We start from the raw sequence: 72,089 nt of genomic DNA, 5'->3' as shown, positions 1-72,089 counted from the left end.
ATGCCTCAGAATGCCAGTCAATTATCTTTTAGAACACAGAAAGCCCTTACTGTACATAATAAAGACAAAGAACAGATTGTTGGGGGTGGAAGCTGAGCATAAAACATACTGCCTGGGATCTCTTCATCTTTTTCCCTTGCCTCTCTCCAAGTTAGTGGGCAGAACTGTTGTTCCAGATAAGTGCTGACACTGAGGTGTTCACGTCTTAACAATTTTAGTTGATATTTTTGGACAAAAGAGGGACTTCCAGTCTGGCTAATCAGTGGATCTGTCGAACAAAAGATTTTGAGCTGTTTTTTGGTATCAATGTCTACTCTGGGAGGTAGAATTATGGTCTTGCAAAGATGAACACATCCTAATTTCTGCAACCTGGGAATATGTTCCCCTTCCTGTAAAGGGAAATTAAGGTTGAAGGTGGAACTAAGGTTGCTAATCTCCTGACCTTAAAATAGATTTCCAGATTAGTCAGGTGAGCCCAGTGTAATCACAGGGAACCTTACAAATGGAAAAGGGTTGCTCTAGAATAGGTTAGAGCCATGCGCTGTGAAAACGAATGGACTCACTTCTGCTGGCTTTGGAGACAAAGGGAGGTGGATGGCATCCAGAAGCTGGAAAAGGCAAGGAAACAAATTCTCTCCTATAATCTTTGGAGGGAAATCTTTCCTGTCAACATCTTGATTTTAGCTGGTGAGACCCATATTGGATTTCTACAGAACTGCAAAACAATGAAATCTGCATTGTTATGGGACACCTGGGTGGCTGAGTTAGTTAAGCATTTACCTTGGGCTCTGGTCATGATCCCAGAGTCCTGGGATCAAGTCCTGCAACAGGCTCAGGAGGGAGCCTGCATCTCCCTCTGTTTGCCGCTATCCCAGCTTATCCTCCCTCTCTCTCTGTGACAAATAAATAAAATCTTAAAAAAAATAAACTTGCATTGTTTCAAGCCACTAAATTTGTGGTAATTTGTTACTACAACCCTAGAGAACCAATACAACTACCTTGCAATTCCAAATGACATTCCTCTTACCACACTAAGAAGTCCACTGGAGGCAGAAAACCAGACCCATGATTATTTAGGAGGCTGTACCCTTGTGCCTTTCACCCATGACAATGAAAACTATTTGCAATATTCCATTCTTCCATTTCAAGACAGAGATACTGATCACCCTATAGCAAGATATACTTGCCTCTCCCACTTCCACAACAAAAGCTCTCCTCATTGGCCCCTAAACTGGTGATTTCATTTTCCTTTTCGTCCAGAGCACACATGATAGAGGGTTTTCCCATGCATGACCCATCTTGTTGGGATTACTCAGGGTCAGGCTCAAATACTTGTTAAGTGTGCTGTGACTCCAACTGTATTCCTTTACTTCTAAATTCAGGATAGGGAATAAAGTGAATTCTATAGAATTTTATAGAACTAGCCATACAAACATAAAGAGCAAATCATGCACAACAATTACCTACAACCTGCATTCTAATCAGAAAGTAAATGACAGTTTAGGCCAATGGAGCCAGCAATTTATTTTCTTATCCTTTTAGATTTTGGGGGTACAGGTTAAGTTCATTGAACTCACGAATATGTAACAGTGAGAACTGAAAATTATCTTTGTGGAAGGGATAAGGAGTTCGTCCACCAAATTATTCTTCAGTTCCTTTCCTTAATATTAAATGAAAGTGTAAATTCTTACACTTTAGCACAAGGCACTGGGGGCAAGGACAGGAATGCTTTTGGATCATGTCCTGTCTTTGGGAAATGAAACACTCTGAGACACGAGTTAGGAATAGATCTATCTACCCTTTATTCCTACTGCATGCTGTATATAATTATTCTCTTTAGTGTTTTTTGTTCATTGATAGCTAATGTTTATTCTGTATTTACATGAATGAATACACTTAATCCTCCAATGTTACAGATGAGAAAACGAAGCAAGAAGTGATGAAGGAAATGGCTCTGGACCAAGAAGTTAGTAATTGGTGAAATCCAGATTGAAATCCAGGCCCCTGGGACTTCCTAGCCCTGGTTTTTAACCATGGAACTTTAGCCTATCTCAAAGCATGCCTTCTACTTAAAAAGAGATAAGCTTAAGACACAGTGATCCTGGACAACGTATCTTCCCATGGGCAGATCCCCTCAACCCGGAATGTTCCTAACTTTCTTCTCCACCTATGCAAACCCTACTTAACCCTCAGAGCCCAGCTCATTCCACTTCTTTCCCAAGGCCTTTTCCCTTACCTCTGCGAGCAGACCTATGGGAATCAAGTACCCGTGCTGGGATCCTTGGCAACACCCTGCACCAGACTTGCCCACTGTAGGCAGCTGCTGGGTAATGGAAATCCACCTGGTCCTCGGCTCAGAAGAGTGAGTTTCAATCTCTGCTTTCCCACTGACTGGCGGTGTGGTCTGAGATTTTGTGGCCTCCTCTGTCAGGAAAAAGACAAAAAGAAAAGAAAAATAATATTCATCTCACAGATCTGTCATGGAGAGAAAATGAGCTATTGTTAATAAAAGTACTTTGTAAATTAAAGTACCATTCAAATATGAGGGATAATAGGATTAAGTCAAGTCAATTTTGTGCTGCATTTCTTGAACCAGTCTGAATTTGTTGAACAGCTTCCAGTTTCGTACATGAGCACATTATCGTGGACGCATTATATAGCGCTATTGAGGAAAGGCTGCAAGATGAGAATTGTTTACCCTGGTGAAGAGAAGGCTGAAGTGAGTTTTCAAAACAAACTCCAAGTGTTTGTCTATTCAATAGACAATTGTGAGCAACTCCACAGAGTCTCTGGCCTCAAATTAGAGCAAAAAGGGATTTGGTCCAGACATAAGGAAATGCTTCATGAACATAAAGACTGTGAAACCTACTATTAAGGGAAATTGTGGAGACAAATAACAGCCACAAATAAGTTACATTGTGCTGCCAAATTGACCAAGGAGAAAAAGAAACATGTTTATTTTTCAAAATGTGGATGTTCTGAAGCAATTAAATATCCTCCCTCACTCAATTGACATATTTTTGGTCTGGATGGCACTATAAAATTAGATTCTTTAAAGGAGATTTAAAATATAAGAGATGGCATCTCTTCTGGGGGAACCAAACAAAATGAAGAAACTGTTAAAAATAGAACTATTCAAGATGACATTTTTGTGGACTACTCTCACAACTCATGTAAAGAGAAACCGTCTCGGTGAAATTAAAGTCATCCCGTAGATCCCCGTTCTCTCTCCCCCTCCATTACCTCCCCACCCCTGAGACAATCACTGTCTCTATTTGAGCACCCACCACTGTTATGCTTAAGTTGGGGACCACCCCGTCCTACTTGTCATAGCAAGTGGAAGCCAGAGCGGCCCTAAGTAACTATTTGGATGTTGGACGCAACAGGTGAAAACCTTAATGCCGTCCTAGGCATAGTTTCAGTTGAGCTCTACTTTGTATGAATCTTTCAAAAGGTTGGGACCTTCCTGAGGCAACTGAATACTGACAGCTAACGTAACCTGAGTCCAGTTAAAGGTCACTGACCGTGCTCCATGCTCTACAATAAGCTTATCGGGGCCATCTCTTGAAATAATAGTCACTTCCAGGTCTCCTTCATCTTCTTCACTCTTTGTCTTCCTCCCCCCACCGCCACCAAAGCCCACCCTTCCCTCTCAGGCATGGATCCTTCAGCAAGGTTCTCTCTTTTCTCGGGCTTTTCCTGTTGCCATCACAAAGCCCTCAGTGTTCTTCATGGAGCCTCTTCCTCTAATTTTGAATTAAAGGACATTCATGCCTCAGGGGGAAAAAGAAAATCTCCTAATTTAAATGTCTTCCCTCAAAAAAGGAGAAGATAGAGTTTTAAGATAAAAACTAAATTAATACATATTGAGGAAAATTTCTAGACTGAGCCGTGTCCTTCTTTCCTAATTTCCTCAGGGATTCTGGGAGTGAAAAGTGTTTTTGCTAACATGTGGAATCTGTCACGCAAGGCCGAGTTCCTTTGCATCTTCTGGGTAACTGACTCAGGGCTCAATTTTCCTAAAATACAGAAGTAGATTAAATGACAAATGCTCCTGTTGCTTCTGCCAAAAGGATTACCAAAATGGACACGGGTCATCCCTGTTCCAGGTTTTCTGACGTTTCAGATCCTTCTTAATCGTAAGCAATTGCATCCCACGTTCCAAGATCAACAGTTATGTGGAAATAAAAATAATCAGCCTTCTATTGTAGCGTACGTGAGTAGCCGATTGTCAGAAACAAACTTATCTGCGGAATATTGCCAGACTCTGAGGAAACATTTTATAGGTATTGGTCATGGCTGGAAGTACCTCATGTGACTGTTCAGGGTTTATTCCAGAAGGTTTATTTGCCGTTGTACTAAGCAGTTTCTTTGCAGGGTGTCGACAGTGTCCACTTGACTTGAGGTGAGCGAGACCCAGCCCCTAGGCTCTGCGGTCAGGAACTGTCCTGAGAACAGGGAAGCTGGGTTCGAAGGAGAAGAAGAGGAGGGGAGGCTGGGTCTGCTTTTCCCTCTCTCTCTGCGATCTCTCCTGCTCTCTCAAATAAACAGATAAATAAAATCTTCAAAAGAAGAAGAAGAAGGGGAGAATCATTCTCAGGGGACGGCTGGTAAACTTTCACCAAACGAGGTTATTAACTGGTTGAATTTGAGGTTTGAGGAATAAATCCTCTGGGTGATGTGAGAGACACTGGCATGTTTTTGCTTGACTAGAACCTTTTGCACAACTTTCCCGAGTTTGGAGAGTTTCCCACTCTTTGAGCCCTGCTACCTCATGAGTAAAGGCGGTAGCTTGTTTTTCTAGCATCTCTCATAGGGAGGGCCCGAGCATGTTACCCAGGCTCTACTCACCTGATAACGCTGTGCGATGACTTCAATTCAGAGGAAGGAGCATGAGGAGTTTTGTCAAATCCGTTTTCTGGTGGGGGTGGCAGTGGAGACATTTGATTTGGGGACAGTGGTGGCACTGTTCCTGGTGTCAGTTACTGGAGCACAGCTAACTGAAGAGGAAGTTTGGTTGCTCATGGCCAATTAAAAGAGTTTCCTTCCCGACTTCTGACTTGGATTGGGTTTCCTTTGGTCTGGATTTTGCAGTCAGAAGACAAACAGAAACTGTTTTTATGTTTATTATTTTATGAGGCTCTTCCTAGAGCTAAGGGTTCTAACTTGGGATAGGGATTTTGGTTAACTTTTTAATCAGCTGTGTCTTGGTAATGGTTTTTGTGGGCGAAAAGCTCTATTTGTATCTCAGTCATCATTGGACGGTGAATCCATTTAGGACTTTAAGTGAAGTTTATTATCTTCAGAGTTTAAGGCAGTAGTGTCTGAATAACTCTTTTTTTAAAGATCTTGCATAATTGAAGGGCTTCACTGGATTGTATTCTTCACAAAGCCCCACTGCTGGCTGTTAATTCCTGTGTCAAATTTCCTCTCATCCCTCAGGTTTGCACTTAAAAAGGGCTGTGTCAGCCATTGCCCCCCATACCTCTTGCCAACTAGCATGAGCTGGACAGAATTTAAAGACAACTCAGAACACACACCCTGGGTGGGAAGACCTAAGAACTCTCATTATCTTCTGTCTTGTTTAATTTATTTATGTTTCATCATAATCTATGACTGCTCTTCCCTTTGAATCTTTCATAGATTCCAGTCATAGGCCAGGCTCATAACTTGACCCAAATTATTGAACACAAGGAGCATAACAGGCATTCAATAAACATTGGTTCAATTGAATTAAATGGGATTGAAATATGCCCCCACTGAGACATAAGCCTCTAGGGAGTGTTTGATTGCAAAAGCCAGAAACCTACATGATTAGCAAAAGCCAAAAAGGGAAATTTACTGCAAGCATGCACTGATTTCTTTATGAGGGAATGAATGATAAGTGGAAACTTACCAGGAGTGAGGGAGGAGACTCTTAAGAGTGGTAGGTTTTCTTATTTCTGAAAATATGCTCTATTCTTCTCTCTCCCATTCTCTCTTTCCAGACTGACTTGTTCGACTTCTCAGTGTAATGACAGAAAACAGCATTCCCAACCTCATGTGAATTCCAGGTTCTTCAAGAATTCTCCAAGAATTTCAAGTTCTCATTCTATGTCAACTATAGGCATTCTGTTTCCATCACATGCAACACCTGGGCACTGGCTTTCTTTCAAGCGTTGGATGGACATCACTGTCAAGTACAATTCCTTCTCATTGACCTTGGATGTTGTCTCACATTCTTTTCAATATAGAGCTCCAGACAGTCATGGTAACAACTGGTAATTGTTGTTTGAGAATGACCATCTCTGTTCTAATTCCTCTTTCCCTGGATAGTCCTCCAAATATGTTAAGGTAAGTTACAGGGTTTTCCATGATTATATTGCTCTAAGACTCAGTATCTCTAATTTTTTGAGTTACATGACATGGTTTTGAGCCTGCCTTATTCTCCTGGTAGCCACGGAGTTGTACCAGAAGCTCATTTAATTTAGAGAAATTCAATGACATCTGTGTTGCACCTAACAACAACAACAACAAAAGTATTAGGAGAAATTCTTTTATCCTTCCCTCCCTAATTTACAGTTGCCATTCCCCAATGATTCAGAGTGAACCACGGAAAGGGAACTCATAGACAACATACACAGGGCAACAGAAGGAGTTAATTTTTGGTTCTTGTCCTTTATATGGCCTAGCGGCTGGCAATATAAAATCAAATTAAGGAATTTCCAAAGATAAAGTTGACCATACATGATTCATAGTGACTTTGGAACTCGTACCCCACTCTCTTCTCTTCTGAAGGTGGTCCTATTTGCCCTTTCTTTCACCTACAGAGTAGTCTTTGGAATTCAAAGCAGGACTCCTGCTGTGGTCTTGGCAGAGAAGACAATGTGCTTCTCATCAGCTCTAGATGCCATTCTACCTATGACCACCTCAGCAGTACAGGGCTCACTGAAACCCCAAAGTCCTGCCATTCTTCACACTTAAAATAAAACCCCCAAATAATGTGCCTACTCGTAATGTGAATTCAAATATACTAGGTTTAGCCAGCCTCTGCGCTCCTTAACTTTGCATTACCTTACCCCACTAAGTAAAAACCACACTTCAAGGGTGTGAGTTTCCTATAATTTACGAGATAACCCAAGGAAAAGCACATTGGAGGGGGCACAGTCCCAGGAAGATACTCAGTGAATGTTAATCTCCTCCACCCTTAGTAGCTGCTTTATTGTGTGTGGATACAGGTCTTTACTTGAATCACTCTTATTTTTTTTTTTTTTTTCTTATTGTTTCTTGTCCATAGTTCAAGCCTATTGCGGTGTCTGGTCCAGATCCCATCATCTAATCTATCTGCTATTCCTCCCTGGTTTGCATGCTTCTGACTTGCCAACTGGCTTTTTGACAGCACTTTTTTTTTTTTTTAATCTTTTCTCACGCTCGAACTGGGTGGGAGATGGAAAGGTAAGACACACATGGAAGAGAATCTAATACTGGTAGATGTAAATGCCTCTCACACTGCTTTACGGGACTGCCACTTGGTTAAAGACATTACAGTACGCTATTTAATGATTTTTTTTTTTTTTTAATCACATGTGTTAAAATAGTTTTCTAGGTTCAGCTGGAGCCTAGAAACGCCTGTTTAGGAGGCTGAACTCCTGCCCAGGCTGCCATGTGAAGAGACAGAAACTTAGATAACTTTCCTGTCCCTGTAAATGCTCAGCTTAACCAGAAACAAAGTATAGTCAGCCAGTCCCCATGCATCCAGCCAACCCTGCGCCTTCTCACCCCAAACAAGGTTGACTGTGTAGCTCCAGCAAAATGGATCTTTCTTCTTTTTCTCTTCCTTGTTCTTGATTCTTTATCCTATAAAAGCTTCTGCCCCATTTTGCAGTTCTTAGAAAGGAGACTGTCTGCTTCTTGGAATGTAAATAAAGTTCATCTGTATCACCTAAATTGTCTTCTTTAATCTTTTTTTTAAACACATGTAGTAAGTTGAAACAACAGAACACAACCCCCATAGGTGGCCTTCCTTAGCGAACTCACTCAAGTAACAGAAGAGAAATAAAGGAACAAGAGTTACCATTTTGTTGCCGATCAATCACTTTCAAGCTTGAGGTACACCCAGTTTCAGAATCTGCTTCACCACGCCCACCTCTGGCTCTGTTTCCAGCTGCTTTGGTTATAGTTACACCTGTACTAAGCCTGCAAATACAATAAAGCAGGAAGGTAAAAGAAAAAGAAAAACAACAACAAGAACAACAACAAAAAACCATACCCAAATCACATAAGGCTGTATCAGAAGAGCCTCCAAGTGATTAAGGACGAGGATGCCATACAGAAAATGGAAGCCCTTCAAGAGATTTGAGGTAAATCAAAGGAAGAGAGAATTTACTTGCACTATTTCAGGAAGTCTTTTGATACAATGTGATACCAAAAAACAATGACCCAGTGAGGGGTAAAGAAGAAGAGAAAAGAGAAAAAAACTGATGTTTCAAAAAGGGGAGAGATCTGTAAAGAGGACAGTCAGGTGAGCTCAGGCTTAAAGTGAGTCAATTTATACACATAATATAAAAATAGAAAAGAGAATTGGAGGATTAAGCCCCAATATGCCATTCTCTCCTTGCAATTTCCAAAGGTGAAGGTCAGGATTTGACAAAATGACAAGAGGTTAATCAAGAAACACACATGCAAACACACACCCATATGCATATACATAATATTTTACATATGTATTTATTATATTTACACACATACACACACATTATGCGTAATGCTACCTACAATTTTTTTGGCTTCATCTCTAAAGTACAGTAAAGAGGGATAATATGGACAGAGAGCTGCTCTACCATAGGGCATGTTCTGGACCCAGAGTATCCAGGTTTGAGTCCTTACTTGACCGCTTGCTGTTTATCTTGACTAAAATTTTTTGAGTCTCAATTTTCTCATGTTTGAAACTAACACAGTAACAGAGAAGTGACAACATATTGTGTTCCGTAAAGTCCAGGCAAGTTATTCATGATCAGGAAAGACCTGATCATTGGCATTATAGCTCTTAGTCAAATATCTCCCCATTCTTACCAAGATTCACAAATATCATCTCCTTTCAATTATTTAGTAAACAAAAAAGTGAGCATAAAGAAAAATTCCATTTTTAGAGCTAAGAATTCCTGACTGTGCTGTTTGTGTTTATTTCACTGATTTGTCAATACTTAGGAAAATAGGAATAATAGAAACGTAAACAAAAATAACTCAGTTTAGGGATGCGAGGGGAAGGGGAGGGCGAGGGCTCAGTCAGGTAAGTATCCATACTCTTGATTTCAGCTCAGGTCATGATTTCAGGCTGGTGAGATGCAGCGCCTTGTCTGGCTCCATGCTCAGCCAGGAATTTACTTGAGCTTCTCTCTCCATCTCCCTCTGCCCCTGCCCCATGCGCATGCGCAAGCACGCTGGAGCCCTCTCCCTCAAATAAATAAATGTTTTTTAAAAACCCAACTTAGAGGGGCCCCTGGATGGCTCAATGGGTTAAGCCTCTGTCTTCTGCTCAGGTCATGATCTCAAGGTCCTGAGATTAAGCCCCGCATGGGCCTCTCTGCTTGGTGGGAGCCCGCTTCCCCCTCCCCCTGCCTGCCTCTCTGCCTATTTGTAATCTCTGTCTGTCAAATAAATAAACAAAATCTTTGAAAAAAAAAAAAACCCAACTTAGAAAAAGTAAGGTGGCCCATAACCGATTCCAATATGTATTTTTACCTATCAGAAAACTTTAATTCGTTGTGTAATGCTGTGGTGGGACCATCCCTGGGGTTCTCTGTCTTAGACTGAGTTTTATCAACCATCAGGTCAAGTTCAGAGTTGGAAATAGAAACACCTCCAGGTATCTTAAGAATACAAGAATTTTAATACAGGGCAATGGGCACTTTTAAAATTACTGGAAGGACTGGAGGCCACCATTGAAATTACTGAACTCAAGAGCAAAGTGCAGTGACTCTCCAACACCCACCCTCCTCTTAACACCTTTGCTTGTGAGCAACGAAAAAAAAATCAAAGCTACAAATCATCTCTGCTAACATTAGTAGAGAACAAGAGAGCTGGTAAGAAATTTCGGTGTGTTTCTCAGAGCTAGTGTTCACGGCGGCCTGCTCATGATGGCTGGGTTTTACCTCCTGAGGGGAAGCTACTCTGTGTTTTGGGTAGTCAGAGGACACAAACACTAAGTCAGTTTTTTCATTTATCAAGTGTTTTAATGAGAGACGCTAAGGTTTGATGTAACCACTCTGCCTATTCGCTATATAATTTTCAAGAACGATGAAAACATTTTAAAAAGCAGTGATAGCACAAAAATACTCTTTGCCACTAAAGAGGGAAACAAAAAACCGGAATTATGTAACTGCCTCTCTTTTCTTTTTCTTACAGAAATTTTCCAAACCTGCAATTTTGGAGGCCATTAAAGTGAAGTTGAGGGGAACTTCAAGATAATTAGCCTGAACAGAGACTGGAAAGTACCCTTAGCGCCGCTCTGTGTGGAGCTTAGAGGGCCTGATGCCTCGTTTCAGCTGAAATCGAAAGTTGGCCTCCCGATAATGAATTTTACAAAAATTTACAAAATTATTGAATTTTAAATAATAATATTTAAATAAATAAATTTTAAATAATAACAAAAATTTCCCTATTGGATATAGATTATTCTCTGATTTTAATATAAAGACATTTGCACTAAACTCCATTTCCTCGCTGGTACCCTCTCCTCCACTGCTCTGCCCTCCTGTACTTGGTTTTCCTCCCACAAATGAGTTAGTGATTTTTGCTTTTTCTTTCTTTCATTCTTTCTTTTTTCTTTTTTTTTAGTTGACAAACATTTCGTGACCTGTCCCCCCTCTCTCTAATGAGATTCAGGTGAGGGCTGGCTTGGGGAGGGCAAGGAGGGAATCCAGGTGCGCATATAAATTTGCATCTCTTCCTGTTGTCGCTTCGAGAACTTTCCAGCAAGTGAAGGCAATAGGGCAGAGGCCCAGGAGGTCAGCCGCTCGCTCTCTCCATCTGGTGCATATGCATCCGTTGTTCTCAGAGCCGTTTGTTTCTGACAGTTACAGCTACTGGATCAACACTTATTTTTTTCAAAATGACTCAGATCTTTATGTTCTGTTTCTTTAGGGTAATACCTATGACAAATATTAGGATGTGATGGTTCCGGGCTAGGAAGAGTGGACGTGACAACCAGCACTCACTTTTAGGAAATAGGATCTGAAGCCTATAACTCTTCAAGTCTCCTGACTCAGCTATCCGAATCCTAGATACCTATGTGCCCTATTCCCATAAACATCTGACCTTTCCTCCAGAAACATATTATTATATTAGGTAACACAAGTTGAATGCTTTGACAAAAGTTTTGGTCTATGTGTCTGTGTGCTAGGACCATGAGGTGTAGTTGTGATCACTAAGGATGGATGGCCTTGCTGTTAATGCTCCTATCTGTTGGGACTTAGGCTGTGCCAGGAACTTCCCTATAGGTTTATGTGGGACAATCCTGTGAGATAGGAAATGTTATTATTATTCCCATTTTACAAAGGAAACTGATGCAAGAGAGGAGTTAAGTAATTTGTCCAAGGTCACACAACAACGTCAGAATCTAAATCTGAGCCTTTGGGATCAGATTCTTTCCTGAAATGTCTATTAAGGTTACTGTTACCCTCCTGGAAACCCAGCTTCAAAATGTTAGATCTGGGAGAAATCTGAGAAATTTCAGACCAACCCATTCATTGCAGGTATGTGGAAAACGAAGCCAAGAGAATGTTGTCTCTTAAAATGATTGTCCCGAGGCTCATATCTGGGTCATGGCAAAACCAAGACTATCACTAGTGTTCTTTTTTCTATTATATCACACTTTGGCTTTTCTGTGCCCATTCTTCTTTCTTGTTAATGAATCATCTAGCCTTACCCACTTCCTTCCTAGCTTTTTTGATCTCTGTCCCTTCCTTCCCATCCCCAGTGCTGTCACCAAGTCCAGGCACTGGTTGCCCTTGCCTAGAAGATGGTGGTTGACTGACTGGCCTCAGGGCTGCCTGTCTCTCTTCCTGCAACTGGGCAGCTATGAGAACAAAGGTAATTAGAATTACAAGCTCCACCCTTCAAAAAAAGGTGTGTCTCTTCCATTCAGTCACTTCTGTTGCCAAGTTTCTCCTTTGTAATTGGTACTTGATATTTTTAAAAACATCTTTAAACATATTAAGTCTCAACAATTCCTTGCAATTAGATGCAATTATTAAAACATAGTTTATGCTAAGCTGGGGTTTTTGTGTTGTGCTGTGAGAGCCATACATCCTTACTAAAGTAGTCTTTGACCTTGACAAAAACTCTGTATTTTGTTATCTTTGCCCAACCTCAAAAAATTTTTAAAGACATAAAATATGTTCATTACAGACAACCCAGTACATATAAATAGTTACAGAAGAAAGAAATTAAAATACTTAGAATCATATTCATCCAAATCAGAGCTAACACATTGTTGTACATTTCTCTTTCATTTGTAAATATTTTTAATGTGTAAATCTGGGAAAACCTCATTTTTCTCTGGTAACAGTAAACTTCTCTTACAAGTTTGGATGGATGGATGAAGCAAGAATATAGATCAATATACCTGACACACTGTATTTGCTCAATAAATGGTAGCTATGAGCTGTTTTTATATTTAACTCTTCATTCTGGAATTAGTTTTGATGTTAAAAATGAAATAGGGGAATAGCTTGATTTTTTCTCAAATGGTTAAGAGATTGATTCAATTTTTCAAGATTAAACTTTCAATTTTAAGATAACTGTAGATGTGCATGCTGTTGAGATAAATAGAGCAAGTTCCCCCCAGTGGTGAACATCTTGCAAAATTATAATACGATACCAATCAGGACACTGATATTGATATAATCAGGATATAGGACATTTATTTATACCACCACCAGACTCCCTGTTGTTGGCTATTGGTCCTTCATAGCCACACCCACTTCCCTTCAGGTCCCATCCACTTCCTCAACCCTTTTCAACCATTCATCTGTCCTCTGTTTCTATAATTTTGTCATTTCAAGAATGTTATATAAATGCAATCATATAGTATGTGACTTTTTTGGATTGGCCTTTTCACTTAGTGTAATTCTCTAGAGATTCATTTAGGCTGTTTGCTGTTTTGCTGTAACAATTCTTTCCTGTATAGAAGAAATATATGAAGAATAGGCATTTTATTTTTATTTATTTTTATAGATTTATTTACTTATTTGTTTGAGGAGGTGGGTGGGAAGGGCAGAAGGAGAAGGAGAGAGAGTATCTCAAGCAGACTGCCTGCCGAGCACAGAATCCTAGCAGGGCTCAATCTCACAACCTTAAGATCGTTACCTGAGCCGAAATCGAGAGTAGCAACAATCAGACACCTAACTGTCTGAGACATCCAGGAACCCCGAGAATAGGCCCATTCAGAAGTCACATTGTCTCCATCAGTTATTCTCTTTTTAAGTCCCATGAAAATATTTTGTCATTTTCCTTATTTAGTCTCTGTATATTATTTGCTAAATTTGTTTCTGTGTAATGTATACAAATATATGTATTTTGGATCTACCTAACGAAATTTATCAGAAATGTATTTTGTGAGCATAGTCTGCAAAAACTCTTTATTTTAAAAGGTGCATTTTCTCAAATACTCTGAAATAGTTAAGTTTACTATTTACAGTGGTTGACTAGTGCTGGTTTTCTGCACTAAATTCCCATTTTGAGGGGCCCCTGGGTGGCTCAGTGGTTTAAGCCTCTGCCTTCGACTCAGGTCATGATCTCAGGGTCCTGGGATCGAGCCCCACATCGGGCTCTCTGCTCAGCGGGGAGCCTGCTTCCCCCTCTCTCTCTGCCTGCCTCTCTGCCTACTTGTGATCTCTCTCTGTCTATCAAGTAAATAAATAAATAAATCTTTAAAAAAAAAAATTCCCATTTTGAATTTCCTGTCAGGACATGGAGTAATCTTCAGGGCACTGTACTGGCTCTGCATTCCTAGAGATGCACTTCGTCCCATGCAGGCTTTATTTTAATAGGCATTTAGTCACACATCCTATGAAGTAAGAAAGAGAAATGAATGAATCTTGCTGAAAGAAAAAAAAAACTTGAAGAACTACACCTGTGCAATGACACGTTCGGCTATTATGTCCTAAAGATATAACACATTCCTTACATTGTCAACGAGGGAAAGATAATTTATGTGGTGCTCCCTAAATACTGTGTTTGTTGCACCAAACTATTGGAGAGATTTATTTGTTTTTCACTTGAAATCACTGTGAATCTTATTACCCCAAAGACATAAATAGACTCCATATTTCTGGCATTCTCTTATTTGCCCTGATGACATATGGTCCAAACTACAGAATTTGTATTTTTATAAATATAAGTATAGAAAATAAAATTTACTGATGTATAATTACATACAATAAAATGTGCCATTTTAAGTGTAAAATTCAAAAGGTTTTGACAAATGTATATATCTGTGTAACTACCAGCACACCAAGATAAAAAGAATTTTCAACAACCCTAAAAGTTCTCTTGTATCCCTTCCCAGTCAGTTTTCTCACCCATCCCCAGCCACTGGCATCCACCAATTTGTTTTCTGTCATTATAGATTAGCTTTGTCTTTTCTGATGTTTTATATAGATGGATTCATACCGTATGTACTCATTTGCGTCTGGTTTCTGTAGCTCAGCATAATGTTTTTGATGTTCAAATGTGTCAGCTCTAGAATTTGTATTTTTACTAGGGCTACCCATGCAGTCATTCAAGAAACATCTGCTATGTGCTAGGCACTGTTCTTGACAATGAAACAACTGTGAATAAAAAGGATGGTTTTGGCCTGAGTAATTCGAAGTATACCGTCACAATTAGGAAAAAAGAGAGAGAGAGAGAAATTAGTCATGGTATGAGAAACAAAGACAGGAATTTACTTTAGGCATGTTAAATTTGAGATGCCCATTTTTGAGTGAGCAGATATGAATCTGGATTTTAAAGGAGAGATTAGGATTAGAAATGCACATCTGAGGTCAATAGCAGTGTATAGATGGTTTTTGAAGTGACGAGATTTGATGATATAAACAAGTGTGTAGAAAAGAGGAGAGGTCTGTGAATCAAGCTATGAGATAGTCCAACTCCAACTTTTAGATATTATGAAATGAGGATAAGCCAGTAAAGGAGACTTAAAGGGGTGTTTAGGGTAATGACGGTCATCCAAGAGAGTGTGTGTCCTGGAAATCAAGCAAAGACAATGAATGGAAGAAAAGGAAGTATCAACTGTGTCAAATAATGCTAGTAGTTCAAATAAAACAAGGACTGAGAATTGGCTTTTGGGCTTCTCAGTTGGCAGGGAAGTCATTGGTGACTTTGCAAATGACACGTTCGGCTTTAGTGCACTGATTGGGAGTAAATTCCTTACTAGAGTGAATTTTGAAAAGAATGGATGAAAAGAAATGAGACAACTTTTTTGAGGGATTTTATAAAGGGAGTATTGACATGTCAGTAGATTGGATGGGAAACTGGGACCAAGGGAGGGATAAGGCTTAAGATGGGAGATTTTTTTTTTCCTAATGGGAATAATCCAGTAGAGAGGGAAAAACTGACGAAGCAGAGAAAAGGGGTACTAAAGTGGCAGAGAATGGAATATTGTACAAAAGTAGAGGGCTTGGCAATAAATAGAAAAATAGAACCACTTATCTAGAAAGCAAGGCAGAGTAGATAGTCCCAGGTGTAGACAGGTGAAAGATGGAGAGTTTGTGGAAATTGTCTTTGCACAACTTCTATTTTTTTTTTTTAAGATTTTATTTATTTGACAGAGAGAAACCACAAGTAGACGGAGAGGCTGGCAGAGAGAGAGAGAGGGAAGCAGGCTCCCTGCTGAGCAGAGAGCCCAATGCGGGACTCCATCCCAGGACCCTGAGATCATGACCTGAGCCGAAGGAAGCGGCTTAACCTACTGAGCCACCCAGGTGCCCCTGCACAACTTCTATTTTAAGAGTTAAGGACAGAGCAAAAGTCATAAGTGGAGAGCGAGGATGGAAGATGAGATATTGACTATTTGAAAGAGGCAAGGTTAAAAACCTAAGAGAGAGAATGGTGTAGGCCAGTGAGTGCCTGGACTAAGGACACATAGCACTATTACTCAGTTTCCCTAAGAGTCCACTTCCATCTCAGGATAGTGTCATGCTCAGACTTTGAAGTCTACACTATTGTCTGTGGGTGTTGCTCCTGCTCACTGGATGTACCTCTAGTTGATCTGAAGGTATGTAAAGACACAATATCTGATTCCCTCCCCCTTGCTAAACACCCAACATATGACAGTGAGACACAACAGGAAAACAAGAGATGCTGCCATTTTAAAGAGGGTGGGACAGGAAACATTAAGAATCACTGGTCCATAGCAATTCTGAAATCCAGCAGGGCACATACCACAAATATTTTCTATTCCAGGGGCAAGGAACAGACATTTACTGAGGCAGAAATTTCTTCTCTTGGACCAGTTCTCCTTAGGTCTTTGTTCTTTTTTTTTGAAATCTTGGCTACACAAAGACCATCCTTTTTTTCCCCCATAAGACATGACCCATGTTCACATCTTGGTCTGATTCTTGCCTGTTTTATTAGTTAGGAGTCAACAATGTGTTTTCCCTTTGACCTATTTGCTCCTTTCATTTCAAGCTGATATACATCCTTTAAAAACTTGGTGGGTTTTTAAATGATCACATTATAACCCATTTCACTGTATAAAAAAATCTCCTTATCCCGATTCATTCTTCATTAACTATCCTTTCTAGCTTTTATGGTAAAATAGGTGACAGTTTTTTCAGCTGACTGACTAGTACGTAACCCAGGTCCCTGGTTTTCCAGGCCCCGAGAGCAATTTCTTCATTGCCCTTCCATTCTTCACTAATTGTCTTACTAAGGCTCTTCTATTTTCTGACTGGTCCCAAGGACAATGCCACCGATTTCAAGTTTCTATTATGTCAGCAAAAAATTTCTAGGAACAAATTTCTATTTGTTAATTGCTACATTGTAAATAGCCCCCAAACATAATGGTATAAAGCACCAACAATGTATTCTTTCTCATAATTACATGGCCTGACTATGCGGTTTTTTGCATCCCTTGGTGTTGGCCAAAGCTGCTATCATCTGGGGCTCAACTGAGCTGGTGTCTTAACAGGGATAACTGCAAGGCTGGGCTCTGCCAGCTGTCTCTTCTCTATATGACCCCTTCATATAACATCTCCATGGAGCCAGCAGCAAGGTGAAATTCAGCAGGGAGCTGAATTTCAATTAGTAGCTTAGGGCTCCTCAAAATGCAAGTAGGAAGCTTCCAGTCCTTCTTAAGTCTTAGGCATGGTCCAGCACAGTATTACTTCCATTGTATTCTGTTGTTTAAGATGAAACACATACCATCCAGGTTCACTATGGAGGAGGGTACGGAACACTGGGAGGTATGATTTACTGGGAGCTGTCATTGAAGACCCAGATACCCTACCAGAAGGGGTGAGTGAAAGAGAGGGGCCAAGGAAACTGAGAAAATATGTTAATTGAATAGTTTTAATGACGAACCATGGAATTTAAGTTAAATAGGGAGAGAATAAAAGGTTGGTGGGATGGGGAGGATCAGTGTTAACGTGAGAGAATTACTGGGTCCTCATAGAGTTGAAAAATCTTTTATTGAGATATGAGAGTGATCTAGAAAGTAAGGAGGTATTGCACAGAGAGTGAGAAGCTTAAAACTGGATTATGGAGGGATTATGGAGGGGTTGTAGGTATTGGTGATGCCAAAGACTAAAGTCGTGGTTTTCATCCTTGGTTACACATTGCCATCACTTCAAGAGCTTTAAAAAATTACCAATGCCTGAGCCTCTTCCCAAACAAGCAAATTTAGATAGATTTGCTTGTTTGGAAAGAGGCTCAAGTATTGGTAATGTGTGTGTATTTATATATATTTATATTATATATATTATATATTATAAATATTATATACAAATAAATATAATAAATATTATAATATACATATAAATATATATATTTATATTTATATTTTAGAGAAGGGGGAAGAGGGAGGCAGAGGGAGAGATAGAGAGCATCTAAACAGGCTCCACACCCAGCACAGAGCCTGATGGGGCTTGATTTCACAACCCTGAGATTCATGACCTGAACTGAAATCAAGAGTTGGATGCTTAACTGACTGAGCCACCCAGGCGCCCCATCCCTCACCTCCCTTTTTAAAGATTTCCAGGTGAGTCTAATATCCATTAAAGATTGTGGACCACTGGGACACCTGGGTGGCTCAGTTGGTTAAGCGGCTGCCTTCGGCTCAGGTCATGATCCCAGTGTCCTGGGATGGAGTCCCACATCGGGCTCCTTGCTCTGCGGGGAGTCTGCTTCTCCGTCTGCCTCTGCCTACCACTCTGTTGCCTGTGCTCGTGCGCTCTCTCTCTCTCTCTAACAAATAATAAAATCTTTAAAAAAAAAATAAAAGATTGTGGACCACTGATTTTAAGTAAGGTACTTCAGAAGTCTTTACCACAGTATGTATCAAGCATTATCCTAAATCTTTACTTACATTTCCTTACTTAGTATTCACTAAAATCTATGAGACACATGCTATCATTCTTATTTCACAGATGATGAAACAGCCTCAGAGGTTAACTAGGTCTGCCTGGCACCAAAACCATGCTCTTAACTTTCTAATTTCTTTTCTCCAACAAATGTGTGGATGGAGTAGAATAAAAGCTACTAAAAATGTTCTTAGAAATATGTTTAATTTCTGCTCTTAAGCAAGTATTTATGTATATCAATCACATACTATTTCTTTAGATAAAAATTGCTTTATAACCAGCTGATATTGCTCTCTTCTTAGTTCAAACCTCATGAAATCTGACCCTGATTAGACAGAAGGGACCCTAGGAGCATTCACACCAAAGCACCTCCATCCTATATACACACATAAAAGTTCTGCCCAAGGGCTATTAGAGAAAATCTGAAAAAATAATTTTGTACTTAGCATACATCTAAGTAATTAAAAAATTACTCCTGCACACATAAAAATATAACTTCCTCGTATAGTCCTTTAAACAATATGTTTTTATTTGCATTTACCTATAACAAGTATTTTTAATGTAAGGCATTTTTAGAAAGGAAGAACTGGAGAGAAACTTAGAACAGCAAATAAAAACCAATAAATATGACCTGCACAAACTCCTGATTCCCTAGGGACTATAGTCATTTTGAGTTAAACAGAACTCGTGTGTGCCATTTGACACTAAAATTTTCATTCAAAAGGACCAAGAACCTAAAGTTTTAGAGGCACCCATGTGGTTCAGGTGGTTAAGTCTCTGATTCTTGATTTTGGTTGGCTCAAGTCATGATTTCAGGATTGTGAGATTGAGCCCTCAGCTGGACTCCAGGCTAGGCGTGGAGCCTGCCAAAAATTTTCTTTTCTAGTAGTGTCTGACGATAGTTTTGGTATCAGAAAAACAGTCTCATAAAATGTGTTTGGGGATGTTCCCTTCTTTTCAATTTTTTTGGTAAGAGTTTGAGAAGGAGTGGTGCTAATTCTTTAAATGTTTGGTAAAATTCACCAGTAAAACTTTCTGGTCCTGGGCTTTTGTTTGTTGGGAGATTTTGATTACTGATTTAATATCCTTACTAATAATTGGCCTACTCAGATTTTCTATTTCCTTCGGATTCGGCCTTGGTATGTTTATGTTTCTAAGAACAATTCCATTTCTTCTAGGTTGTCTGGTTTGTTGACATTTAGTTTTTCAGAATATCCTCTTCCTTATGATCCTTACAGTTTCTGTGGTGCCAGTTGTAATATCTCATTTTACATTTATAATTTTGTCAATTTGATGCAGTCTCTTTTTTCCTTGGTTAGTCTAGTTAAGGGTTTGTCAATTTTTTTTTATGTTTTCAAAGAGCTGACTTTTCATTTTGTTAATTTTTTTCTATGTTTTTCTGTGCTTTATTTTATTTATTTCTGCTCTAATATTTATTATTTCCATTCTTCTGCTAAGTTTGGGCTTAGTTTATTCTTATGCTAGTTCCATAAGTCATAGAGTTATGTTGTTTACTTGGGATTTTTCTTTCTTCTTAATGTAGGCACTTATTGATATGAACTTCCCTCTTTGAACTGCTTTTGTTGCTCCCCACGAGTTCTAGTACATTGTGTTTCCATTTTTATTTGCCTCAAGAAGCCTCTTAATCTCTCCCTTAATTTATTCTTTGATCTTTTGGGTTGTTCAGGACAGTGATGTTTAATTTCCATGTGTTCATGAGTTTTCCAATTTTCCTCTTGTTATTGATTTCTAGTTTCATGCCACTGTGGTCAAAGAGTATACTTGGCATTATTTCAATCTTCTTGAATTTGCTGAGACTTGTTTTGTGGACTAACATGTTCTCTCCTAGAAAATGTCCCATGTGCACTTGAGAAGAATCTGTATTCTGCCGTTGTTGGATAGAATGTTCTATCTATATGTCATTTAGGTCAGTTTGGTCAGTGTTGTTCAAAGCTGCTGTTTCCTTATTGATTCTCTATATGGATAACCTATCCATTATTGAGAGTGGGGTATTAAAGTCTCCAACTACTATTGTATTACTGTACTCCATTTCTCCTTTTAGCTCTGTTTGGTTTTTGCTTTATGTATTTTGGCATTCCAATGTTGGGTGCATAGGTGCATAAATATTTATAATTGTTATATCTTCTTGATGTATTGACCCCTTTATCATTATAAAAGGAAATTCTTGGTCTCTTTTACCATTTTTAGTTGAAAATCTATTTTGTCTGATATAAGATTAGCTACCCTTGTGTTTTTTGTTTGTTTGTTTGTTTGCTTTGTTTTGTTAATATTGCCTGAAATATCTTTCGTCATCCCCTCACTCTCAGTCTATGCGGGTCTTCAGTGCCAAAGTGAATCTCTTGTGGGCAGCATATTGTTTGATCCTGGGTTTTGTTGTTGTTGTTTTTAATCCATCCTGCTATTCTGTGTCTTTTAGTTTGAGAAATTAATCCACTTACATTTAAGGTAATTATTGATAAGTAAGGACTTACCATTGGTATTTTGTTAATTGTTTTCTGACGTTTTGTAGACCCATTTTCCTTGTTTCTTATCATGCTGTTTTTTGTTTGCTTGTTTGTTTTGTTTTGATGTTTTTTGGTAATTAGTATGCTTTGACTTATCTATCATGTCCTATTTTATATTTACTATAGGATTTTCCCTTGTGGTTTTGCTCTGCAGGCAGGGGAAATCACAGGCTGTGTTCTCTATTCCAGTGCCATTCTCTATAAGGCTGTTGAATGCATACACCGCTTCCTGTGGACTCTGGTTAGGTTTCCTAGTTGGATGGGCTAAAGGCTATATTCAGTGATGGGGAGGGGAGGTTATGAAGTAGATTTCCTGCCTTAGTGCAGCAGGGGAAGCAGCTCTAAAACTGGTAAAGGTCTTCGTTGTTTCGACTCAACCTGACCTGCACCCCAATTTCTCTGACCAAGCAGGGCCACCCCAATTTCTCTGACCAAGTAGGGCCAATAGCTTTGCTCTGCAAAATACTAGCTCTGACCGCCTCTCAGCTTGAGTGCTACGGGGCTAAACAAGTCCCAGGAGTCATCACCAGCTCTTCTGCTCAAATGGAGCTGAAAGGCACTCTCTGCAGCAGATGGGGCTATGATTCAGCTCCTTGCCTGGGTGTGGGAAAATTGGGCTCTCAGACTGCCAAATCTCCATGTTTAAGGATCCACATCAGGCAGATCTGCACTCCATTGAGTTCTTTGATCAGAATTTGCCCCTGACTTGGTTCTGTAGATGAGCAAAGATGCTGGTTGGGGTACTCCTTGGGCACTGCAGGTATGAGCATGGTCTGCCAAGATTCATATTCTGGTTGTTGCAATCCCCTGTCTCCTTCCCCATCATAGTCACACCCCCAGTGGCTGAAGCCCACAGAACCCCATTAATTCCTGTAGGGCAAGAGCAAAGTGGAGGCTCTGGTGAAGCAACCCACAATGTTTTGGCAGTGCCAGTGGTCTCTTCTGGATCCTCTTTTCCCATGGAGAAGCCAGAGGCTCAGGGGAGACCTTTCTGAATATGCCTGCTGGCCCAGATAAGGGACAACCGCAGTCAGCATAGGGCTGCTTCTCCTACCCTTCTAATGCAGTCTTTGTCACTGTGGTGCTGTGGGGTGCTTCAGCCTTGCCCTTGTGTTGTAGGATTCTCTCAGTGGTGTCTCATTCTTGAATGGTTGTTAGTTGTTCTTATGAGGAGGAATGAAGTCAGGAACAATCTAGGTCATCATGTTGATGTCACTCCTTATGCCCAAAGCTTTTGTGACACCAATCTACCCCATAATTTGCATGTTTCTCCAACTGAACCACAAACTTCTTGAAATAAAAAACCCTACATTTTTTTCTTTTTCTCCTCCTTCTTCTTCTTCCGCTTTTCTAACATTCTTACCTTGCTGCTAGGTATAATGCTAGGCCAATAGTTGGCATCTAACTAATATATAAGTGTTGAATGAATGAACGAATGAATGAATGAGGGAATAAATGGATAATATATTGGGGGCTTGGAAACATTCCTAACCATTGACGATTGCACTAGGGAAGAATGGCTGGGTACTTTCATACACATACTTCCACTGAGTCATCACCATTACTCCATGACAGAAGTAGTATTAATATTAGCACGTAACATAGAAGAAACTGAAGCTTTGAGGCCGTCAATAATGCCTGAGTTTGCATGGTTGGGGTAGTCGTGATGCAAGAGCAGAGCTATTTGTTTTAAGCTCTTAGCCCTTTCCACCACTCTGAACCACTGCTGTGTCGGTCAAGGCTTTTTCTTTGGCACAGCTGATGGGAAACCAACTTAAACGAGTTGGGGATAAAAGAAGGCTTTTATTAGAAGAATCACAAAATAATGGGAAGGTCTACAGAAGCCGGGGTTGCTCTGGGAACATTAGAAACAGGAACTGGGGGGAGGAAACCATCAGGCTAGGCTGTCTTTGCTCAGGCTTCATTCTCTCTTCCTGAAGAGACTCTCTCTGCCTGTGTGAGGCAGAGGACCACCAGCAGCCCCAGACTCATATCTTTCCTCCTTCATGACTGGACAGGACCCCGCGTATGTATTATCCCTTTAAATCTAATTGACCCACTGATTTAATGTGCATCACAGAAAATTTCTCTTGGAGAAAGAAAGGCAAACTATTCAACGGCTCTAGGATATTGACAACCTTTTGAAGAGACACAATACTGGCCTGGGTGATAAATGGCCAGCATGGTACCCTGAAGAAGACAACAGGTCTACCATGTCCTCCTTCCCTTAAGCCAATATGACTCACATCTATTGCCAGATCTCTGTATTCATCTAAATAACTATTTTGCTATTATTAATTGACAGGTGTTTGGAAGGTCCACTTATAGTGTAAAAATTATGAGATTTTTAAAAGATGCACATGCATGCATGCATACACACTCCCACACTCACACACAGCCGCACAGACACACACAGGTGGGGGGAGGGCAGAGGGCGTTGGAGATGCAGACTCCTCGCTGATCGGTCATGGAACTTGATCCCAAGACCCTGAGATCATGACCTGAACCAAAGTCAGACACTTAACCGACTCAACCACCCAGGTATCCTCTAATATGCTCTTAACAGATAACCAGGTTCTTCATGTTTTAAGAATGACACCGATGATTTTTTTTGTTGTTGTTGTTATAATTGGCCTTTGTCTCTGAAATTGATTAAGTCAGCTACTGGTACTAGAGAAACATGACTGAACTAACATTTTCACTGTGCCAGTATTTTCTAATCATGTTAAAGTGGTGTTGTACACAGGGCAACTGCAGTGGTTTTCCATTTTCTTCTTTCTTTCTCTTGCCGTAAATCTTGCTCAAATAAAAATGTATCCAGTTTCTCAACATATAAAACAGCTAAAAGCAAGACACTTGTTCTTTCTGAGGGAATTCAGACTGGGGTGTGGCACGTCTGCAGTTTTGCTCCCCTGCAATGGAAAGTTTTACGTGGTCTCAATGGAGGTTCCTCAGGATAGAATCTGTACCCCCCGGTGGAGTGGGAGGGCTCTGTCCTGGAAGCCAGAAGATCTGGTTCTGCTGGTAATTAGTTGTGCAATCTTTGGCAAGACATTTAACCTCTATCTTTTTCCATGGATAGAATGGGGATAATAATATTGCGCTTTCCAATTCCTGGGGTTGTTGTTAGGATCAAATGACACAACGGATAAAAAAAAAAAAGTGCTCGGCAAATGGTAAAAATCACTATAAACATGTGAAAGTCTCATGGCACTTACATACCAGTAAGTATTTGTTGATGTAGACAGAACTTTGTCATCTAGGCCAGAACTTCTAAAAGGTGCCTATTTATATATTTATTTATTTATTTATTTATTTTTAAAGATTTTATTTACTTATTTGACAGGCAGAGATCACAAGTAGGCAGAGAGGCAGGCAGAGAGAGAGAGGGGGAAACAGGCTCCTCACTGAGCAGAGAGCCCGATGCGGGGCTCCATCCCAAGACCCTAGGATCATGACCTGAGCCGAAGGCAGAGGCTTAACCCACTGAGCCACCCAGGCACCCCTAAATGGTGCCCATTTAAAACCTTTATGTGTCTCTAGGAATTTTAAGATAGTTGCATATAGGAATATTGACATAGAATATCTTTTTAGCATACATAAGCAGGCAATGTCAATTTTATGAACTATCTAATGTTAGCCAGGAGTTCTACATGTAGGTGCTTAGTCCTAGAAACACCTCAGGATAAGTCTACGGAAGAAAAGATGGAGAAAAGTCTGAAGCATAAAAGTAAATTGTGTGAGCAGTAATGGCAAATTCTATAAGCTCGTGGGAAAAGACCACTTGAATTAATTGGTATCGCCATCAATCACAGGCTGTTGATTGCTCTAGGAACAGGGTGTAAATCCCATGAAATGAAAAGTGGAGCTGCAAAATATAAATCTATTTCAAGCCGCTGTTAAGAAAGGAAATGAGTAGCACTGTTCAAATGTTGTAGTTCCTCTTGCCAAATGCAACAATTAGACCCACACTTTCATGAATTAACCTGTGAAGTGAATAAATCTTCTTTTCAACAGTTTCATGTCATTGGTTCAAATGGCGGAGCGTTTCTTACATAAAGAACTTAAGAGAATAAATCCATTAGGGAAAGTAGGGGAATTTATTGTACTCCAAGGCAGTGCTTTTAAACAGACCCCAACTCTACTGGAACAAAAAATGGCCTTGTGTTTCAGGTTTGTCAGTTCCAGGTTTGCAATCGGCATTGGAGGAAACCAACAAACTACCCACGGATTTATTCCACATTTCTTCACACTAGAAACTGTGCAGCTTTGTGTTTGTACCTCACCAAATGCCTATAGCCTGTTCCCAGGAGATGAATAGGGAAAGACGGTGCTCCCAGGTCAGCCACAGCCATTTAATTTTTATTTATTTTTCCAGTAAAATCTGTACTTTCTTAATTTCTACGACTGTGGTAAAAATAAAATCTGTGAGCTGACACACCAGTTCTGTTGGCTGCCTCAGAAACTTCCTGAGCACATCATTTATAAATGATACCATTTCCTTCAAATGCACACATTTTTTTTTTTATCCTTTCACTCTGGAGGCTAAAAGGAATCCCACTTCACCTTTTCCATAAATACCAACAGCTCAGTGGAAAGCTGTTTATTTTTCTCCAGAAGCACATTAATGCTACCCACCAACAACAGCAGCTTTTCAAAACTCAGAATGTAAGACTCCAAGGGTCCAGCTTTGCCTTTCCCTCCAGGGGGAAAGCCTCAGGCTGTTTGTAAGAAAGGATTTCCCTTTTTACTTTCAGGGCCTCTTTTTTCCATTGATATTCACCCCCAACTCAGAGTCAAAAGGGCCCTGGGTACACTTTAAAGTTAGGCTATTGGAAAGTGAACCACGTTACACTATAGAATAAGCATTGCATACAGAGATTCCTTTTCACATCAGAATAGATCAAGATAAATTTTTTCACAGCCCTACCCCCCCCCCCACCGTTAGGAGATTATTTTAAAAATAAATTTAAATGCGTGAATGAAAATAGTTTTCTTATCAATAATCAGGAATATTCAGGCTTTAGCCAGAAAACTTTGTGCCCCATGCCAGGAAGTCCCAGCTTTCAGGCAGGAGTTAACTTTGATCCCCAGGGAAAAAATAGCCTCTTAAATTCTTCAGCTATGTCAACAAGCAGGAGTGCTAAGTTTATAGAGTTAAGTCTGTGCCTTATGGCCATAGCCAAGCAAAGCCAAACTGGACATACACTGGTCATTCCAGAAAAGCAAGTTCTATCATGGTTGGACAGGCAATGCTCAATCTTTATGAATCTGCCCTGTTCTTTACTACCTCAGTGTCTCTGTAACAATTCCTGTTGTCTTCCTTTATTTTTTTATTCTTAGTTTTGGAATAATCTGGAATCTTTTCTTTTAGCTTCTCCATTTCTAGGGTTGTGTTTCCCATCAATTCCGGGCCTGACAACAGTTTTTCATCAAAATTCTGAAAGGTATTCAGAAAATTCACAGTCTAACAAAACCAGCAAGTTGCTAAACCCCAGAGCAAATCAGACAGGCAAACTGATCTTTCCAAGGATATACAGCTACTTTCTGCAAAGTCACTGGAAAAGCCCACATTCTGGGACTATGCCAATCCATTGTTTTTGTCCATCATACTAAGCCAACCTATAAGAAAATTTGTGGGTGTAAAACTGCAGTCTTTCTCTGTAAATATAGACTTTTCTCTTCTGCCGGTCTCTCTACTCTGGGGGTTGAGGGTAGAGACGATAACTCATTCATCTTTTCATATCCAGCATCTTACACAGCATCCAACATACAGTGCGTGCTCAATCACATTGTGTATCACTCCCATTTATTATTAACGCATCACATGGGGCATCTGGGTGACTCGGTCTGATGAGCAACTGACTCTTGATTTTAACTCAGGTCATGATTTCAGTGTCTTGAGCTGGAGTCCCTCATTGGACTCCATGCTCAGCTCCAAGTTTGCTTGTCCCTCTCCCTCTGCTCCTTGCCTACACACTCCCTCTCAGTAAGTAAGTAAATAAATAAAATCTTAAAAAATACATCTCTAACTGGCTGATGAGTATGTCTCCTCAACTTGATTAGAGCTCTTCAAGGGCATATTACAATTCCCAGCAGTATTTAGTACATGCAGGCCGTCCTAAAGATTGAAAGCATAGAACAATGTATTAGAATGACCTGAACCCAGCTTTCTGAAGAACAGTGGCAGGCAGAATGGTGGCACTCTGAATATGTCCATGTCCTAATCCCTGGAACCTGTGAATGTTGACTTACATGGCAAAAAGAACTTTGCAGATATGATTATATTAACACTTCGTTTAGGGGATAATTGTGGGTTATCCAGGTGGGCCCACTGTAATCATAGTCGTCCTTATAAGAGGGATGCAGGACAAGTCAGAGCCAGAGGAGAAAGTGATGTACTTTGAAGATGGAGAATGGGGACATGAACCAACCAATGTAGGTGGTCACAAGAAGCTGAAAAGGCAAGGAAGGAAAGAGATTTTTCCTTCAGAGCCCCCAGAAAGCCCCAGTCCCCCCAACATCTTAACTTTGGGCTAGTAAAATTATTTTATACTTCTGACCTCCAGAACTCTAAGAGAACAAATTCATGTTGTCTTAAGCCACTAAGTGTGTGGTACTCTGTTATAGCAGAATCACAAAAGACTGATACAAGTACCATGAAGGCAATCTCTACAAACCGAGGAAAGTAAAACTCACGTGACAAACACATCAAGTAATAAAATTGGAAAGGAATTTGAAAAATGACCCCTTCTGATCACCTGACTTAAGGCAAAGGACAGTCTGTTGGACCGACGGTAGATGTATGTGCATTTGTGGAGCAACAGCGACTACATTTTGTTTTGTTTTGTTTTGTTTTCAGCCCTGCAGGAGATAGAATTCTACTTACCTTTCATTCATTGGAACCACATATAAGTTGTTTTTGGTGTTTGCCCACAGAAGAAAAAAAGGTGAGCTGTGTGGCTGGTAGGCTGGCAACTTCACCTGCAATCTTTCTAATATAGATTGAATCTGGACATGGCAAGTAGGGGGGCGATCAAGCAAAAAACAATCCTATAAACAGATGGTTTGGGAGACCAAATATCTAGTTTTCTTGAAGCCAGTTCACTTCTGCTGTGGTCTTGCCCTGACCTCAATTCTACTTTTTAATCCTACACTTCATGGTGTGTGTGTGTGTCTGTGTGTGAGCGCGCGCTTGTGTTATTCATCTGAACTAAGCTTACCCTTGGCTTAGGAAACATGTGAATTGGAAAGCTGTTCTCAAAATGAGCTCCCTCCTGGAGGATTTCCCAAAGCTCGGCCTGCTTTAATTACTTAACCAAGAGGTTTTCAATGAACTGTTTTGAACCTGGCATTCACAGTACACTTGCCTTGTACTGAGCGATAGCTTTATGACAGGAAGCTTTGTTAGCTGGACCACCCGCGGAATGGGGCTTGAATAGAATATGGCTGCCTGTCGACTCAAGAATGTGAGCTTCTCTGGACATGCCACACCTGTGTTCCGTCAGCTGCCCCCAACTCCTGTTCATTTCCCATGTAATTCAAGGTGTTGAGCCTAATCCATGGACCTTTGCCTCAATAGTCTCATTTTTGGACGTTTCTCAGGCGCTGGCTACACAAGAAATCTCCTTCCATGTAGTCTAAAGCTGCTTGAAGTCTGTCCAGATTATGCATTGGAAGGGTATCTGTGATATGATGGAACTGTGTGTACGCAACCGCCCCAAAGCAGTTTGAGAGTGCAATCTTTACGATTCGCTGAAGAGCACGTTTCAGTGTTGAGGGCATTTATCATCTTCACAATCAAAAGTGAGCTAAAAATATCATTTAGGTTCAAAGAACCAAACTGATTTGAACATCATTTCTCTTTCTGATAGCGATTCCTATAATTTCTACCCATTTGGTTAATGTTTCAAAAAAATCAATAACCTTAGCTCACCCTGCCCCCACTCCTTTTCACCCAGCACTGCATTTTCTGGTTTAGAACCGTGCCACTCCTTCCTTAATTTTGTGGCAGGATCCTAAGGGTACAGTGCATTAGCCAGATTTAAATTTTATTCCTGTGGTCAAAGTCATTGGTTCAGGGGCAAACACGTGGTCTAAGACGGACCAATCAGAGTAAATGTTGCACTTCTGCTGGGAAGGCTGGGACAAATATATTCACTCCTTTGGGAAGAACAGGGTCCTGGAGTCCTGTCAGTCCTTTGTGTCCAGGTGTGACCTAAGAATGGAGCCCAGATAGAGAAGTGGAGCCTAGTGAGGAAAAAACTGATTCCCGGTGACTTTGTTCGAATCCTGAGTCAAGTCTTTTCTGGCAGTTTAGCTACAGAAACCACTAAATTCCCTTTTTGCTTTGGTCGCTTTTGAGTTGGGCTTTGGTCACTTTCAGCCAGAGGGATAGTAAGTGTTACAATGATAACATTATAATGATACCGAGAGTTCAGAGAGTGTCCAAATCCAGGGGTTTAGTGGTGTCTATAAAAGTACGGTAGTTGTACTGAGTGCCAAGTCCTTAAATTTAAGTACTTTCTAGGACTCTAAGAAATCAGGGAAGTGAGAACTTTGCTATTGTTAGCATAGCTAAAAATATAAAAACCATCTATTTATTCCTGAAAATCTTTTTTTAAAAAAGAACTCATATGTAAGCACATAATTAGCCTCTGTGGGAAAAAATTTTTAAAAGATTTTATTTATTTATTTGACAGACAGAGATCACAAGCAAGCAGAGCTGTAGGCACAGAGAGGGGGAAACAGGCTCCTCACTGAGCAGAGAGAGGGATGTGGGGCTTGATCCCAGGACCCCCAAGTCATGACCTGAGTTGAAGGCAGAGGCTTAACCCACTGAGCCACCCAGGCACCCCACTGTGGGAATATGTCGTAAATGTTTGATCCTGTTTGGTGGAGCTGGTCTCTTTTCTTCATCAGGTATATTGGATTGGATATTGCAGTATTTAATGCACAACGGCTGCAAAATTCAAGTAGGGAGAAAGTAAAAATACATTTGTATCTACCTATGGGTATTCCCCTCAGGATTAACATAATGAGACCAATGGTGAGTTTTTAGAATGCAGCTATACATAATTTTCAACTGTTTTCCTAACTATTGTTTCCTATTGAATATTAGATTTGCTTTTAGCAATAGAGATGAATTTTTGCATTTCTTTAGAAGGATCTGAAATTTTGAACTTTTAAATCTATCTTCAGTTGACAGTTTAGTTTGTCTTCCTTCGAAAGAGGATTAACAATGACTCTGTCAAACAAATCTATTGTATTGTTAAAATACTGTGTTTTTTTTTTAATAACTAGGTTTCTTAGATTAAAAAAATTTTTAGTAGATAGGATGGTTTAAAGAACAACTGAGGGCTGCCTGGTGGCTCAGTTGGTTAAGTGTCTGCCTTTGGTTGAGGTCGTGGTCCCAGGGTCCTGGATCAAATCTCACATCGGGCTCCCTGCTCAGCAGGAAGTCTGCTTCTCCCTCTCCCTCCGCCTGCTGCTCCACCTGCTTGTGCTCTCTCTCCGTGACGAATAAAGAGATAAAAATCTTAAAAAACAGAAAACAAACAAAGAAAAAAAAACCCCAAAAACAAATGAATAAGAACCAGAGACAGCATAACTGTGCTGTGATAACAAATTCTTTTAGATGTTGGTTGGTATATATTGTTAACAAAATCTGAAAATTAAAATAATGTTAATGAGGAAATTGTCTTATTTAGAATTTTATTTTCTCTTTGTGCCTAGCTCCTATTTTCCCATTGTTCCCTAGTTTCTTTGATACTTCTTTATTCTCTTTTCATTCTACTAATTTCTTAATTTAGAACATAAGAACTTAGCATTTTTCATAGGCTAAAAAGTGGTTGAATTTTTCAGTGATTATTTCATATAGTTCAACATAACACAATTTACTTTTTCAAGGAAATTTCACAGTTTTTAATTTCAACTTCCAGGTTCTTTCTCCTGCCTTAATCTTTATAAATGGATTCTATTTTTATCTGTAACATGATGAGGTGCTCTCTTTCTAGGACAAAAACCAAAATGAAACAAAAACCAAGAAGTTAGTTGTCTGAGCTAAGATGTACTAACTACTATGGGTTGATTTGTTCTCCTCCCTCACATACACACACTGTGTGTGTAAGTTTTAACCTTTAGCACCTTAGAATGTGAATTTGGAAAGAGGGTCTTTGCAGAGCCCATCGAGTTAAAGTGAAGTCATTAGGGTAGGCCCTAACTCAACAGGACTAGTGTCCTCACGAAAAGGGAAAATTTGGACATGTGACAATCACAAGGAAAGCCTCTGTGAAGATACCTGGAGAGAGGATGGCCTGTGAGTGGCCGAAGCATCTACCAATTGAAGGGTGCCACCAATGCTGGCAAGTGCTGGAAGCTAGAAGAGATAAGTAAGGATTCTCCCTTGGAGCTGTCAGAGAGCGTGACAGAGATGACACCTTGATTTCAGCTTCCAGAACTGTAAGACAATACATTTCTGTTGGTTTAGGGCATCTCATTTTTGGTAACTTTTCAGGGCAGGCAGAGGCAATAACTATGGAAATTGTAGGCACAGTGGCTTTGCAGTGGTTTACCAGCTCTCATAGGAAAAATTGATATTAAGTAACAACTTTTTTTTTTTGTCTCCAGAAATTGAAGAAGAAATAGTTAAATAACAAAAGGCCCTCTTGTTCAGTCCCCCAAGAAAATGTCTTGTCAATATTATTTGAAAGAATATGGAGTGGAGTTCTAATGACTATTGTCTTATCTAAATTCTATTCAAGTTATGATGTATGGCATGGGAAAAAAAAATGAGATGGCTTATTTAAGACTAATTTTAGCCCAGTACATACTTTAACGTTCTCAATGTGTGAGAAAGATTTTAGTAATAAAAAAATCATTTTAAAGAATCCCCCACATCACAACAGACGATAGACATAGAGCCTTGTTTTATGGTTGCAGGAAAAGTATCAAACTATATTTTGTTAAAAATTAAGAGAAGTTACATTTTAACTATGCTAATGGCCAAAAATTTCGTATTAGACAGGTGTCTGCAACTACTCAAAATTACCTGTGCCTAGTCCAAAAACCTCAGTAAGAAACAATTTTAGATGGATTCAAAATAATAAATAGCATGAAATTTAAAGTTGAAATTTGGCATGTTTTTGAAATTAGTATGAGTGGATACATATGCAGGGCATTCTTTTCTCTCTTACTTTTCCTATAACTCCACTTTAACGATGACAATAATATGGCTATGGACATGAAATAGCTTCCTTCTTCTCTTCCACTCTTTCCTTTCAAGTGTTCACATTATTTTTTATTGATACCAATATTACCATTTTTGTATCCTTCCCAAGTAGATTGAGAAAATACATCAATAAAAATTTAAATTTAAAAAACATAACCTGAGGTCTAGATAATAACAAAATATTTCTTCAAAAAGTGATATAAGGAGTATAGAACAGGTGGCCAAATTTCTAGAATTGGAAACTTGGCTTTAACAAACCATAATTTACATTTCTGTCTCTTGTGGGCTGGACACAGAGACTTACCAAGACCGACATAAATTTATTTATGGAAATGCAACTTGCCCTTCTATACTTGTACTTTTGTTGATAACTTGTTGCAACCAATTCTGTATTTTCTTTGGATCTTTGAATTGATTTGCTAAGTTATCTACTGACCAAAAGGCTAAAACTCAGAATTCTCAAGTCACGAGACTTGTCCAGAGTCAACTTTTATTTTCTTTCAAAAATTCGCACAAGTAGCAAGAGAGGAGATGTAAATTACCTTATTAATTCTAATAAAATATGGGTATATGTTTAAAATACATGGGAAAAAAGTGGCATTGATACGTCTGTATATTCTGTTTTGTATGTGATCCGACTATATTTTTCTTTGAAGAGAAGTCCCAAGAAAACTTGTAAATATATGAAAAGTCATATACTGACAGTTTTAAAAATTATCAACAACTCGACCCTGGTTTATCAGTAGGAAAAGTCATCAATATAGGAATACTCCCAAGGTGTCTACTTTTGCCACAAAGAAATTAAGAATTAATATTTTACTTGGCACATTTCATCATTGTGGAAATTAATGAAAAAACAACAACCCCACCACAGTGGAAAGGTATTTGAAAATTCATACAGGGTTAAATAGTCATTAGGAAAGAATTAATTAACGGTAAAGAAGACAATGAAAAGATGTTTGCTTGGTCTCCTGCTTCAGGATTGATCATCTATCTTGTAAATTGAAGGGGTTACTTTCGATGTCTCCGGCAACTTCCTCAGTCCTTATCATTCATTATCACTCAGCTCCCTGATTCTGATTGCAGTCTGTGCTAAAATAGTAATATGAGATCAAGGTAAATGCATACCAGAAGGTATAGTCATTTGAAATGCATTCTAAAATCAATTAGAAATTAATTTGCAGTGTCAGTGGAGGTGGAACATAATTACGGGCAATTGAGAATCGACTGTGTACATGCGCTCGTACGCTTGTGTTTTTGTACATGTTGATACAATTTTGTGAAACGAGGGGGAAATCTCAAATTACTTGGCTGCTTCTGCCTTATTACATTGTTCGACATTCAATTGACATCACAGGTTACAATAGAGGGGAGATGAAAGTATTTAATGAAGCCTAGACCTGCTAGCTTAAGTGCAGCTCAACATTCTCTCTGGTGGTGGTAGGGCTCGCCTCCAAAACCCTTCTCAGGAGATGACCTTGTCAATTTCACCTGCATATCTCAACCAATATTGGCTTAAAATGTGAGTATCAACCAAATAGAAATACAGACCCCCCCTTTTTTCCTTTCTCTTCCTCTGTCTTTTCTTTATTTATCTTTCTCTCTCTTTTCTTTCTTACCTCCTTCCTTTTTTTTTTTTTTTTTTTTATGCATGTACATTATAATTCTTATTGGTCCAGGTTCCACACTGGACCTTGATAATGTCTGAAGAAATCCTTACTCATTAGGACATAGGGAACATAAGTGGCCTCCTTTTATTCCTGGGCTGCTTGCCTTCTCGAGAAAGCATGAAAAACCTCTTTATTTGAGGGATTGCTCACCCTTTAAATTGCCCTGCAGATTTGCTTTTATCTAGGATGTCTTTTTAGGTCTATGGATGCCTGACTCTGTGACATTCTAAGTCGGATGAATGGCCTCATTTTCAATAACTTTCACTTTGATACACATATTTTTGAAAGCTTTCCCCCTTTTCTTCCTTTTGGAAATTGGATGTGTTAAACGTGCCCTGACTGCTTTAGCTTTGCCTATCTGTCTGGTGGGGAGCTGGAAAATTTACATTTAAACAGCACCTCCAACAGTTCTTAATGACGTGCTGAAAGGCGGCTGGCTCTAGTCCAAGTCTGGGGTTTCACTGCTCAGGCAGGAAGGTCAGTTTAGTCCTAAGGGGAAGGGAAAAAAGTACTAGACTCTGTATATCCTGCATGAGAAAAATTACAAATTCAGATGTAATATTTAAAATACTTCCTTCTTAATTTCAAAGTAATTGCGTTTAGTAGGCAGTGAACTCCCAATGGTTGATTAGCTTAAGACGTTTTGCTTTAGTTTGGACGTAAACCTCTAAGTGGCCTACTTTCATTTTCGTCTGGTTGAAGAGTTTGTGGTTATAATATTTAAAATAAACTTTTAAAATGATCTTGGCCAGGGGGTAAGGGAGTTAAAAAAAAAAAAAAAACCCACCAAACCTCAATTTTTGAAAATTTTTTCCTGAAGACCTCTGCCTAATTGTTCCAATTAGGACATGAACACTTGTATCAAATATGTGAGTTTAGTATAGTCTCAGAAGCCACAGAGAGCAAGAAAAAAAAATGCAGGCAAGTTTTGTATTATTTCTTAGATTAGCTATTTATTTTCCTTTTTGTAAATTTTATAAACATGGTGTGCCTTCCTGAGGTGGGGAGAACAGATGGTACACCTTGATAGCTCAGAAGGAAAATCTGAGTGACGCAGGACTACAAGCCAACTGACAGAGGAGATTACTTATGGATGATGTGTGCTCTTTAGTTATCCCTGAAACTCCCTTGGTACAATAAACCCACTGGTTGGGAGGTGAAGGCTAGGACAGATAGATTAACATAACAACTGTTCTTCACAACTAAGTCATTTGTTAAATAAAATCTATGGGAAAGCCAATGCCATAAAAGAAGTTGGATAGCATCACTGTGGTGTTATCACTCTTGTTATCCTTGAACTCTAGACACTTAATGATCTTCAAATAAGTAGTATTTAAACAAACCTCTTTTCAAACGACATGAAAGGCTGGAGCGTTTATTTAATAACCACCACAAACATAGAGCAAGTGGTACAAAATTCCTATTTTTTTTAAAAAAAGGTTTTATTTATTTATTTGACAGAGAGAGACACACAGTGAGAGAGGGAACACAAGCAGGGGCAGAGGAAGAGGGAGAAGCAGGCTTCCTGGCAGGCAGGGAGCCTGGATGTGGGGCTCCATCCCAGGACCCTGGGATCATAAACTGAGCCACCCAGGTGTCCCTAAAATTCTTATTTCTTGATTTAATTTTGAGAACAATGCAATGTGCTCAGTAAGCCTTCAAATCCTAAAGTTAAACTTTTTTTTTTTTTTGCCTCCATTTTCCACTCTTAAATCTACTGAAAAAAAAAAGATTGTTACTGTTTTTGGATTTTTGAGCATAAACCACGTTGTTTAGTGCATACTGAAGAAGGCTGGTTAATGGACATCAATCAGTGGAGAAATTGCTCAAAGACAGCGCATGCATTATGCTGAGGTTTGAGGAAGATACCCCCGATGCCATAGCACAAACACAACAGGAACCTTCTCGTGACTTTCTGTCCACAGAATCACTGTATGAAAGACAAGAAGGCTGAACCGCTTTGTGATACACTGAAATATTTTGGTATCTCTACGTGGTTTCTCTAAGAACAAAATTTTATGAAGTCTGAGATCACTCTGACAGGCATCCGTTAAAACGTGACTGTTTTTTGTCTATGTGCAGATTCCTGTATGGTGATGTTTCTTATTCTTCCTTCAGGTTGTAAACGCCTTTGAGAATCGGTAAAAGTTACAGAATTTAGAAAAAATGTGCACATGCGCGCGCGCGCGCGCACACACACACACACACACACACACACACACACACAGAAGTTGCGAGTCTTATGAAGGAGTTCCATGAAATCCCCGAGCATGTCTGTAAACCCTTGGGGCACACAGGCTATACTTTGTCTGATTGATGAATTCATCTTACATTTTTATAACCTTTCTAGGCTGCCTGCATTTTATCAGTACTTTTTGGTAAAGGGGGCCAAGATTCCTTTAAAAATCCACAAAAAGATGAGATTCCTTGAAATAGTTAACAGACAAAGAAAACTCAAAATCTAACAACCCCAAAGAGTCAATTCCTTTAGGAAAATCTGTCATTCTTTCCCTGGTGTTGCTCTTTCATTCTACACTAGTGAGATTCCAGTCCTTCCCTTCCTTTTGCTCCTTTACCTGGCCGTTTCATGGACCCTAATATGGGCACATTCTTGCCCATTCTGTTCCCAACTGGTGTGACATCGTTTATAAGTGCGTGCTCATTTCATTTGTGAAACCGGATCCCTTTCTTTCTGTGTATACAATCCAGAGCACCTTCTCCTTTCTTTGAAAAGACTTCCTCAAGAAAGACAAATTCTGAACTGGGGGAACATTCTTTCTCCAGATTAGCCAGTGCCTTGACTCATTTTAAATGAAAGATCGCATGCGTTTTCATCACTCCCAGTTTACTCTTGCTACCGCAACGAGCCAGGGGATCCACCAGTTTCACACCTCCCTCCCCACCTTTTCCTTTACTCCACGTTCCAAAAAGAGCCGCGTCTATAAGATCCCACGGGCTTTTTACCTGCGGGAAGACTAGTGGGTGTCTCCCAGGCAAAAGGGTTCTCTTCGCATGCAGTTCTCCAGCCTTCCACTAGTTGGGGCTCTATACAAAGGAAAGAAAACAGAGGGACCGCTTCAGAATTAACTAACAAAACAGCATTTTATCTGTGGCATCCCTAACCGATTTCCTCAGTCTCTGAAAGATGCTCGCCGATTTTTGTTCCAGAATACCAATCATGAGGTTGCATTATAATGTTGGGTCAGTTGTGTTTGCGTTGCTTACCTTTGACAGAGTCTAAACCCAGTTTTTGGTATGATTTGCAGGGACACAGCTCCCCCAATGCGTCATTATTACAAAATATGAGAATATAAAATGCACAAATGGAACGTTCCGTACATAAGTAGTAAGACCATCTTCTTTGCCAGTTTTTTTCTAGGACAGGGCGGTCTCTAGTCATCTTTTAAAGCCCATGGCAAAGTCTTGCACAAATTGGACCCTTAATGAATGTGGTTTAATTTCTGGCTCTCCCTAAGGACCTGAGTTTGGATGAGACTATCCAGTACCAGTTCTCTGGAAAAACCTCTGGGAAACTGTCTTGGTCCATGATCACACTTGGCTCTCTCCCTTGGCTTTACTTACTCTGTGTCAGGCTGAAAGATTACCTTGGGTAGTCACATAGAATCAAGGTCTCCCAGTGCTTTGCTTACACTTGCATTTTGTTTTAGGTTTGTTTATCCCGTCTCTCTCCACCTCCCCGGAGATCCTTTGGCAAATCTGATAAACAATGCCTTTTTCTTGCTCAAGGCAGAAAGTCCAATCGAATACAATGGGAGGCCAGACTTGGCCGACAAGCAGGCTGCAGGTGTTCTCCGCATTGTGGTCATCTAAACCAGATGCTGGGAGTCTGAGCACCTGCTTCCCTTCTCTGTCTACACTCTGGAGACTACCACTCCTCCATAAAGGAGGCCAGAGAACCAGGTTGAAGAGAATAATGTACCTAGGGCAGCATCCTTCTGACAGATAGAATGAGTTGCCCTAGAAACAGTGTCACAGAGTTCCCCTTGAAGTTCTCCAGGACATACAGTTTGATTTGTGCTCTCCCTCCCTTTCCTCATCTGACACGTCCATCCTCTCAACACACGGGCACTGGGCAGTACAGTCTACTGGAGGCAATAATCAGTGGCAATTTTACTTTCTTCTGGATTATATTATCTGGAAAGACAAGACCGGCCATGGACAAGAGGGTGATGGTTTTTATAGTTCTGATAACAATGATACAGATGTCGAAAGCCTCGCACAGCCTCAGATTTTATGAACATTTCTATAGGTGCCATAAATCTCTGAATGGTCCCAAAAGAACATGAAATCTTCTGTCTTGAATGTGGAATGTTAATAAGAGATCAGGGAGAAATTGGTCTGTGTTGGAGGGTGACTCTGCTCACAGCGCGGGCTGCCAGACAGGTTAGTTCTGGTATTTTTATTAAACCGATTCTAAGTTCTATTATTTCAGTTCTAAATATTAGTAATAAACTGAGTGCTTATGTATTCAAACTCGTAAGAGCAAAGCTGAATGAATTAAGGTCTGTCCTGCTGTTAATATTTTTATTTCTGATTTTGATATTCTTTTTCCTCACAGATGTCTTTCTGGACAGAGCTAATATTTTGCATTCATGTAAGAGATATATTTTTTCTGTGTATCCCTGCACTGTGTTCGCAGAAGTCAGTAGAGAAAGCTTTTGCCTTGAGGATTGAAGCCCTGAGCCCACTCCACCCTGGAGGCCTCCCTGCAAACCACCCCCAGGGAGGGCCTGGGGCCATGGCCGGGAGGAGAGCCGTACACTAGGCCTGTGGCCTTCTCAACACCACCAGGAGCCCCTGGTCTCTTGCTGGTGAGCTTCCACTTATGCCACAGCTTGAGGAAGTCCTTTAGAATTATTCCCTGTCGCTCTGTCATACATGGATACATTATGGTTCCTGCCCCTCGGACCAGATCTACCCTGAAAAGACCAGGATCTGGGGTGGGTCCATGGGCAGGAAAGGGGGCAAGAGGCGGGGTGGGGTGGGTGGGAGAGGAGGGCCAAATCAGGACTAGTGGAGTCCAAGCGATAGGAAGGATCCGTGATGTTTCCTGAAAATTCCTTGAAATAAACCAAAGGGTTCACAACATATTTCCCCGGAAAGGGCCGCCTTCCACTTCTCAGCCAGAACCTCATTAGAAGAGGCACCCAGACCCGACACGATTAGAGGAAGAGAAAGGGGGCCTCTGGTAGGTGAGACACTATGGGCACCCAGATCTGCAGCTGGGTTGTGCCCAGAGCTCGGAATCCATTTGGGGTTACTAAGGAAGGGATGGGGCGCGGGGGTGGGGGGGCCGCTGCTTAGACAGAGATGAATATGGAAATGGATATTACAACCAAAGATAAACAATGCATCTTTTATTTAATACAATTGGAACTGTTTTCACTTATCTGCGTGACTCTTTTGTGCCTCTTAATTTGTCCTTGAAGTTCTGTATCTAATCATTAGCTGAGCAACCAATAATTCTCCCTCAGTCCCCCACCCCTTTTTACAACCAACTTTAATCTTTCGACTCAGTGAAAAACATGCTTCCCCTATCATAACTGGTTTAACAAAAATTCTCTTTCAAGTTTAGATTGCTCAGATACAAGGCTTTCCTGCAGCTTCATGCTAGAGAAAGGAATTTACATTAGAAAAGAGAGATTTATGATAGCATTGAATTTCCATTTGAATATGGAGAGTTAATAACATGCATATGTTTTTTTATTATTATTATTTTAAGGTCTGAAGACGCCATAGGCAAGGGGAAAGCTGGAAACTGCGGGGCTGGCAGGACTCAATGAATAATTTAATCTGGATTTCATTCACAAACAGCAGCTCACTCCTAGGGAAAGGACCGGTGCGCTTCCCTAGATCGGAACTGGAGTAAGTGCCAGGATTTCCTGATTTGTTTACATTTCTCAAAAAACCTTTTTCCCCCGGACTAGGACAGAATTAGACTTCCTTTTCCACTTTTGGCTCCTTCCAGGCTATTCTTGTTCAAGGTATTCTCTCCCCTTTCCCTGCATTCTTCTTTGTCCCAGTCTCAGCTGGGTTCTTTTGTCTCAGAGAAACAACTGATGGGCCGTGAAAGAGGCTGGCGGGAGGAGAAGGGTCCCGGGGACAACAATGGGCCCGCGGGAGCCGGCTCCACCTTCGGATTTCCAAGCCCCTGTTCCGTCTCTCCCCAGCCTGGCCTGTGGGGTCCCAGGGGCCAGGGTGGGAGGCGTGTCACATGCCCTGGCCGGAGTCCTGAGGTTCCAAAGGGAGATGCTGAAATCACTTCCATTCCCAGACCCTCCGCTGGTGAGGCTCTGGTCTCTGGGAGAACACGGTTTCAGCCAGATCTAAGCGTGGCCCAGCAACGTTGGCTCTGTAGGGGTCAAGCTTCCGGGACCCGTGGCTCTCCGGGCTTCTATTTCACCCTCTTACCCTTTCTGCTCAGTTTGGTTTCACTTTCACCATCTTGACCATCTCCAATTGTTACAAAAGCTTGTTTTGAAAATTTACTCTACGTTCATCTGTTTATGAATGTTTGGCAATCCGGGGATTAGTTCCTTTTCCCAAAAAGGGAACTGTAGACCCTGGTCAGTGGCCGATCTGCATGTATGAAAGGCAACCAGATCTTGTTGGGGCCCGGCAAATAAGACTGGTCAGAGAAATGTTTATTTGCGTTTCTATTTCTTTTTTTCTTCTTTCTTGTTTCTGAGGCTAAAGGTCTCTTTGGATTTCACTAGTTAAGGTCATGTCTGTTTTGAAACAGCTCTGCCTTTCTGGCCTTAGGGATAATTGTGAAAACCGTCTTGGAGCAACCCTATCCTCCTCCTTTGGATATCTTTCTTCCCCATCTTGGGTTCCCTGGGGCGGTCAGTGTCATCCGTCCTTTTTGCTTTCCTAGAAATCAGACTTAATTCTCAGCAGAGAAGCAGAAAACTTTGTTTGTCCTGGAGTATGGCTCTAAACATTAATTAGCACCATCCCAGTTGTTATTTGCATCATAGCAGAAGAAATTTAAAGCAAAGGAATGAGTCTCTAATTGCAGAATTTATGATATCAGTGGAGGTCCTCTGAGCAAAATGTCTTCCAAGTGTTCCTGAAGTCACATCATATTCAGGGTAGATTATGCTTAAAGGATGGGTCGAGTCAGGCACATGTGTTTATTTATATCCTTATGTATACGTACGTAGATGTACACACAAAGAGACACAGTTGATCACAAAAAGATCCTGCTGGGTCTGCTGTACACATGGATGGATGGCCAGGAGCACTCTCTGAACCATGTACTAAAATAGGGATGCTATGAATCAGGACAATATTTTGCTTTTGCAAAATGTCATTGCACAACATTTGTCTACTCATTCAAGTAATTGTGGGGATGCCTGCCTTTTAGAAACCAAAAAGGCCTCCTGCAAAGGTAGGCAAACAAGTGGTTGTTGTCGCTATAACCCACACACATACTCAGATGCACGCAGTGGACTAACATGCAAAAGGAGAGTTTACATGGACATTGGCATAGTTGGGGACATCAAAAGAATAACATTTTTCTTTTTTCTCCTGCTGGTTTCAGAGAGGGTACTGTAGGTGGAAAGAAGAAGGTTTAACTTTTGAGGATTTCCTTCAACTCCTGCTTTGGATTCTCTTCTACAACAAGCACCTAGGAAATGATCAGTGGACAAGTGTAAGTGAAGCACATACTCCCCGAATCACATCATGTCCTCATCACGGTCTAGAAAAAGATAGAAAATGAGTAATGACCTGAGGGCCAATACGACAGGTATCTTCCGAGGGGAAAAACCCCCACAAGAAATGTGTGATGGGAAGAAAAGAAACCAGATTTTTGACAATGTTAATAGAAAACCTAAAAATCTCTGAAGGCAGGTGAATGAATATGCAAACTAGAGGGTGGAATATAATACATTGTATTTGTTTTTCACTCTCTCAGCTGCTTTACTGAGGTATGACTAATGGATAAAAAGCTGTCCATAGTGGATGTCCGTAACTCCCTGAGCGTTGGGGAGAGCGTAATACAGCTGGTGCCGTGTCTACGGGTACCACGGACATCGGCATTTTCCATTATGCTTCATACAATGTTGAATGTTCTTAATTCCGGGTCTTCATTTTGAGAGAAGACCAGATGCAGGCAGCTTCCCTGAGAGAGCTTTCCCTATCTCTAGGAATGTAGCAAATATTCGGTAGGACCCTCAGATTTCTCTACTTAGTAAACAAGATCCAAGGTTCCCCTGAAGGGCCCCTTGAACCCTGAGGAGTACTTAGGATCCAGCTTGAGCACTCTGTAGGCCGACCCAGTGATTCTTTTGGGCTTGTCCCCAGTGCTAAGCTAGGATCCTGCACAGAGGAAACATGCATTGGTTTGAAAACAGTCCCAGTGTGCTGGGCACTGAAGCTGACGTGGTTTCCATGTAGCAAGTACACGTGCTGGTTTTGCCTTATGAATGTCAGAAGGCTGAGCTGTCTCACCTGTGCCAGACACTTGAGAGTCGTCTAAATCCTGGCGGACCGTATCCCCTCTAGCTGGGAAGATTCCTCCTCTCACACAGGGCACCTGCCTCTTTCTCTGTCAGCTGGCAATGCTGAGAGGCTGCAAAGGGACACATTTTCTAAGCCCTGATTTCTGTCTTCTCATATACCATATTCTTCATTCAATAGCTACAAGACTACTGTATGTTGAGTCAGATGTGAAAACACAGTGGTCTCCAATCCTGGAAACATTTTCTTCTAATAATTGCCACACTTACATGACTTCAGATCTATACATGGCGGGTGAGTAGCTAAGAGCAGATTCTGGTTCTATATAAGTGACCTCATTTTCTTTTTAAAAGAGTTGCTGTGTTTTTGGTAACTGTCATGTCTCCATGATGGCTTACGCGACTTCACGGAATGATCCGCGGTGTCCTCCTTGGTCTTTAGCCTTTCCTTTTAGATTCCCGAAGATGCCATCAGAGGCATCACTGCTTGAAGCCAGGGTTTCTGGGTAGTTTTAGCCACTGAGAGATCAGCAGAGTTGTGGGTACATGGGCAGCAGTCAGCTTGGGGTGGTGTGAGGGCTGCACAGATTAAGTCAACAGATCTGAAAAACCATGTGGATACAACCAGCATGGAGACTTGGCCTTCCTCGTAAATTGTCTGTTCCATTCTTGGCAGAGAGGGTGAAGGCCTCTATTTCAGAGGAGGCACAGCTGGGACACATAGGGAGGGTATGATCATTCACTACTTTGGGATCCACTGGACAAACAAGATGAAAGCACCCAGTTTCTGACTGTGGGACCAGATGGGCCTTGGTACTTTTTGAGCCAACGGCAGAGTTGTCTCCCTTATTTCCTTTACCCCACGCGACCCAGCTCTGATACCTCTCCCACTTACACTGGACACATTTAGCCCCCTTGGAAAGGGGCGGTTGGCTGGTACAAAGTCCGCACCCACCACGCCCACTCCCCTTGGGCCATCTTGTTATCTCTTCTTAGAGTGTGATTTAGTACCACATGACACTAAGATATGATAACCTGAATTCTCTATTACTTTAGGAAAGACAACGAAGCAAAAAAAAAAAAAAAAAGAAAGAAAGAAAGAAAAGAAAAAGCTTGTTGGAATAGCCCTGCTGATTATAGCTAGCGGGTGTTATCTTGGAAGAGGATGGAAAATAACCCAGAGCCAAGAGCTGTTTTGGATGGCTAAAGTGAATTCGAAAATAGATGAAGCTCTGCCCACACGTTAAGAAAAATCCTCAAAGACATGACAACTGTTAAGGTTGCACTTCTTAGCAGTTATCACCTACTTTTTGTTTTCTGCTTCATCAGCTATATAACCCTGCAAGTTTCAGTATTAGGATTTCCGGCTACACTTTTGGTTTTCAGTTACAGATTGACTAGGGTCTGCCAGTACGTCTGGCCTACTGATGTTTGCTGGTAGATTATCCTTGTACAAGTTACTATTGACAGGGTTCATTATTTTAAAAGATAATGAGGAATGGCAATTCAAATAAATTCCACAGCCTCCTTGCTAGTGATGGTCCAACAACTATGAACAAAACAGAAAGATGGCCTCATTAAAAAAAACAAAAAAAAAAACCAAAAAAGAAACACCTTTTTGTTTAAAATACAATAGCCAACAAAGCAAACACACAGGCAAGAAAACAGCCCACGGTGGAGTTTACCAACCTGGAAGGGTTCAGACTTTGCCCAAGTCAGGAACCGACCTCTCATCCAGGGATTCATTTTCCCTTTTCTCAATATTGAATGGAACTCCCTTTTTAAAAGGCTTATGATTTATTGTCTAAAACTGGAACGGGGACAAATTCAAGGCAGGATGAAAGGAAGTCTCCAAAACAATAGCATTGAAATTCTCCCAGGGCTTTTTCAATTGTGAGAATGGAAGGCTCCCGGAGTTGCTATACTGTGAGGAGGCATAGGACTCCAGAGAGTGGCGGCATGCCTCAGTGGTGGATTTTCTTTCTTTCTTTTTTTTTTTTTTTTTTTTTTTTGAGAGAGGGAGAGCATGAGCAAGCACACAGAAGAAGAGGGAAAAGAAGAAGCAGGCTTCCCACGTCCCTGACGACGTGGGGCTCGATCCCAGGACCCCCCGGATCATGACTTGAGCCAAAGGCAGACGCTCAATAGACTGAGCCACCCAGGCGCCCACATGCTCAACAGCTTATAATTTTTAATGGCAAACCCAGAATTTGAACCCGGGTAGTCTCCAGCCATTGCCGAATTTGTAACCACTTTGCAGTCTTGCCTCCTAAGAAAAGTAAATGGCCGAGATTGAAGGATGTTCGGTATGGAGGTCGTAGTGGGAATTGATATTTGGTGCAAAGAAACCCAGCATGTTTAGCTTTTGAGATGAGTCCTGATATTCTGCCAATGAATAATGAAGCTGGATGGGTTGGGTCCCGCTGTGTCTTACTACACAGCTAATCTTCCCAATTCTATTTAGTTCTATTCCCAGCCTGCCTGTTCCTGAAAATGACTGAAGTCGCTAACATGCCATTACACATTTTTATTCCAGGCTTCTGCAGAGCTCCAGTCCCATTTCAACCACTGCTGAATCCAGGCCTTCCTTACCTCCAGTATCTTCATGGAACCTTCCAGCCCCACCACGTTCGGCTTGCTCTGCATTTGGACTTGTCTAGCTCTGTAACCACGTCACTTAGTCACCCAAACTCTGAAGCTCAGGGTAAGATTTATTTCCCTCTTTCCTATCCTGTCCCTGCCTCCATTCCTTCCCCAGGGACACAATCCGTTAGTCATCAAGCTGTATCTGTCCCCACCCAGCTCTATTAGGAGGAACCAGGATTGCTAAAACCACATCTTGGAATAAACTTCCAGCTGGTTTGCCCCCATTCAGGCTCTCTGTCCTGGAGAGCACAACCAGCAATTCCTTCAAGGGTTTTTTGTGCTTTTTGATGGGCCAGGCACTGTTCTAAGCTGGAGGCACATCACCTCTCTGCCTTGCTCTGGCTTTCCCTTCTGCTTGGAGTTTTACTCTCCCTCTGGCCAATATTTCTGGTTTCAGAACCACTGACTACTCTACCTCTCCCAATGGATGAGGCCATGGTACATCCACATCCTTTCCCCTGTGACCTGAGGCTGGAAAGGTTTAAAGAGCTCTGACACCTGACTGGTAGAAAGTCTCTTTGTACGGATTTAGCCTGTTCACATTCTTCAGTTTCTGCTTTGATTCTAATGCCCACCTTAGACCTTAGTCTTGGTACTTGAACTTATGCCATTTGTTTTTTTCTGAGTTCCTCATGGTGACCTCCTTCTTAATACATCTTACACAATGTCCCCTTAATATAACCCTGCCCGTACACTCCATTGTTGTGAGATCTAACTTCCCAAAAGACCTTGCAGTTTCTGATACTCTGTCTGCTTCTTTGGAAACTAGAATATTGTGGTTCAGTGGTATACCAATCAATAAATGTTTCTGAAGCCCCTCTGTGTGCCAGAGGCCAGTCACAGAACACATAATAGGAATGACAATTTCCTGTCTTCATGGTGCTCACTCTCTCAACTGGGGCAAGAGGTTATCTAAGGAAGATAATTTTGGAGAATGAGAAAGACCATGGAGATGACGGAGGAAAAGAAGAGCAGAGGCTGCTTAGATAAGATGCTAAAGGAAAGCATTTCAGGTAGGACTTATATGATGAGAATGAGCTGGTGTATGTAAAACGGGGTACCTGTTCCAAGCAGAGGGAACTGCTGATAAATGATCCTACTGGCTTCACCAGCCTGCCATGTTCTAGAAACAGAAGAGAAGCCAACAGATGAGCAAAAGAGGGGAGAGTGGTAAGAAAGGTGGCCGTGGGGGGGCGGTCCGAGCATGGAGGCCTTGTTGTTGTGTTCCTGAGAGGTCATTTTGTTGGATTTTCCCCAGTTGTTGGTTGCCTGGCCCTCCAGATCTTCTGCACGTTCATCAGACTGAACTTCCCCTTGATCCCTTACAGTCTGGTTTGTCCTCCCTGCTAACCCCTAGGTGCACCTACTTCAGTGGTGGGATATGGTTACGGACTGTTGAATTCCATTCACTGTCCACCTCATGGTCATTACATGGGCAATGCCTCGTCAGCACATCCAGGAAGATGGTGTCCATCTAAGTCCTACCTGTCTTCCAAAGCCCAATTCCCATACCAATTTCTTTAGGATGTTTTCTTAAATGATCCCAGCTAGAGAAAGACCCCTTCCCAGTGGCCTGCCCTGGTTTGAGTCACCACATGCTAGTTTATTCTCTGGTGTTTCCTTCCATTCTAGATTATATGCCTTTGATAGTAGGGACTCTGTCTGGTACAGTTTTGTTCTGCTCGGATAAAACAGCATTGTGTCTGCTCTCAGTAGCCATATAACAATAACTGTGTTTTGGAGAATAAACTCTTTGTGGTGGTTTCTGGCTTTGTCATGAGGATTAAGAATATTTGTAAGGCATCTGGAGCATAGTAGGTTCTAAATAAATCAGAAGAGTATGGTTGCTATTATAGTTGTGTGACTCTGGGCATGTCTCTTTATATTGAGATGATGCTGCTGAAAAAAATGATTTCTAGTGTTTTCTGGTTGCAAAACTTGAACCTTACATGGATGAACATCCTGAAGAAGCTCAGGAAAAGACAGTTTTTGGTGTTGGGTAACATTTCCCCTTCAAGTGGGAAGACCTGAAGGCATTGCAGATTCTTTTATTGCCTCGGGGCAAATTCACAATAGGTTATTTTCAATAACGGAGCAAGTGGGTATCTGTTCTTAGTAATATTTCAGACGTTTTGAGTGTATAAACAGTGATAGCTCCTTTTTCAAATGTGCACTTACAATAGCATTTTCAGATCAGCGGATAAACAGAAATGCTCATACACTTCTGGCGGTGTATACATCAGTACACTCTCTTTGAAGAATGATTAAAAGATAGCTAGGAAAGTGAGAGATGTGCATATTATATAATTTAGCAATTCTGCCCCTGGAGAAACTCTAGCAATTTCATAAAGAGGCTTGTTTTAGCAATTTATGAGAGCTCTGCTTGTCATAACAAAATCTGAAGCAACCCAAGTGTCTATGAACAGGAGGGCTAAAGACATTGGGGTGCGTTCATATATGGCCGTTAAGATGAGTGAGCTACATACACAAATATCAACACAGAGAGATACTGAAAACACAATACTCAGTGAAAAAACAAGCTGTGTAACCATAAGACATTACCAATAAAGTTAGGAACATGGCCTGTATAGTTATGAATATGAACACAAACCATAGAAGTATAACAGCATGCATGGGCAACACCAAATTCAGAATAACTCCAGGAGGGATGAAAGGAGGGGGTAGAATTAGAAAAGGGTTACGCAAGGGGCTTCAGTTGGATAAAGAATATGTTTTTTTCCTCAAGGGCACCTGGGTGGCTCAGTAGGTTAAGTGCCTGACTCTTTTTTTTTTTAAGATTTTATTTATTTATTTGACAGAGAGAGATCACAAGTAGGCAGAGAGAGAGGCAGAGAGAGGTGGGGGAAGCAGGCTCCGTGCTGAGCAGAGAGCCCGATGTGGGGCTCGATCCCAGGGCCCTGGGATCATGACCTGAGCTGAAAGCAGAGGCTTTAACCCACTAAGCCACCCAGGCACCCCATGCCTGACTCTTAATTTTAGTTCTGGTCATGATCTCAGGGTTGTGAGATTCAGCCCCATGTTGGGCTTCATGCTGAGTGTGGAGCCTGCTTAAGTAAGATTCTCTCTTTCTCTCCTCTGCCCCTCCCCCTTCTCATGCTCGCTCACTCTCTCTCTCAAATAAAATAAAATAAAATAAAGTGAGAGAAATAGGACAAAATATTAAGATTTGATGATGCTGGATGTATACATTAGTGCCTATTATTACTATAATTCTTGTGCAGACTTGTAATAATTAATAGGAAAGAAAATATAACTATTAAAATATACCTGTAAGTCGCTACTCCTGATGTCACTACCTAAAACCTATGTCTTGATGCTTGTCTTTGTGTTCACTAAGAAAAACACCCGGATTTGAGACTAAGTATCAATAGTTACAATGAATATAATGAAAATAATCATGGTGACACATTTTGAGAAGTGTTTCTTACTGTTATATCCGGGAAGTATATAGTGTTATTTTCCTTTAGACAGATTTCATCTAACCTAATGCCCACTGAGGTACTTAATTGTATATTGTCTTTTTTTTTTTTTTTTAAAGATTTTATTTATTTATTTGACAGAGAGAGATCACAAGTAGGCAGAGAGGCAGGCAGAGAGAGAGGAGGAAGCAGGCTCCCTGCTGAGCAGAGAGCCCTATGTGGGACTCGATCCCAGGACCCCGAGATCATGACCTGAGCCGAAGGCAGCGGCTCAACCCACTGAGCCACCCAGGCGCCCCTGTGAATTGTCTTTTATGTTCATGTAAATATCTCGTGTGCTTATCTCATCTTTCCAGCTGAACCGAACCAGAACCCTGATCATCCGGTTTTTAGTCTGGAGTTTTCCTTGTCAACAGCATGCTGTTTTCCTACTCAATACATGCTTTTTGAAGGGATGAGTAAGTCTTCACAATTTCAATGCACCAGTGTCTCTTGTACGAGAAACCTAGGCACTGTGAGCACAGAACCATTTACCCATGAAAGAACCTGATGTGTCTCCAGAACATAGGACATGACACTGTTCTTTTCCAAAAATGCAGGTCTCCCTGTTTGCAGAGCGTACTAACCCAACCAATTGACCTGATTCTTTATTCCGGAGTCTATAACGATGCACACTTCACTTCTTCGTCCTCCCCTACTGTCCGGCGCCACTCCTCCTCATCCAGGAAACACACACCTGGCCCCGCCTCTGTTCTATTCTGATTGATACTTGCATTTCTCAAAGGCGAAAGTCAGATCTTAATATTCAGACCTGAATACTCACTGAATTCGATACTCCTTGAAATGAGAGGATACAGGCAAAATTTTTGCAACAAGGAGGATGAAAGCGATCTTTAGTTTTCTCTAATACTTGGTCCAGCTTTGAGGTTCTCTAGTTCCCCCAGATAAAACGTCAAGCCTTTGTAGTATGTTTTGTTGTGTTTTTTTCTTTTCCTCCTTTTTTTTTTTTTTTTTTGATGTGAGCTGGCATCTCTCATGAAAAGATAAAGGCATCAATTAACTATACTACCAACCCCCAAGGATAAAAGCTATTGTTGTGAACAGGAGTTAGGCACGCACATGGTATCAAGTAAGGGCCTGGAAACAGGCTGCTGCCAAGGAAAACAGATGTCTGTCTCCTTTAAGGAGCCCAAATTATGTGTATATTAGCGATCGCTAATCTCCTGATTGATTTAACACCGATGGTACTGATGAGCTAATTTGGTTGAGGACAGTCATTGCCATTAGCACTGTCACAATAAAATTTAAAAGCGATTCAATCAGCCAGTAACGAACACAGCAACAATAAAACAATAGCCAAAGAGCCATCCTAAAAGGAGATGCATCGAATGCAGAAATGATAAAGGACAGGGTCTGCCGCTGTACTCCGCTCTGACACTCTAACGGCAGAGGTCCAGATGTGGGTAGGAGAGGAATTCCCCCGCACAACAATGACTAATAACGGCGAACTCACAATCATAGGATGCATGAGACAATGATGAATTGTATATTTCAAGCCTATAGAAGACAATCAGAATGGTTACTTTCTTCCTAGCGGAATGCACTGGCGAAATGGGGACTGAAAGAAAATTCCACTTGAGGTTTTGTACACTGTTTTTCCTGTTTTTCCTCACGTGGTTATAAATAAGAAAAAGTACAGATGTTCAGATTCTCTTTGCAGTCGCATGACCGTGTTTCATCCTTTTATTGGGTTGCTCTTATTTTTCCTTTTATGTTGTTGTTTTTTCAACTCGCCTGTACATGCTGTCCTTGGGAGCTTTGAGATCTCTTTCTTTCTTGTGCCTTCTTTCTGTCATTCTCCTTTCCTCCTTCCTACCTTTTCTCCCCTCCCTCCTTCCTTTCTTCTTCTCTTCCTCCGTTCTTATTTCTTAGGATTATTGGGAGAAGAGAGGCAGGCAGAGATTATGAGCCAGAATCAAGAGGAGCAACAAGAAATAGAGGGCTTGTCTAGAAAAGAACCCAGCTCACTCTGTCTCCACACAGACCCACTCAGTCCTCTTTTACATTCATACGAAAGGGGCATATCCAGAAATAGGTCAGCTTGAAGGTTTAATAACTTCAGCACGACCAGGCTGGTCATTGAACATGAAAACAGTTCTGAAGTCTGTCTAGAAAGTCAGCTTCACTTTGGGGAAGTCGGGGGTCCAGTTTAATAAGTAATGTCTGCTATCAATACAAAGTTAGACTCAAACTTTTACTTGCTTCTGAGCTGGGCTCCCTGCTGCCCCTCCCCAGGGATTTGGAGGAGGCTGGGGATAGAAAAAGGCTGGGAGAGAGACTGTGAAGTCGCCTGAGCTACACTGGGCTTTGTTGTGTTTTACTTTCCTTTGTATTAGTTCCTCTGGCAGTGCCCTACCAACCTATGTGTTTAACTCCAAGCCCCTTTCACTTTTTAAATGGAGTCACCTTACTCTTGTGAAGCTCTAATGAGATTCACAGTCCCCAGAGTCAGGAAAAGTGATGTCCAAGTTCCTGGTCTTTGCTGCCCAGTGGTCCAAGGCTGTGTCTACAAGATACAAACACCTAGGTGCTTCCAGATTTGGGAGGTTGATCTGCTCGATGTCAAACATCTGGATAGTTGAAAACATCAGGATGTTTGGCATCAAGCAGACAAAACATCTGGATGACTGCTTGAGTTTTTCACTTTTTAACTGGATGTTTGGTGTCATGTAGACACAAGCTGAGGTTCTGAGTTCATCCTGTAACAGCTCCCAGGCTGCCAGGCTGGCTCCAGATTCCTTTTATTGCAACTGACATTTTTATAAGGAAACTTTGCATTCTGTGTGATGCCTGTTGCTCTTATGCTCAGAAACAGATTCATTACTCAGGGAAAAAAAAACAAAAACCCAACCAAAAACCAAAAACAAACCAGCCCGAACCAATCCCCAAATGCAACATGCACAAGCAAGGGTCTGATGAAGCTGGAGAATTTCAGAATCACCACGGTCTTTGTGAGCAGCATCATGACACAGCTTTCGTAAGAGTGGGTGGCTGGCAAGAGGAGATCTCCAGAGTGCGAGAAGTAGATCAGATCCATGCGGCCAGCCCTCAACTGGGCTCACTCCCATTTCAGCCAAGAAATATGGTTTCCATGCTGGCCAAGATGGCACTTCCTCCATTGCTGGCTGTAGATTAATGACAAAAGGCCCAGTTTTCCATAAAATATACCAGTGATTCCACAAATGAAACCGTGGGGGTAGGTTAGAAAACACCATTTTCTCCAGAATGTTGGCAACTGAGATGCCCCGTTTGAGTTTCAGGATCGAATGAGGGCTCATGCCCCTCCCCACTTTGGAACAATGGTGCTAATGATGAAAGTAAATTATCAACAACGATTTATTGACCACCTTCTGTGCCTGGCTGTCATGAACTGTCTGACTTCACACCCTTTCTCATCTCTGTTCTTGCCAAGTGGCTGATTAGCTTCTCTGATGAGCTCAGACCTGCCCACTCACTCTGAGCAGCCCCGCGCTGAGGCATAGAAGGATCCCTGGCCTTCGAAAGCTGTTGGAACAGGTTCAAGCTACACTCCTTCCTAATCTTATCCCTCCATGTCTGATAGACAAGATCCCTTGCCTGGGACCCCTCAATCTTTAGCCTGTTTTTTTTTTTTTTTTGTCTCCTTATGTGCCCCTCATCATTTATGTTTTAGCTTTGGAGACTAGATTCTTTATCTCTGGGCTCCAATCTCCCCAGCTCTGGAGGATGCCTATTAGCTATTGGAATGAGGGGATTTGCTGCTTCCTACTTGCCTCAACAGCAGCCGCTTGTGGAGAACAGGATCCAGCACTGAGCTGACCTTTCTTTATGCTTCCTTCTTACATCCACACATGAGGTCGGTAGTGTAAAGTGCTGTTTCGTAGAGCAGAAAGCGAGGTCCAGAGCAATTTAACAACTTGCCCGAGCTCACAAGGTAGAAACCAAGAGAAGTAGAGGCAGTGTTCAAACCGGGGATTGACTCCAAAGCCCAGACATGGGCCACTGTTCAGTGCTGCCTCAGTCTTTCTTCTAGACTTGACCTCTTGCCGGCCTCACCCACAGGTTGAAGCGTACCTTCCACACTCTGACTTTTCCTTAGTTGACTGAGTTTATTTGCCCTATACCTGACACAGATTCATTCTTTCTCCCCAGAATAAGAATTTTGGGGGCAATAGATCTTGAATGCCTCCTCGGTGGTAGGCACCGTGTTTCACGCTAAGAATAACATGATAAGCAAGATAAGACCTAGGCTCTGCCCTTATGGCTTAGCGCCAAGTGGGGAGACAGACAAGGAAAGAGACCATTTTAATGCAGTGCAATAAATTTAGTGATATAGGAGCTATTTATAGTGACTGGTTAGGCCTGGTTCCGGGTCCTTCTGGTTTTCCCTGCTACTGGTCCCTCCTGGTCCTCTTTTTCTCTCCCTGACTCAGCTGATGTCGGGTCCTCTGAGTCCCCTACCAGTGGGCTCACTCCTACACTGACCATAGGCAGGTGGAGGTCAGTAGTCTCAGGGCCACCATCTGGGGGAATTTAGAATTGGGGTCTGCTCCCCAAATCTGATACTGGTTCAGAAACAACCCACAAACTCCTACAGCACCCTCCAGCCTCCTTTAAAGCCTGGCAGGTCAGGTTCTAGGCTTCTAGGTCTGAGTTGTTTTGTTGCCAGCATTTTCATCAAAGGTTCATAAGGTCTTGAGGGTTCAGCTCCAACTCCCAAGCTGTTGGCTAAGTTACCTTCCTCAGTACTTTCTAGCTGTTCTCTAGGATTGGGGCCACAGTGTTCCCTCAGCCCAGGGCAGGAGTCAATTCTATAACCTAAGGAACAGATCACTCTTGACATGGACTGGTATCCCGAATCCCTTTTGGCCATGTTTTCCCTGGTGGGGATCTCCTGATGCCAAGGTTATCTGAATCTCATGTGAATTTGTTGCCACACATAAAGCTACCTTGCACTTGGGACCACTGAGCTGCAACTTCTAGCATGATTCACTGTAGACTGGTCAATTTGCCCTTGAACTTGTACAATACTGGTAAATTTTTTGAAAACACAGGAATCTTAAAAAAAATACAATCTCTCTCAGAAAGAGAGAGATTAAATGCTCAACAAATATATGTTGAATAAATTAAATAAAGTCAAAACAAGAACTGGTGCCAACACTCAAGGAACACAGACTCACACACATGAGTGGCTCTATCACCATTTCCTGATTTGAATTTGTTTGAATTGAATTGAACCACAATCTATCTGGGGAGATAAGATTTATGGGTATGAAACAAATTAGAACAATAAAAGACAGCACACCTCTGTGTCTCTGTCTCATATCAACTGCTCTGTGGATAAAGGAGATAACCTCAGGGATCAAAGTTGTTAGCAAAAAACTTATGGAAGATGAGGGACTTGAGACGGGCTTTGGGCTGTTAATGCATTTCACATTTTTCAAAATGAGTTTTTCAAATTATTTCATTGTTGATGTACCACCCTTATGAAAAAAAGAGTAAAAAAGCGTTGAGAGATCATTTAAAGTGTATTCACATATAAAGGGATAAGTTTGTTCTAATTTGGCAAATATTGATGCCTACTATAGGTCATCACTTATTGCCAAGAATTAGGCATATGATATGGGCAGGAAAGACACGATGTCTTGTTTGGGGGACCACGTTGTTGTGTATGGGCTATAAAGAAGAAATTAAAAGACAGTGCAGTAAGCTCTAAGTAAGAAGAATTATGTCATGCATGCTAGAGGAACCCAACAAATGACTGATATAATCTGCCTTTTCTGGGCATGGCAAAAAATGGGAAGACATCTATAAGGAAATATTGTGGGCCCCAAATCTGAAAGATAACTTTTAGTTCATCTACTACTCTGCTGGGGAGAGAAAAAGTATCAGAGGGGCAATGACTTATACCGGGAAATGACTTGTACATGACACACACCGATGTTGGACATGGAGCCTAAGAGCAGGCAAGGAAGTATATCTCACATCTTGCCAAGATGGCCAAAGAGAGACTTCTGAACTTTGTGCTGGCTTAACCTTCTAGATTATGGATTCCAGAGCATTTTCTCTCTACTTTTCTTCTTCTTCTTTCTACCTTAACATCCAGACCTGCTCTGTCTCTGCTTGGGTCTTACTGCCCAGATGCATTCATGTGCCAGGACCAGCTCCAGCACAGTCCAAAGTGGGACCGTGGTTCCCTGTTAGCTCTCCACAAGGTCTGAGACCTCAGGTCATCTCCAGAAACCTTTTCCCTGTAGTGGGATTCTGCCTTTGTTTTCATGGGGGAAATATAAAATAAGGATGCCCATGATCTTCTCACAGAATCAGAATAATTGGCTTTGGACATTCCTAACGATGCCTGGAAAAATTCAAATCACTTCACTGCACAGAAAGGACAGAGCAGAATGGTCAACCGCACCATGTGTTCATGTCTGGCCCCAGGCTACGGGAGCGCTTGTTTTCAAAGATGGTAAAGGTTCAAAGCCAAGCATGTCAGATACACCTCCTACTCTATAGACTTGCAAATGTGATTCTTTTCTCTCAAATAACAGGCAATTGCACTTTCCATTTTGACTAGGCAGCAGATTTTTAAATTCTTTCTTTTAGAAGTCAGAGTGGCCGACAGAAAGTATCTCAAAATTTAGTAAACCACGGAGAGGATCATCCTTCCTTCTGGCCCCATGACAATGCACTCCAAGAATCCCAGGGGCTTGCGTTTATTCTGGAAGTTGGCTCTAGTTTGGAGAGTTACACAGTCCATTAAATCATTTCTGTGTCCTGCTGAGTCCTCCCGCTATGAGCCCAAGCTCTCCGAAGCTGACGGAATTCCCTACCAGGCAAAAAACAGAGCCTGGACTAAGCTCAACCAAAGTCTCACCCCTTTTACAATATTCTAATGGACATTGTACATGTTAGGGACCAAGTCAAGATTTCTGTTTAACTCTCTGCAGGTCAGACTTCAGCTTTGTGGTTCATGAAACCTGTCCCGGTTACTGACTGAGCTTACAAAATGGCACTCTTCCCTCATGGATTTTTATTTAAAGGAAAAATACACTTTTCTCTTCCACATTAATTTTATTGACTTTCTTTTTTCATCTTTCGTAAAATATTTATTTCTAACTTTACATCTTCCAAATTTAAGGTGGCATGGCCAGATTCCTAGTCTCATTTGGTCTCTTAGCCAAGGCTTCTCAGACTGAATTTTGGGGATTTTGTTAAAAAACAAGTTCTGAATGAGGAGATTGGGGTGGACCTGAGATTCTGCCTTTTTTTTTTTTTTTTTTTTTTTTTTTCTGAAAGAGAGCACATGAGTAAGGCAGAAGAGGCTGAGGGAGAGGGAGAGAGAGAATTCTAAGCAGGCTCCACACCAACATGGACCCCTATTCAGAGCTCGATTTGATGACACTGAGATGGTGACCTGAGCTGAAACCAAGAGTTGAACACTTAACAGACTGAGCTGCCCTGGTGCCCCCTGAGATTCTGCATTTCCAACAAGCTCTCAGATGATGACAATGCTGCAGGTCCATCTATTGCCTTAGGGGTAGCAAGATGGTAGAATATCGAGCTCCTTCTATGGACCAGGCATTGGGAGAAGAGGGCAGAAGACACTTTATATTTTTATAACGAGTGTACAACCCCAGTTAGCTGATTAGTAAAACCTGATTTTATTCTTGATTGAGATTTATAAGTGACCACAAGTCAGACCTGTTCATCTATTTTTTTTTTTTTTTTTTTTTTTAAAAGATTTTTTATTTATTCATTTGACACAGAGAGATCACAAGTAGGCAGAGAGGCAGGCAGAGAGAGAGAGAGAGGAGGAAGCAGGCTCCCCGCGGAGCGGAGAACCCGATGCGGGACTCGATCCCAGGACCCTGAGATCATGACCTGAGCCGAAGGCAGGGGCTTAACCCACTGAGCCACCCAGGCACCCCATGTTCATCTATTTTTAATCTATAGATTATTGACTATTGATTTACTTATGAGCACAGTGTTCTCACTTGCCAGGAAATACAAAGTAGTCACCATCAACTCTGATTCCCTAAGGTCTGTCCCCTCTTTTGGATAAGTGAAACATAGAATGATTTATTCTGAGAGGTGAGTCCTTCTCAATCCTTTTTTTTTTTTTTTTTTTCTTTCCTATAATAAAAAAATATAATGCTGGTGCGTCACCCCAAGGGAAGCTGTTTGTCTCTGGAGTAGCTACTGGGCCTTGGAAAGCAAATGGCCCAGGATCTGCCCAGTGGAGATCAGCACTGTGGCATGACAGTAACCTATAGTCTCAGCCACCAGACTGGCAAGCTCTGTTTTTTGTGGCATCCATAAATAATACACAAATAAGTGAGCATGAATGTGATCCAGTATGACCTTCTTTTCAAAATCAGTGGTGTGCTGCATTTGGCCCGCAGTCTGAAGTGTGTGGCCCCTGTTTTGAACACCTCATATATTAATTAACCAAAAATAAAAGTTGATGATGGAAGAAACCAGAGCATATCTACTTGCAAGGTGATGTGAACAATCACAGAAGCATAAGAACAGATCCTTTCTGAGCACCAGAAGCTGAACACAAGTATCCACCCAAAGCTTCTGGAAAGTGGCAGTTGGCCTGGCAAATTGTCCAGGAGTAAGATGTAAGTGGGAAAAGTAAGACTTAGTTGAGGCAAATGTTCTACGAAATGATCTTTCTAGGTCAAGTTGGTAGATTGATTTGAAACTCCACTATTTTGCATAATTTTTTGCTTTTTAAGTTTTCTGCCAGCCCTTTGCCATAGCAGTTTTCATGCTGGAGCTGGCTCCCAGAAACAGTCGTCTGCACAAATTCTGCACAGTGGCTACAGGTTGCATGTTTATGTTTTATTAAAATTCTTCTTTGCCCACATACTAATTAATCTCCAACTTGGAAGCTATGAGACTACGCTAATTTGGAAGTCTGGTTTATGAAGTGGGACCATCCGGAAGTTTAAACTGTACTCTCTGAATTTCTCCAAAGAGGCCAGATAGACTCTAAGTATTATGATCTCGTAATACAACAGACAGATAAGTGAACTTTTTAGGATCCTAAAATATATATGTACATTTACCGTCCTTGCTATGCACATATGCACATATGTACATAAGAAAAGTCAAACTCTTCTTCCTGTGTGGCCCTTTCTACATTAACTATTAAACTGCATTTTAAATGTAAATTAAAGGTATCTAAATGGAAGTACTTTTATGTTAATTGCACAAGTAACAATTTACTTCACTCAATTATGTTTCCATTTTTGTTTTGTTTTTACAGGAAGTGAAATCTCTGTCAGATAGAACAGTAGGTAAGACTGGGATTTCTTGTTTGTAATAAGTGTGTTGTTCACATTATGCCTTTTAACATTTATCCTAAATCAACCCTTTAATCTAGGAGTCTTTGATCCTAGTTCCTTTCTAGAGTCTTCAATACCAGAACTTCCCCCGAGTTATTCTTGTGTAAATCGATATCGTGGAGGTTAGAAGGCAATAAATGAACAATGCCACATCTAGTATTTATAACAACAGGGATTATTAACTTAATTACCTTATCCTTTTGAAATATCTGCAGAAGAATTATGACCTCTGGGACACTGGCAACAGTCACCTAATCTATTTCTTACGTTATAGCAGTGAAGTCTCCAGCAGGCAATCCTACGTGGTCTGGCTTTTTGCAAGCACGAGCTGGGAGTTAGCAGAATGATCTGTCAGGAATGCTAAAGGCAGAGTGCTGATTTCAGGAGCCTTGAATTTCTTTAAAAAGTGAAGTTACAACATCAAGTCTGGGGACCAGTCTGGAAGAGTTAACTTTTTATTTTGTCAAGGGAGCATAATAGGACAAAAATCTTCTACCTATCCTATCCCTAACTTTAAAAAAGGAAGGCTGTTGGAACACCAAAGTTATGAAGTAGGAAATGGTCTCAAATGGAAATGACAGATCTTTTTGAAAAGACGTGCTATGTCAGCTTATGTTATTTTTCTCATTTTAATGTAGATTGGGAAACAAATGTATAAGTGATAAAGAAAACAGAGGGAATCAGAATATCTTAAAATTGTAAATAGAATCGGAAGGGTTATTTTCTGTGACTAGATGAAATCATTTGGAACCTCTTCCTTGAGAGCAAGTGAATTTAAAAGAGTGAAGGATTTAAGAGTTTAAAAAAGCCATCCTCTCCAGCGCCTCCAACACTATAATTCTATGGGACATGTTCCTCTAACAGGCTAGGACTTTTCTTAGAATATCATCTCTGGAATTACAATGCAGGGAAATGTACCCCAATATTGGCTGAACTTTTCAGGTGGTCAGAAGAAAGCCATTATTTGAGAGAGCTATTAATAAGGTGATTTTAACTGGTAGTGATAATAACCATATACAAATATGAAAGAAGGGCCATCCTTCTATATAAAGCAGTATTTCCTGGTAAGTCTATTTTAAAAACATTTTAAGTGGAAAATTACCATACCCCACGCAACAAAAAATTTGCAGAAGATGTTTCTAGCTCCTTTCCTATCCGATTCTCATTTCCTGTCTACTGGCCTCGGGGGTATAAACCAAGCAAAATTTCAAAAGCTCTTGGAAAAACAGAAGCTCTGTGCGTGTGTGTGTGTGTGTGTGTGTGTGTGTCTGTGTGCGTGTGTTTGTGTGTGTGTTTTGGCAAGGTAAGAGGATGGTAAAATCAAAACAGATCAAAACAGTCCCTTTTTCTGTAATTTGCCTATCTTTTCCGAAGGCACAGATGCACACATGCTCTGGGTTTGTGAATTTCCCTGTGATAGGCAGAGTCTGATTGATAACGTGCGGCGATGAGGGGATCCAGTGGAAGCCTTCACTGACGGAACGTACATGGTTTGGGATACACCAAAGTCATCTTATCATCGGGGTTGTCAATAAAGCTGCTCTAAATTTCAACACCTAATTAATTATATAGCCAAAAACAGGGAGGATACGAACTGGGACCTGGACTGGGTATGTCCTACGGATTCAGTGCCCTTTGGAGGTGGGTGTTCAGGCTGGGGTAGCACCACAGAGTGGAGCTGGAGAGGAGAGATGGCTCAGAGCAGCCATCCCTGGGGTTATGAGTCAGCGCGTGTTCAGACACAACAGGAGCATGGCTGTATGGACGGGCTTGTGCAAAGACACAGAAGGGACCATTAAAAAGTGAAATCCCTGCATGGTGAGATTCTACAGCAATACAGGAAATCGACATTAGGATCTGTGGTTTCCTGCACACAGGGAATCCAAGGGAACATAAAAAACAAAGCCACATGTTTCAATTATCAGTAGAGATGGACCCAAAGATTTCTCACTCTGTTAGTGTGAGGGACAAACATATGTGGGGTAAAGCAGGAAGTCGGAGCACAGAATGCTAGAAGATGGGAATGAGATGTGTGTAAAATATTCACTCAGAACATCGCTGGTAGCCTATAAGGAGAAGCAGGACTGTTTAGCAAGCTCATGAAAGAAGAATAATGAAAATCGTAGCTCATGTTGACCGAGGACTGATGCTGTTTCAGGCACTGTGAGAAGGGATCTGTTCAGTGACTAAATCCATTCATCTGACAGAGGACGGGATAGATTAATAAGGTCGTCAGCTATGGATAGCCGCCTTTTTATCAGCGCTGGTAAATTTACTATCTTTATTATGCATTCCAGGTGACTAATATCAATAGCTTGTCCTCTGGTTATTAGAAAGAATGAAGTCTAAATACTGCAAAGGGATAAACAACATACCGATAAATATTTTGAAAGAACCCAGATTTGGAAAGTCCTCATACATTGCCAAACTTTCAACATTCTCCTCACCACAGAATGACTCCTCTGAGAACAAAGTAATTGCTGACTTCAAAGAGCTCCACGGAAGTTTAGTGGATGGAAAGAATTTGGCCAGCAACTGGGTGAATCAAATCTAGAGTCTTTCTTTCTATGGCTGGTATGTGTGCGTGTGTATATGACTGTGTGTGTGTGCACGCGCGCATGTGTGTGTGTGTGTGTGTGTGTGTGCGCGCGTGCGTAGGTAAAGCACATGAGTATTTCCACAAAATTGAACTCACTCTCAAAGTGTTTCTCAATGTCCAAAACTCACTGGGGAATGATAATGCTGCCTCTGGGTTGTTTCATACTTGGGCTACTCTCAGGTTGATTATGGACACCAGTAGCTCCCAAACCTAGCTGGAATCACATGGGGAGCTTCCAATGTATATATATTCTTGAGTCCTCCCACAGTCTTCTTGAGTTAAGCTCTTCCTTTGTGGGTATATATATTTACACGAGCGATGCTCTGTCGGTCTGGGTGTTCTCTGACATTGAATTCAGGTTGGCAGGGAATTTGTGAACAATCATCTAAACAGTTCCATAGACACTCAGGTTAAGTGGCTGTTCCTATTAAGTTCTTCCCTTAAGCTGTTAGAGCTCTTCATGGACAGAATCACACACAAGGGACAAGGGCAGCAAACTGGCAGCTTAAAATCCTGAACCCACAAACAAACAAACAAAACTCTAAGACCACGGCTGAGGCCACTAAGTCTCACTGATGGACAGCCCACTATAATTACTGATTTTCCTTTTTTGAAAATTATTTTGGTAAACCAATTTCCACCAGCATCTCATGAAGGTATGTCTGTGAATTTGACATAGAGCAAGGTGTTTTGAAGACCTCAGCATTCATTCCTTTCCTGGAGAGACAGGGACCAGGATACCTATTCTCATCCCTAGGGAAATGGCCCCTCCTGAGTCAAAAGTGCTTTACTCTTGGCCAGGGCAGCTTCAGAGGCACATACTTCCAACTCCAATCCTTTCTCTCCTGCTGGGTCTCAGCAGTTATGGAAGTTGGGAGGAATGAATGCCTTACTGCACATATTCATAGAGCAATTCACCTCCACATTTATCTCCCATTGCTCTGGGCCAAGCACTTTAAGGGATAAAGGTGAACTGTGGACAGAATAAATGATCTCTAATTTCTCATGCAGAGTAGAAAGTGATTGGTAGCATGGAAGAAGAACACAAGAATTGCTACATGAGCTTTGTGGTTAGAGCTTATGTATCATGTAATGGAAGAGAAGTTTATGGAGGAAGGTTTCCTCTCTTTCTCTCCCTATTTCTAGTCCCTGATTTATTTATTTATTTATTTATTTATTTATTTATTTTTAGAAATAGAGACAGAGAGAGGGAGGAGAGAGGTAGAGGGAGAGAGAGAACCCCAAGCATGGAGCCCCATGCGGGGCTCGATCTCATCACCCAGGGATCATGACTTGAGCCAAAATCAAGAGTCAGATGCCTAACCGACTCCAGTCCTCCAATTTGAAGTATGTGGTAGACCATAACTCCTAAAATGCCTCTGAGGTCTTGTGTGGTGAGAATCTCTATTAAAATGTCAGCAGTCATGGGGTTGATGGGGACCAAGGCTAGCTTCTCAGTAGAACACCTCAGATCACCTGGGGAGCTTGTGGAGCACGAAGATTCCTGCTTGCACCATGGAGGTCCACATCCACAGCCCTGGGCTGCCTCCCTCATGTCAACTCTAGGTGTCTGTGCAAGATTCTTCTGGGGATGGGGCCAGTATCTTCCCATTGAGGCAGTCAACTCTTTCAAGGTCAGATCCCAGAGTTAAACCCATTTTGTTTCCCACAACCTCTGATCCACAAGGAGACAGGAAGGAAAGGAAAGTTGAACACCCAACAGCAGTCATTTTGCTGGCATTTGATTCCCACGGCCACCTAGTTCATGGCTGTGAGGACACACTGAGAAAAAGATCAACTGAATGACCTGAGACCACAGCAGGACGTGAGTGATAGAGCCTGACTCTGGACTTCTTTTCTTCCACGTCTGGTGTTACTTTCATGTTGCCTCCTACGAGTTAGTTTCTGCCAAAGGGAATTGAGTCGGAAGCAAAGTAGTACTTCCAGAGTACTGGTGAATTCTCCAACCATGATAGTGGATTCATCTGTGTCTTTTGCCATTCTCATAGTTGGCGCCTCTCCCAGAGCCAATGACATGGTGCCCAGGGGATGCAGACGCAGCTCCATGAGGTCTGCAGCTGATGGTGGGGTGGGGGAGCCCTGCCCATCCCTCGCCAGCACATCTTTTTCCCTTCTCAATTCGGTGATGGTAACAGTGGCTGAGCAGAGATACCTCATGCTATTGACAAAAGACCTGTTTCCATCCCTACCCTTTGAGACCAAGAAAAGGAAAAGCCACCTTATTAGGTTCCACTGCTTTTCCCTCAGAGTTGCCTTTATTTGCCTTTATATACCCTACCAGAATCGTCCAGAAAACCATCCATCATTCTGTTAGTCATCAAGGTCACTGAGAAGTTTGCACCTCGAGCCATGGAAGGTTTTTCAGCAGTGTGTATCTGGCATATAGTTATTCTTCAAGATATTAAAAATCACTTTTACCTTTCATTTCATGAAATGAAATTCATAATAGTCTACAAACTAACTGCAGCAGTCAGAATATGAACTGAATATTAGCTAAGTTGTCTACATGGAATGTCTACATGGAAAGTTGTGGTTTGAGGTATTCAGATGAGAACGTTTTTATCAATCTGAACTATTATTAGTCTTCTCATCAAATATTTTCTGTGCTCTGAGATAAAAAGTGTTTATAAACTTTATTTCCCCCTCATGGCTTAAGGCCTTTATCTTGATTATTCGGACCTTTTGGCTTTCTTCTTCCATGCTGTGATTCATTGGTTTCCTGTCACTTCACTCAGCAGGATCTGGTTTTCCCATTGATGGCCTGCCCTATACTCCCAGCCACCAGAATTAGCCTGACGTACTTGGGGGCTGAGACAGCAGCTCCCTGACTCGTTTGGATATGCGGGGAGATGCGGCCACGACCAAACAGAACAACCACCCAAAGGAAAAGCTAGCAGGTCCTCCTGTATTTGGACAGCCCAGATGTTATTTACAGCCTTGTTTATGAAATATTTTCTTGACCCTGCTGGCCAGGATCCACACACTTTGTCATTTCAGAGCACACACGTCCTGTCACGTGGTCATGATGTGCCCTGAACAAGTAAACAGGCTGTTAGACTATTATAAGGGTAGAAAAGCCTTTGAACATAACATCGTGCTTCCCCACGCCACTTCCAAAAAAGACGAAGGAAAGCAAAGAGGAAGAAAACGGAAAACTGGTTTCATTTTTAGATTTTTAAGTAGCCACAGCAATGCGGCCATTTTGAAACTCCTACTATGTGCAGCGTGCTACGAAGAGGTTGAATAGTTCATGAGCCCAAGCCCTCAGGCTAGCGAGAAGCAGATATTAATAACCACAATGAACCCCATTCAAACTGAAATGCAGTTGTTGTAACATGTGGGAGGGGTACAAACATTCATTGTAGAATTATTTATAGTCCTGAGAATGTAGGGAATATCACATCTCTACTATTAAGAGAAGGATTAACTAAATTAAAATCTGTCCCTACAGGGGAGGGCTGTGCCGCTCTGTTTACTTCTATCCCTGTTGGAGTCTCCCTGGCCAAGCTTCCGCCCCGGTCTCTTGTCTCCCCCACGGTGTATCCTCTGTAGTCTGTTCCAGTTCCCTCCAGCTCGGATCACTTCCCAGACTTCTCTACCACTCTGTTGTCAGCAGAATCCTCTGCACACCTTGCTCTGATCGTATGCTCTGAACATTTTCATTTTGGGGAACTTAAATGTTCCTTGACGGTAATGCAACCCATTTGGTCACTCTTAAGGGGAGCTGTCGTGCTTGCAGCCCCAGCTCCCACAGCACCAGGATGTGGTGGGTATCCTTCTTCTCCTCCCTCAAAATCCCCACTTCTTTTCATTCTTATCTGTCCTTACTGAAGTCATTGACTAACAGTACGGTCATTCTTCCTGGGTCACAAAGGAGTGTAGCACAAGACCTACTACCTTTGCATCTGGAACCATCCTTGGGGACTTCACCACCCCCACAGATGGTTTAGCTTATCTGCTGTCCTCACAGTTCCTCACTCTACGTTCTGATGTTCTCTTCCTTCATAACACCTCCACCAACATCTTCCATGGTTATGCCCTAGTATTTGACCCCAATTTTAAGCTTTTCACTTTCTGTTCTCCATCTCTGCTTTTCTAACTGTCTTACTGTAGTAGCTTTACTCCATTTCTTTGACCACATAGGGTCCACTCGTCCATCAACCTCACCATTTTTTGGTGCCCTTTATTGCCCCCTATGTGTCCGGATGTCTCTTTCCCTACTAGATTCTGTGGCTTTTTGTTTTCATCACTTCTTTGCATATGCCCTCAACCCCTGTAGGGAGTTGAGTAGTGACTTCTCAAAATTCACACCCACTCAGAGCCTTAGAGTGGGACTGTGTTTGGAAACAGGGTCTTTACAGATGTAATTAGTTAAGATAAGGACATTAAGAGGGGCCCTAAATCCAATGACTGGTACCCTCATAATAAGAAAAGCACCTCCAAAAAAAAAAAAAAAAAGAAAGAACGAAAAGTACCCACAGAGCCATAGCTATAGGGAAGATGGTGGTAGAGAATGGAGTTAACGCTGCCATTAGGCAAGGAATGACAAGGACGGCTGGAAACCACTAGAAGCTAGAAATATGGGATCCTTGTTTTCTTGAAGCCTCCAGAAGGACCCAATCTTGCTGACTATCTTGGTTTCAGATGTTTGACCTCACGAACTGTGAAAGAATATATTTTTGGTGTTATTAGCCACCAAATTTGTGGTAAATTTTTTTCAGCAGCCCTTGGAAACTGTCACCCTTTCTCCCTTTGTTATATTCACAGCAAAATACCAACACTGATTAAACCCAGTTCTCCACTTTTTCTGTGCCGGCACCTAACACAGATTTCGGTTGAAACAAAACACACCAACTTACTAACTGGTTTCACTTGACAATTTGACCACAGAACTTATAGACCGTTGATATTTCCTGGTAATTCAACTACATATTGCATTTGTTCTTTCTTCTATTGTCTGGGGCAAATATTTCGTACTTTTTTTCCCCTTCTATGCTGGTGACTCTGCCTCTTATTTCACTGAAAAAAATTGAGGTGATGAGAGGAGAAATAATTATTCTTCCTCCCACCAAATCTACTAACCTATCTGCATTTATATACTTATTTGTTTATTTTTCTTCCTATTGCATTCATCTAATACACAAGTACTTATTAAATGGGTACCATATACCAGGCAATGTTATAAATCTGAAAGATAGCGAACAAAGTTCTTTCTCTTTGGTGATTACATTCTTGGGTAAAATATAAACAATAAATCAATACACACATGTTCAATATTAGATACAAAATGTGTTATGAGGGAAGCTAGGAGACTGAAAGCTTAGCTGTGATGAGGAGATAGGGTACAATTTCAGGGAAGGTGTTCAGAGAAGATGTCTCTGATTAGGTCTGAGTAGAGTTCTGAAAGAAATGAAGGAGGGATGAACTCTATATGCTTCTTTCTTTCACAACACCCTGTGCTCTGGGTCCCATCTGACTTGTTCTACTTGGAATGTTTGGTCCTACAATTTTCACCCATATTCCTCCTGTGTTACTAATATCTCCTCCTTTACTGAATCATGTCTATCGACAAGTAAACATGGTATAGTATCTGTCATCTTGTAAAAAATGCTCCTAAAATCCACATCATCACTATTCTCCCCTTTATTATAAAACACCCCCAAAGAGTTTTCAGTATGAACTGTCTCACCTCGAATCACTCCGATTACACTTTCATTCCGACCAGTAACTTCCATCTTGCAAAGTGCAAAGTCAATTTTTAACCCTTGTCTTCTTTGATTTCTTAGCAAAACTGAAGCAGATGATCACGAACCCTCTTTGAAAAATCACTTTCCTTCATTGGCTACCCAGTTAACCTAAGCTCCACATCCTCCTCTACTCTCATGGAACTCTGGTTCTCAATTTCTAAATGTCTAAATGTTGGCACATCCCAGGGTTGAGTGCTCAGAGCTCTTTGCCTCTACATTGGCACACATGCGTTAGGGAGCCTCACCCTGTCTCGCTGCTTTAAAAACCATCCATATGCGGCTGATGCAGATTTTATCTGCAGGACCGCAGAGCTCCAGACTCAGAAGTATCCAATTTCCTATTCACCATTTCCACTAATAGACATATCAAATTTAAATGTGTACAAAACCAAACTTGATTTCCTTGCCTAACGAGTTCAATGCTCTCTCTATTCTCCGCATCTCACTGACCCCTGGTCGCCCAGCCCCAAATGTTAGATAGCCATTATCCTCAACTCCTTTATGTCTTTTTGTATCCTGATCTACCACCAAATCCCACGAACACTACTTTCAGATTATGTCTTCCTTTCAGCGACTCCACCGTTGCCACTGCCCAAACCTCTGCTGTTTCTCTCTGGGCTGGCAGTAGGCTTCCCCAGCAGCTAGTGGTCTGATTCGCCAACCTCTATTATTTATACCCCATGCATTACCCAGAACGGTCTTATTAATAGATGAGCCAGACCACATCATTCCCCTGTACAAAATGCTCCTATGACTTTCCACTACCTCCAGAATAAAATCCAAAGTCCATCTCATAACTCGTGAGGCCTCCATGATTTGGTTCCTGCCCACATCGCCAACCTCAGTTCTGAATGCTCTGCTGCAGCCACCTCCTCCTCCCAGTTGCCCCCCACCGGGACACATGTGGTCGGGGTTTTTTGTTTGTTTTTCTAGATTTTAGTTTTTATTTGGTAGGGAGAAAGAGCAAGCAGAGACAGAGCAGCAGACAGAGAGAGTGAAGCAGGCTCTTTGCTGGGCAGGGAGCCCTATGGGGGGCTTGATACCAGGACCCTGAGATCATGACATTAGCCGAAGGCAGATGCTAAACCGACTGAGCCACCCAGGAGCCCCAGGACATGTGTGTTTCTATCTCAAGGTCATGCTTGTTATTCTCTGCCTGGGAGGCATTTTACCTCTGTTTTCATCTACATGGCTTGCTCTCTCATTTCACTCAGGATTTTATTCATATCATTTCCTCTTTAGAATGGCTTTCTGATTACATTATTTAAAATAGCACTGCATCTATACACTATTCAATCATTTTGTATCCCTTACCCTGTTTTGATTTTTCTTTGTGGCATTTATTACCACGTGATACATATAAAAGAGAATATATATATTTATATTAGAATATATATATTTATATTTGTTTACTTAATGGTTTCTTTCTTACTAAAATATAAATATCAAAGGGAAGGGAATTTTTCATTCACTATTTTAACTCTAAAATCTAGGAGTTGTTAGTCACTAGATAAATATTGGCTTGAGTAATTGGGTAAAAATTGTTTTACAAAAAATTTAAGTGCATGGAGGAAATGGATAAAATAAGGTTAATAATCAAAATAGCTCTTAATTACTCAATAGATTCCTGGCAGTTTGATAAGTGCTTTATAAGCTTTTAATCCTTATTATGAACCTGAGAGCTATGGGTATTACAGTTTCCACTTAACAGATGAAGAAAGTAGAGTTTAAAAATTCTAAGAACCTGCTCAAGGCATAAACTAGTAGGTCAAAGAGCTGGAATTCTAACTGAAATCTGTCTGGTTCCAAAGTCCTAGAATACCAAATCATAATTATATAAATATTTATTCTTATTTATGACAGAGAAAGGGCCGGTACTATTTCAACAGTATCCTGGAACAGATACCCTAGATGACATTCCAGATTAAAACAAATTCTTGGATAGAATAAAAATGTTTCATTCAGCTGGCACAAAAGCAAGGAATTCACCAAGCACATAAAAGAAGAGAGATAAACAAATGCTAAAAGCAGGTTCCAGACTCAGGAATTCTCAGTATACCTGGAAACTTGGAACTGCTCTGATTACTGCTTCTGAAAGATAAACCTTGGATTCTGCAAGGTCCTTGCATGAAGTAGGAAGGGTCTCAAATGTCTGCATCCCCTAGAAAAAGGTGCATAAAGAAATGAATCCTACTGTACAGGAGAGGGACAAAATAACTTGTATAATCTCTGGTTCTGGAAAAAGGAAAAATAGTCTCAGTGAGAATTCATAATCATATTATGGAAAGATTAACTTGGAATTCATACTTTCAAGCTGAGAATTTAATTTATCTATTTTCCAGGCCATTGGCAGAAGGAGACACAAATCTACTCTAGAGAACTGAAAGTTCAATGCACGCCACAAAGGATTCTTATGGGAAAATTTGCAACTCACAGTCGCAGATCACAAAACACGCTAAAAAAGAGCACACAAAAATAATTTAAAAGAGCAGATATTGGCAACAGACTCTGACAGATTTAACCACTTTGATTTGTCTAATGCTGAATATAAACTATACTTAATGTTTTTGAAGAAATAAGAGAAGTTGAAAATATAAATAGAGAATAAGCAGACATTAAAAAAAAAAACACACAATAGAATGCCTAGAAATTAAAAAGAGAATACCCAAAACTAAATTTTGGTTGATCACTTCATCAACAATTGCAAAGAGAATTGCTGAGCTGAGAGAAGGAACTCTAGTCCAGAAGGCTATGGGGCAAACTGCCGAGCCAGCAGGCTCATTAGTGCAGATGTTGGAGAAGTAGAAGACAGTTACCCAGGGCATTCTAGCAGGCTCTGTGGAAGCTGAGAACGTCAGATCTCAAGCTGCCCCAGAATGGAAGCCATCAGGACAGACAAATGCTTCCAGATGCTAATGGGCAGCTCTGAAAAACAGTGGATACCATTGGGATTCACCAAAGGACCAGCATGAGACCAGGATGTTCTATCCCCCTAATTCCACCAGGACACATAAACCACACCTCTCTGTCTGTACACTTAGGCACCCTATTAAGAGACAGTGGTCTCTCTGAGGATTCAAGTATTTTTTATCAAAATCATATACTTTATCCAATTTTTGAAAAAATTAACAAATGATATTAACATGAAATTATATTGAAAATTTTGTTCATTTTTATCCACAACATGGTTGGCATTGTGAATAAGATTATGTTAGCGGTAGACAGAATTCTAGAGCTACATTCTCTTAGTATATCTAAATACATGACATTACTCCATTTGTGTAACATTTTTTTTTACTGGTGAAAATCCCATCTAATTCCATTCCAGTCCAGTTAGTCTTATTCCTTCTCCATTTGTAGTACTATTTGGAAGACAAAATTAAAGATACAGAGAAAAAAATGGTTTGATCACAAATGTCCTTGTTTCAATGCACACATCTCTAATGCAAGTTTTACACAGCACTTCGATCCTTTGTTAAGCAATAAGTTGTTTGATTCCTTGTGCTTGGTCTAGAGTTCAATAAAACTTTTACACAACTCTACAAGTGTGGTAGGGGGAGGAGAAAGCCAGAACTACATAATGTTTCTCATTTCTGCTTATATGAGAAATTCCTGGCATCTAGATGTCAGAGAGCAGAGCTCATTTGGAATGGGCCTGGGTAAGAGTTCAGATGCTAGGACAGCCTCAAAAATACCCTGGGTCATTCTATCCTGTGTCTCAGGGCAGTGATTTTGTATGATTATAAAGGACAACCAACTGGGTAGTGAAAGGGTGGGTCTTTGTACACCAAATATGCCTCCATACCAGGTAGTGGAAGGCCAGAAAATGTCTAAAGACAGATGCTGACACAGAGGTGTAAGGTCATGACCTAATGAGTGTGATGTCATTGTCCATTTTGCTGACTCATTGAGGCTACCAGTCCTGCAGTCCTGACTGGCTCAAAGGCTGAGGGCTGGTTAAGATATAACTTGATTCGAGAAAGTACAAAAATTATTTCCAGCAGCAGAGGGATAAGATGGGAGGAAAAAGGTGTTTTTGTTTTGTTTTTTTCTGGCCTGAACTCAGTGGTTGTATGCTAAGCTGGGAGGAGAAACCAGGCAAGAATCTTATCAGGTTAGCTCATGTATTTCATAATTGCTCTCATTCCTAAGTCAGGAAAGACTTCAGGCAAGCCAGACTTTTAGACCCATACTGAGAGGCATGGTGGGTATTGTTAAATCCAGCCTCTCTCCTACAGTTTGAACCTACTCCTGGCTCCTGGTCTTCTGTTTCATATAGGACATTCCCTCTACCAGCCCTGTGATGACTGGGAGCCCACTCCTTCAGGAAGGGACGTGTTTGTTTTCTGGACCAAGATCTGTCTTTGTTGCAAGAGAGCCTGATGCTTAACTCATGTGACCTGTGTTCAATTTGACTACTGGGATGGCCCACAGCAAGTTTTTCCCTTGCCTAAGTAGCATTCTTGTCTTCACCTGTATTTTCTTCTCTATGTTCAGTTGTTATCTCTGTTGACTATGAATATAACCTATCCAAATTTGGCTAATGTCCTAGTAAAATGATCTTTCCTGACTTGTCATTTTGTTGCCTTGAAATTTCATCTTTACTGTTAAAGTTTATCTTAAATGCCACCTTAAAAAAATACTATCTCTAAAAATGATAGTAAGCAGCAATTACACTAATAGGTATCTTCCCAAAGAACACAAAAATACTAATTCAAAGGGATACATGTACCCCAATGTTTATAGTAGCATTATACACAATAGCCAGACTATGGAAGTAGCCCAAGTATCCAGTGATAAATGGGTGGATAAAGAGGTGGTGATATAGAATATTACTCAGCTATTAAAAAGAATGAAATCTTGCCATTTGCAACAACATGGATGGAGCCACAGCATATTATGCTAGGCAAAATAAGTCAGTCAGAGAGAGACAACTACCATGTGATTTCACTCATATGTGGAATTTAAGAAAGAAAATGAATGAGCGATGAGAAAAAAAAAAGAGAGAGAGAGAGAGAGACAATGCAAGAAACAGACTCTTAACTGTAGAGAACAAACTGATGGTTCCCAGAGGGGAGGTGGGTGGGGGGTGGGTGAAATAGGTGATGGGGATTAAGGACTGCACCTGTGATGAGGCTTGGGTGATGTCTGGAAATGTCAAATCACTGTATTGTACACCTGAAACTAATATAACATTGTATGTTAACTAACTGGAATTTAAATAGAAACTTAAAAAAAATTTAAAAATGATACTAAAACATTGAAAGTGTGTCAAAAATATGTATAATAAATTCAATCTGATTCACTGCAAACAATGTTGGCTTCACTGCAAGCTATAGGGAGTAAATGAACAAAATAACTAAAATCCCCAACAAAGGAAACTTACATATAACAGAAGACAAAGAAGATGAGCTCCTTCTTTTTTTCTTCCTTTAGGAAGACATTTCTTACCTCTTTTTGGTTAATGACTAAGTCTATTCATCTTCTTAAATAGTTCTAAAAATTTATTTCTATGACTTCATTCCTACTATCACTCTTCACTAAGATTATATTATCTCTTGCCTATATTCTTATGAAATCAAAAGTGTTATTAGGAGAACAAAAGCAACAATATGCGACATAGCATTGGCGGTGAGGAAGGAGATTAACTTCTGTGTAGACGTATTAGAGAATGCTTTCCAGAAGTCACTCTGAGCCGCCAGTTGAGGGTGCAGGGCTAGGCATTCCAGGAAGAAGGAAGAGCAACAGCTCCCCGGCCTGTTGTGGATGA

General features: G+C 41.1%; 1 long non-coding RNA gene across 1 annotated transcript; it reads left to right on the top strand.

The window, feature by feature from the left end:
- Positions 1-39,744: 39,744 nt before the first annotated feature.
- On the top strand, positions 39,745-49,004 carry LOC116588173. Its single transcript, XR_004284825.1, has 5 exons — positions 39,745-39,871; positions 41,553-41,663; positions 42,653-42,766; positions 45,008-45,175; positions 48,914-49,004. It is a non-coding gene; the product is annotated as an uncharacterized LOC116588173 (long non-coding RNA).
- The last annotated feature ends 23,085 nt before the right edge of the window (positions 49,005-72,089 follow it).

The sequence above is a fragment of the Mustela erminea genome, chromosome 4 (genome assembly GCF_009829155.1).
Source record: "Mustela erminea isolate mMusErm1 chromosome 4, mMusErm1.Pri, whole genome shotgun sequence".
NCBI classification, from domain to species: domain Eukaryota; kingdom Metazoa; phylum Chordata; class Mammalia; order Carnivora; family Mustelidae; genus Mustela; species Mustela erminea.
The sequence above is the reverse complement of the archived record's forward strand: the minus strand, read 5'-3'. Positions and strand labels throughout refer to the sequence as shown.